This window comes from Achroia grisella, unplaced genomic scaffold (assembly GCF_030625045.1).
Source record: "Achroia grisella isolate CSIRO2021 unplaced genomic scaffold, CSIRO_AGI_Agris_v1 utg900, whole genome shotgun sequence".
Classification (NCBI taxonomy): domain Eukaryota; kingdom Metazoa; phylum Arthropoda; class Insecta; order Lepidoptera; family Pyralidae; genus Achroia; species Achroia grisella.
The window spans coordinates 5,901,599-5,962,546 of NW_026713059.1; the positions used below are offsets into that span (position 1 = coordinate 5,901,599).

A 60,948-nucleotide genomic window follows, 5' to 3' on the forward strand; every position below is an offset into this window, starting at 1 on the left:
AAAAAAACTATAACGTGTATTTACTAGTTAAACTGGCTTTTCTTTAAATGTCACCCCAGCTGAATTTACCGATAAAACTTTTATAGTTATTGCTGTCCGGGTTATGTAATGCATACAAAAGTTCTCCGAATGCAAAATAGCTAAGCAAACAATTGTATGTGCCGGTACTGTTTCAGTGCCAAGAATTAATCTCTTACGTGACATTAACATACATCATATACAGAGCAACTGCCAAAATTGTCTGCCAAAGGTCCCGCGCCGCGCTACTTACTAAACAATATTACTTAGCTGAGTTATCTCACCGCATTGGTAAACTTTGTCGTGAACTTACTTCTAGACAATGTAAAGATAGCAGTTCATACAATTTGATACCCAGCCAGAGTGTAATTAAAACAAAGTATCTATTTAATATTACTATCATTTATGTACAAAGGACTAGATGTTATCCGCGACTTTGTCTGCTTTTTTTGAGATAAAATCATATAATATATCTTAAGAAACATAAGTGAAAGGTCAAACAGATTAACACTCTTTCGAATTTATAATACTGGTAAGGATTGTCTGTCAGACTAATTTATCACTGCATAAACCAAATCGATCTCAAACCTAACATTTAAAATACCACGTAGCCTGTAACTAAGGTTATAAGGATATCACGGATTATCTAATGGAACGAGAATTGAAGAGCTCTGAGTAATTCGGGAAAAGCAGCAGTAAACGACTAGTTACATGCCTATAAGGAAATGTATTCTAGTGGGATTCTGTGGTATCAACAAGGATTAATACAACGTAAATCTCTATTTTAGTGCTGCTATCCATGCCTCCAAACTAGGCCAATTAAAGCTTACGCGCACTAATCTGGATGTCAATACCATTGGCTATCTATAGTATCGGTCGCTACTCGCTAATATATTCCATTCTGTGGTTTATGCATCGATTAAATGCCGTTTATCACTAATTCCAATGTTATCGCCTGTTAAACGCGCTCCGGACATCGTAATACATTAAGTAGTTGTAATGTTACTGATTTCCAGAATCCAATCCCCGTACGAGCACAATAGCTATAGAATCTGAGGTGTTACGTTATTCTACCAACTAAATAGACAACGTAATTATCCCCTAGATCCCGAGCCAATTCCACTGTTTAAGAAAGATAAACGAGGAAAAGAAAACTATTCCGGCGAAAGTTTTACTTTCTGCTATTCACATTAGTTAGATTATTGTTGATGCTGACTACTTACTGGAGTACGTTAATGAGGATTACAACATAAGAGTTTAATTTGTATACGTAAATGAAATATGTAAGTATCGTAAACAACAATAATTTATTAAGATCCAATGTTATCTACAATTTTCTTAACGATACTGTAGTTGTATGATAAGACTCATGATTAGTTTCCCTTACCTTTCGAAAATACTTTACAAAGATTTATTACATTCTGGACATTATCTTACTCAATATGTTTGGGATTCTGAATTATATGAGAGTCTAAAAGAATTTCTATCGAGATATCAATTTCAAATTTTTGCTCTTGAACAAAGTTTCATTGTTTTTAATCAAACTTCAGAATATCACGGTTTGACAACCGTGATATTCTGAATCAATACAAAAAGTACCTATTTTTATCATTCAAAATAAATCACACTATTTTAAGTGAAACAAGTGACGTGGAACTGAATTGTGGTGTTTTATTGAAACAGAACGCGGTGGTTTTATTCATTCATCAAGAAGCGCGATAATACTCTCTAGTTCAATTACTTCGTCTATTTAACCCCCTTAATGGTCATACTAATGTAACAGGACTATTAATATAAATGCGCATACAATGAGAGATGAATTTGTATCCCATGATTTTCTTGACAAACTTAGTACCTCCGTAGACGTATAGACTAAGTAGATAATAGACACTTGAAAAGACACGCATTAGACATTGTAGTTATATAGAAAATATGTTATAGTTTTTAATTAATTCTTGTATTTACGTAATTGTAAATAAACAGTCGGAGAGTTATAACTTCATTCCCGGCGGTAATTACGTTGCAGTTAGTTTTTTGCATGGCGTCCCATGTGGCGTGGCATTCGAGAACATTCAACAACTGCAAACATTCGTCATTAGGTTAACATTCTTTACTCGGGTGTTTCGTTTTTCTGCGTCTGCCTTTAATGGAAATACTTTAATAGATGTATAGTACCTATTCATAATAGCATAAAGACAATAACATATAAAATATTAAAATTGTTGGAACATTCATATAATTAAACATAAGTATTATATAACATATCTATTAATCTAATATCATTCATCCATGTAATCATTAGTAATCTAATATAATTTTATATACTTAAATTCAACAAGAACTATTTCTTTAGCTATTCTTTCTTAGCTATTTCTTTTTTTTTCAAGTGGCTCCACTGAAAATCAGCGCTGTAGTGATAAGCTGCGGCACCAGCTGAGTGGAGGCCCTTTCAACTCATAGCGAAATATTAGTTTTTAAGTTTTATTTTTTACTTTGTAGGTGTTAATGATTATTATTATTATTAATTGATAAATCGTGTTTTTCATACTTTTTAAAAGCAACATTATATTGCATTATGTATAATAGGAGAAACGTCGCAATTCTCAAATTCTACCGCGGCTCATAGGTATAATTACTTAAAAACTTGAAGGAAACTTTTAAAGAATGCTAATTATAACTAACTCCTAATACTATTCCTTTATTTTTTCCACAGAGGACTACATTTGTAAAAAAATATACAGTATAGAAATAGAATTGCCATTGTAGAAAACAAACGCCAAGACGGCACAGGGCCGAGTGAGCCACTCTCCGCGTCGTCCGTATGTTGCGTACGTGATTACTCTCTAAATATTCCACTTTATTGTGCAATCCTCTCCTTGTCATGTGAAGAAGCGATGCCAGGAGTCGAGCCTGAATAATTTAGTTGGGTGGCGGCGGATGTACCATTTATCCAAATTGTCGTCTGCGACAAGGAAGCAAGGGCGGGAGTTAAAAATGAACGACCTGTCACTTTGGAGAGGCGCTCACACCGATTCGCCCTAGCAAATGTTGTGCTGTATGTAAATTGCGACTATTTATGTTTGTTTTTGTCACAGGCAATTTTATAATTCTGCACACCTTTAGGCTTCTTTATAAGCGATCCTTCTTCTACCCGTCTAGTAATAGAGAATGTATAGATTATAATTACCTTTTAGAAAGTATTAAATACACTATGTCTATTTTTAGTTTAAGTTCAATTTGTGTAAATGTTGTACATATAAGCTGTATACTATACAGACAGGTAGATTATTTTCTACATCTTTATTTTGCAAATCACTTCAGCTATACACCTCTATCAAGGAACATAAAGAATAATTCTAAAGAGAAGTCTATATTACCTCAATTCGTCAACCATATCCATATTCCATTCTGGTAACGTAAAATTAAATTCTTGAACTCTTCGATACGTGAGCTTTATTAGCCTCGGTGGAAACGAAATGACTAATAATTATAGCAATATTTAAATTGCCCTTATTCATAAACAACAGTCGCATGTTCCAAGACCATTTGACTGCAGCAAAATGATTAGGTATTTCAATATCTGTTTCAAACGCGCGGTATCCGCTAGTTTAGGTTTTCGCTATATATAAGTGAAGTTTTATAAACCTACACTGTATCATCCATACCTTTTTGTATGTATTTTTTTAATACTTCTAGTTTGTAACACAGGATTCATTTGACGGAGAAATTTTATTTAAACATGTAGTAACGCACTATGAATATATCTAATTGACCGTTTTAATTCCGTCCATCCTCAGAACTGAATTAGATGTAAATAACAAAACAAAAATACGTCTGTGAAAGAGAATGAAAACTGGAAACGAACCATTATACTATTACAGGGCGACAAAAATAGTATTAAACAGTAGGCTAAAAGCTCATATCAGTTTCAGAAATAAAAATACTTTACTACTTAACTCATTAGGTGGAAAAGGGATAATTAGTAATAGTTGTGAACAGTGAGGTCAGACCCGCCTCACTGTTCACAACGTAATCTATCAGACCGAACTCTACCTGTTTAACCTGGAAACCATTGCGGCTAATTCCAGCTAAATTTATCACGACGCGCTAGCTGAATCTTGTCAATGTCCACTGGTAACCAGAGCAGGTGAGTGCACCATACCATTAACATTTATGTTAAAAAACTCCCTAGTCATCTATTCTGAATGTTAACTAGCTGACTGAAATTAGACTTTGCCATTTAGATTGTCACACTAGAACCGATTTTATTGTATTATTGCTTTATGTAACCTACTTACGTATATACTTCTGTCCAATTTATCTCTGTTACCAAAATAATTAATTATCATCCTTATAGGTGCACTCAGGTCATTGCTATGAGACTACGAGTATATCACTCAACCTTATTCAGTAACTACCTATGTACGTAGGTATGTAATCTAAGTTAGATCAAATACCTACCAGTTAGTGCAGGAAAATAGATCTGATATATCTAACTAATGAACATAAACTTATGTATATGAACACAAAAAATAAAGGTACCTGCTACCCTTTACTTTATTAATAAAAACATTACTGGAAAGTACATTGAAACTACGTTATAGCTGAAATAAAAGGGTCTTGTACTATACAAATGGATAACACTATTGCAACGATATAAAATTGTAGGAGCAGGCAAATCAAATAATAAAGGAAAATTTCATTATAGTCCCGGTACAAATAGCCGAAGATTTTCGTGAAAAAGAATTCATTTCATTTGTAAGTTTCATATGTTATGGACAATACGAGTAAGTATGATGTACAAATGTAATATCAGACTTCAATACAAAATTGAAATTACTAAAAATCGAATTTTCTGTTCCAAGTAAAGGTTAGGTGCCCTAGTACTGTGACTCCATTGATAACAAACCATCTCCACAACCAACTCCACGCGGTCTCCCCTGGAAACCATAGTGGTAAATTTATCATTTGCCAAGATGGATTGACTGACATGACTTCATGCTTTATCATCCTCCACGACAATTGGCATAGGCGGGTTCATCATTCAATTATGATCCGTAAATATATATATGTATATTCAAAAAATTGGAGAATTCAAAACACTTAACGAACAAAAATGGAATATTATTATTATGTAAATACAAAACTACCACAATACATTAGTAAAACTGCAAATCGGTAATGGCGTTTCTGAGTTTAACACGCACAAACGCACAGACTGCTAGGTTGAATTATGGTTATAAAGTATAAATAATACTTTTTCTTATGTAGGTACTTATTTTCTATGTATAGACAGCAATAAGTTACGTTTTTTTATTATATGACATGGATTTCTACGATGGACATTAGATACAAATAGGGATCCACAAAAAATATCTAAAATATAAAAAGGGAAACGAAAATTTCCTGTTCTCCAGAGACGAAGTGAATAAATGATGATAATGTACCTACAAATATTTGCTATTGCGAAACATAGGGACCCGTCACTTGGTAACATTGAATTTGTGGCACCAACGTGATAATTGGAATTGGGGTTGTTGCTAATAACTCGCATTCGCGTTCGTTATTGCGAATTGCTTATTTGCTCGAACCTAATCAGTTTTACGAAATCAAAATTTAACTACAAGGGTATATTGATATATTTTAATATATCACGGGTATGGCTATACGGAAATATTTTAATGAATGCTACAATGCACTGATAATTTGTACGTCATTCGAGTGAAATTTTAATGAAGATTTGTAGGTAAAATTTTTATTATACTATATAAACCAGATAATTCTATGTAGAACTCTACCTTTTTTACGTACCTAATCGGAAATAAATGATCGCAAACAAGGAGATTCACTTAATTTTTAGAGATAACCGTAGGCAATATTCATGAACAGCACTACGGATATCACGTTATCATGTGACACCCGTCACACTCATTTGCTAGGTTGCTATTCCAGAGTACTAAAATGTCATCCCTCTTATCCTGTAATTTCACTACCTAATATACACCCTACAGCTGAAACACATCTTACAATGGTAGCTGTTTGTTTATAATATGAATGTTTAAAAAATAATAATAAAAATGGAGAAATAATTCGAAAGTTGTTTAAACAAATGAAGTCTTTTAGACGACTTTGTTTCTTTGACAAAAAGCTTATTATAAAATTGAAAAGTTTGGAAACAATAATGTTTTTGTAAAAAAAACTTAAAATTCATAGCACTGACAATATTATAACATTGTACTAAGAATGAATGCGTAGCGGATTCTATGTTGACTAGCGCATGCCTGTTACCTGTTAATGTATAATTATTTATTTTAAATAACATTTACTCAATTATCAAAAGAGCAACACACAAGTTTCTTGCTCATTCTTCTTGTAATGAGCCTACGTTCCGAATGAGTGGTAGAATAAAAATGTAACTATTCAAAAGTGCTTGTATTAAGTTTATTTGAATAAAGATTATTTCTAGTAAGATGATATGAAAGCCTTATAGTGCAAATAGGGTCATTCGTGTACCTATAACAAAAACCGATTAAACTAATGAATTTTTGAGAAAACAGAAAAGTCATTTTCTCACGCATTTTTTTAAAGTTACTGACAAAATAGTTTAATTATTAAAAATATATACCTAAGCTATCGTGGCACAAAGTTAGTTACCATACTCCTACGAAACGGCTTGACCGATTTTTATGAAATTTTATATTCATATTCAGTAGGTCTAAGAATCGGCTACTATCTATTTTTCATACCATAAGTGACAAGGGTTAATAAGATATGTGAAAAGTAAGGCGTTTGTTTTATTATTGTTTAAACATTTCTTTATTTTATTTTATATTATGGCAATAAAACATACAAACCTAAATTTTCACTCTTCTATAACCAACCCCTAGTTTTTAATAGAGATATTAGTACTTAAATTTTTATGACAAAATCTTTGCCGGGACAGCTAGTATTTTGTAATAATAATTGGTTTAAACTATGTAAATGGTCATATAGTGAAAAACGAAGTGTCTGACATAATTGTAATGAACTGTGTTATAATTATTTAAAAAATGTAAATAAGTGTTTATTGTTTACAGTTTTTCTTAAATATAACACAGATAGGAGAATATTACATACGTGTATGTAATTACAGTTTACAAGGAAATTGAAAGATTTTCCAAGTTTTTATATTTTTTGCCTTTTGGAACATCTAAAACATTCATCAGCTATCTGAATCACACTTTTCTCGACGAATCTTAAGTGTGAAACACTTTCCACAAACGGAATTAATACAAAAATGTCTAAATCTAGTTAGGTAATGGTTTATTAATTAGATACCATATATAATATAATATAGCAGATTTCAGTTTAAAGTTATGAAAAAAAATATTGTAACTATATAATATACATTTCTAAACTAGTGTATTCTGATGCATAAGCATCATTTTATAAATAGTCGAGTTGAAATTTTTTATAAGCAATATTATTATTTACTACGAGCACAGATAAGATAACATTACATACTACTTTATCAGAACATATCTCTCGAGATGGATGGAAATGTAGATCTCATGACTCATTGTTGTAAATGTAATGGGAATAAAAATTAACATAGAATAAAAATGCAAAGTTATCATTTAGTTTTATTTTAATATTGTTAATACATCATGACATTAAGGCTCCCGAACACGAGCCAACTAAGGACTATTTGTAAATAAAAGCTTATTGCGACATCTTAGCTGTGATTCCGCTAGCATTACTATTAGGATTTCTTGTTACAATAAAAGAAATAAAATGCAATTATTATTAACTAAAACTAACACTTCGATCTGAAAGTATTCAATTCACGAAAGTGGAATATTATTCGAAAATTACGCAAATAGTAATGCGTGTAATACTAATAATAGCATCACCTTACCGCGTTATTAAAGCTTGAGTTATATGTTTAATAAAAAAAGTTGGTTCCTTTTTACCAAAGCGGGAGAATACTGCGCCGAGTCTTGTATTATTTTAATATGTATGATATACATTATATTAAAGCAGCCGTAAAGTGGTAGAGTTATTTAGACCATAACATACTGAAAGGTAAAAGACGCGGGTCAAATCAATATTACCAATTTAACCGATTTCTACATTACGCTATTTTTAGTGACATTTTTATTGGTCGTTAAAACAATTGAGTTTTTTTATCATCTTCTTGTTGTATATTTACTTTGAAAAAGTATAGGGATAAAAAATTTGCACATAATGAATCTCTGTTTTACAAGGTTAGTCATATATTCAGCCGATAATCATGAGACTGAACGACCGACTTTCCCTAAGATAGCAAGAGTATTTAAAATAAATCTTAAAAAGATCATACAAATTGCGATGTCACAGCATCAAATTAGCGTGACAAGTTCAAAAGTAATTTATGGAGTTATCTTGTTTCGTAGTGAAAGTAGTTCAGTTGGATGAGTATTCTCCCTCCCTATCGGCTTGATATACCCTTTATGACTAATCCTGTATTAAACTAAGCTACTGATTACGCTGATAGATCCCGGCCCTGAAATCTCTCGCCTCGGCTTCTGTATAACCCGCGCTTTATGGTTAAGTTTTTAGCAAGGGCGACGATCAGGGCCTCTGCGGCGCGGTGCGGCTTTCAATATATTGTCAACACGCAGAATCATTTCTGCGGCTTCAGCGGCTGATACTAGAACTTGTCTTTTAACAACATATGACTCTGTCACTCCGAGTTTCTTCATGTCACCTACACGACCGTTCTCCATATCTACAAACATAAAAGTGTTGAAAATGTTGATTGTTTTAAATAAACTTAATGATGATTGTAAATTGATTTTATTAACTACTCATCAAGAGGCTTTAAGACAGGAAGAATTCATTAATAGTTCACTAATAGGATAACCCACCTCCACTCATGACTATACCAAAATAGTAATATATAGTAATATATTATTGAATCTCTTCTTATCCCTTGTTCACTTCCCCCCACAGTGGACCTTACAGTAATAGTAGCTTTGGTGCTGTAGAGCACTCCAAATATTACCAGATGCTCTCATATGTATTCTTTTGCCGCCCCACATGTTGTCCCATTAATAAAACAAGTAGATTTGAGAATTTGGAATAATGTAAGTGGCAAAATACACATACCAAGACCCGTGGTATTCTCCCCCTGGGCGTGGCTGGCGCGCAGCCTGGCGATTAGGTCAGCGCTATCGTAGCCGGCGTTGTCTGCAACGGCAGACGGCAATCGCCGTAAAGCGGTAGCAAATGCCTCAGCCGCCGCTGCTTCCTTGCCGGCCGTGCGAGCTGCCACGCGAGATGCCGCCTCCGCCATCAGCATTTCACTTGCGCCTGTATCGAAGAGAGTAATCCGAGTCTTAATTATGTAATGATTTTACTGACTTAAAATATTACAATTACAAACAGATTAAAATCTATATAGTTATGCAATTACGTATGAACCATTTTATACATTGACTACTCTTATTCATACTACCATGAATTTTATTCAGAGTGAGAGATAAGTTAGTTACATAAATCCAGAATTAAAAAAGGTCCGGATCATAATCATATAACTCTAAGTCCAAGCATTGCGTCAAAGGTTTGTACATCTTTTAACACCATAAACGGAATTTTTGCTATTTCGTCTAGTCAATTCACAATCCAATTTAAAAACAAATAAATGAAATAAATATTGAATAATCTTTGTTACTCAATATAATCTCTACTTTAAGATAAGATGGTGAAAATGTGTAGGCTTTATGAGGATTATACAATACCTGAAATTAAAACCATATATATTAAAACAACAATTGCACACAGTTACCTCCTCCATAAACAACTTTAGGTTCCTTGACAGTGGCAGCGAGTACACACAGGGCGTCATGAAGAGAGCGCTCCGCTTCATCGATGACCTGTTGTGTGGCCCCACGTATGACGACCGTGCAGGCGGAGCCCAGCTCCACACCCGAAAACCGAATCAGACACTCGTCGCCTATCAATACCTGCCAATGATTAATTAATCAACCTCTTTATAATTGTATCTACATTGCAACCAATTTATCGATTAAGTAGGAGAAAATTTAATAATAATAATATTGTCTCAGGACTTTTCACACGACGCCATTTGACCAGACAGACAACTAATATAGATATTTTTTTTTGTAAACTTTTACATAATACACATAACAAACCCTCAGATCAATACAAACAATCGTAATAACATATTCTAAAACATGTAACTTGTAAAAAATAAAATTATAACTAATTTATACATAAAATCAATGTTTTTCGAGTTTAATATTGCAGGTCTGGCAAAAAAATATAAATATGTGTGTGTCTAATCCGCAAACAGTCAAAGTTTTAGATGTTATCAAAAGAAATTTGTAGCCGTTACTACTGACGAGTAAAGTCAAACTTATATAATACTAGCTACCCACGCCGGCCTCGCACGGGTGTACATGTATTATACATATAAACCTTCCTCTTGAATCACTCTATCTATTAAAAAAACCGCTTCAAAATCCGTTACGTAGTTTTAAAGCATATATAGGGACGGACAGACTGCGACAGCGACTTTGTTTTATACTAATGATCCATTCAGAGAAAAAAGGGTATCTATCATAAGTATAAGAATATTATATTTATTTTATTTTATCAATCTAATAATAATGCTATTTAGCAGTGTATATTCACACGAAATCGTAAATGTGTAGTGATGAGTCTACTTTCCAAATTAATATATGTTAAATAAAAAAATATTAATGTGCTTAGAAATTAACAAAATTTAAGTATGTTTTTTTATTGAGGGGTTTAGGCTATTATCAGATGGTCTATATAGCTCGCAGTGCTAGATGCAGTCCTGGATTTATAAATAGGCCATATAGACCGCAGCCTAGGGGCGGCAGATTTCAGAGGGAGGACGGTTACTCGATTTCAAAGGATAAAAGTCAAACACGTTTACTTATTTTCTCATGTTTTTTATACTTTATGTAAATCTAAATAAATCCCTATAGAAACTCATTTCTATCGAAACCTGTATTATCCCGTGAGTGATAGATAAGAGCAGCAGTTTATTTAACTTTAAGGCCTTCTTTACTATAAATGGAAAATTATTATTTTAAAAAGGGGAGGAGGCGGAAATTAAGTGGCCTACACTTATAAAAAATATAAATCCGGCTCTTGCTAGAGGTCTAACCTGTAACACTGCGACCTATATAAAATTATTGGTTTCGCTCTTTTTCAAAATTCATTACAATAAACCTATATCTATAATTTTAAAGTGATTATAAATGTATATTACCTGTTCGATAAGCTTGCAATGGCCAAGCTTAACTTTATCTGGTGAATCAAACGTGGATACAATTTCACCGCCAGTGACAAGAGCTAGCCGCTCAATACCATCAAAGTCTGCATGTTCAATTGCCATAACTCCCGCATCAGCAAATAGTTGCTCAGGGTAATTGTAAATTAATTGCCTAACAGAGAAAGATTTTAATTGAAATAAATTCTATTAATTGTTAATATTTAATCTATAGAAAAGTAGCATAATAAATGTGGCTATCTTCGCGCGACATATCATAAGAGGTGGCAATCTGACACAATATATTGGATTAATGACATAGTAGTTTGTTTACATATAAAACTATTTGTGCTTTTATTAAAAATGATTCTAAGAAATCAATTGTCTTTTATAATAATTAAAACTATATTTTTTAACTACAGGAATCGACATCAGTAATCTGTGAGACAAGTTAATCAATATTACAGTTAGAAAAGTCACAAAATTATGTTTAATAACAATACATAAGTATAGGACTTATTAACCCCCATATAATTAGAAAATTACCTGTTGATAAATACATTACACTTGTGTGTCAAAATTTTGTTCACTTTATCCTTCATTTTCTCTTTCTCAGCCACTTCAAGTTCCGCAATTTTTGCCATAGAGTCTACTTTAATAGTAGACCCAAACACTTTGATCTTATCTGTGTCCATAGGTGTATTAGCTATGAGGATATTTGCATTTTCTAAGCGTTTAGGTTGATGCACACCAACCTAAATTAAAATAAAAAACAAATGTAAAAATACATAATAGTAAATAATTAATAGAATAATATGTAATTGTTAATATTACTTTTTTATTCAGTAAGAATCCCTCATCCAGGAAAGATTCTTCTAGAAGACCACCAGGTATCTTAATAATCTGTATGGCTTTCAAATTTCCAGAGCCTTTAAGTCTCAATACTGCGTCTACAGCCAACTTTGTGAAATGTCTGCAATTGTCAAATAATGCACGAAATTAAATAATAATTATTATCAGTTGTCACAATCTCACAGTATGCAGGTAGTACTAAGGAAAACTTTCATTACTTACATAGAGCTATGTGAACTTACTAAGTCAAGGTAAAAGCAGACGAAATACAGTCAACCTATTATTAAGTCAATTAATGTCTATAGTTTTTAAGAATTACTCAGTAAATACATTGCTCTTAAAAACTAAAGCAATTTGATAACCTTTCAAAATTAGAATATTTCAGGCTGCAAATATATAGTGAACACTATTCTCAATTCCAAGATAGCTTATATAGATGGTAAAACAAACATAATATCTTGTTATTATTCATAAGTCAAAATAGTATTTATTCAATAATTTGTCAGATTATAGGTATTGTATTCATTATAAATATGTTAATATATATTTATAATGAATATAATACCTATAATCAAATTAGTAAAATGAAACATTAAATACAATTATTTTTTATCCATACCGCTTTTGGATCTGCATCACTAGAAAATTTATGCATTAGAATTAGAATTTACTTATTACTTCTCTGTTTATATACATCCATGACATGAGGTCATGGATGTATATAAACATATATAAACATTTTCTTTCTTAGTTCTATTGGTTAATATATAGTATAGTATAGTATAGTATAGTTGCAATTAAAATATGAGTTTTAATTATATGTAATATTCTTTTCTTGCTGAGTAGTAAACATAATTTGTATTTATTGAAATTACTCACTCTTTATGATTAGACAAAATTTTCGAGCTGAGTGTAGTTCTTGCAATATTCTCAAGGTCCAGTCTGAGTGCAGCCTCATTGAGGTTCTTCTCATGATCAAAGCTGGCATCAGATAGTGCCTGTTTGGCAGCATCAACAGCAATCCTCCACCCTGCTATAATTGTTTGTGGATGAAGCTTCTGCTCAATAAGTTTCTCAGCTTCTCGTAAAAGTTCGGCCGCTGGAAGTAAATGTTCAAATAAAATTATAAAACATATATACAGTATCTGTACTGTTAGAAAGCATTTCAGTTTAAAACCAAAAAAAGTTCTTTGGTTTAATGACTATTGCTTGTAGCTATGTAGTTATAACCTAGACTATAGTGGATGGCGAGTTAATATAAATTAATTCAATATTTAATGATATGAGATGTTGTTGAAGATATAATAGTTTTATTTTATTACCTTAAAATTGATGCTTAATCAACTAACTATACAAACTAAGAAAGTCAGATTTATCCTTAACCCCACCAAAAGCAAAATAATATTTATCCCCCAATCTATAGATACCAACCTTATTTATAGCTTTGACATTATATAATAATAGATATCAACATTAAAGATGACAAGTATGTTGATAACTTAACATAGTCAGATTTGTTAGTGAGTACAAATCTAACTAAAAAAACATGTAAAAAGAAGTTCATAACTTTTACATGCTACTGAAATTTTTTACATAGACATTACATTTTTAAGAAATGAAAAACTAATATAACCATGACATGAAAAAAGAAGTAAGAAAATGAAAAACAAACTAATGTTTTCTATAACCAATATAGGTACCAAGATAAAAGGAAAAGAGGGAGTCTAAAGTGAAATCGGAACATGATTATAAAGTTGAACCAACTATAAGTTCATTGAGCATAGTTAAACAATATTATTATATTGCATTTTATCACAGCAGTGGAAAAATAATAATAGATCTAAATGGAAAAATAAACAAACAAGCTAATTACAATTATTGGCAACCATCACCATTATACATGAACAATATCAAAGACTTCACATTACAATGTCATACTCATGGTACTTCAATTTAATAATAAGTGGGTTATCACTTATTATTAAATTGATATATATACCCTATAATTTCTCTACCATAGCAACCTTGTACCATACACCCCTTACACAGCAAAGTGTATAGGGTTGATGGTGACGTAAATATACCCAAGGATATGAATTTGTACACTGTACAAATCAAAATAGAGCAGTAATCATTGTACATCCTCATATGACAATGACTAATGTTTTATTGTTTAATTATGGGAACTATATTTCTTGTCACCAAAATTTATATTTGTCATCAAGTTGCATCATTTAATAAATAGATCTATCGCTACAATATATTTTCGTTCTCAGTTAAAGAAAGTGTTCCAAAAAAATACATATAAAAATATTTATTTGCTACTAGACCCTATACCTCCATGATTTTAGATGATTTATATTGGAATTGATTTTATACTGTTTGATATCTACATTTAGGTGACAAATCTGCTATCTTGTGGGCAAACACTATTATTAAGGAAACATAAAACTAATTAAATTAATAAAATAATATTAAGTAAATAGCTTAAATGATACCCTTTAATTATTGCAATTATATTAGTTCATATTTATGGTATCAAAACAAAAATAATAGATTACTGCAATCAATGACTTACCCAAAACAGTGACTGAAGTGGTACCATCACCAACTTCATCATCTTGAACTTTAGACATATCAACAAGAATTTTAGCAGCTGGATTGTCGACACCCACTGACTTTAATATTGTAGCACCATCGTTTGTGACTTCAACCTAAACAATAAAAACTATGTAATATTAAGCTCATAAGTTTCTTTAATGAGAAATTTTTGGTCATTTCATTATTTTTATTTTATAAATAGCATAAACTTGGATTAGTTACATGTTCATAACTCAACTACAAATAGCAGAAGAACTATTAATAATTGTATAACTATATAATATTTGAATTGAATATTATTAAAAAAACATTATTGAATTTAATTTTCCAATTTCGTGATATCTCAAAACCAATTGATTTTGATGAATATAAGAGGGCAGTGAAAGATAAGTTTACCGAATAGCGTAGCTTTACGAATGTTGTAATATTTAATAATTTCTTACACATATTATTTATAACAAGTTTTCACTAACCTGACCAGCATTTCTCCCACAAGAAACTAAAATCTTGTCCATCCCTTTTGGACCCAGGGTACTTTTTACTAAGTCACCGATAGCAATGGCACCGATGAAACTAGACATTCGAGCCACTTCGGCTTTTTCTTCTTCAGCTTCATTTTTCAAAATTCTGATCGGGTTTAAGGACACCTAAACGATTCAAAATTAAAGAATAAGGCACATGTGAAGAACAATTTGCACCGTAGAGAAGCTGTGCAAAATTTAAGCATAGTGATTGATTACTTCGTTACGGCTATTAAGTATAGAATTGATATTGAATTTATTCTTACCATTTTTTATATTTTCTCACAAAATAAAATTAGATTAACAATAATAACCTAATAAAATCAAAATTAAATATCACTAGACCAAAAGCAGAAATACCGTGTGTTGCCAGATCACCGTCTGGTAATTCAGATATTCCCCTAAAATTTGCCCAAAAATCAATTTAATAAAAAAAACATCCAAAAAACCAAGTCTGATTGACGATCATGTTCTTAAGCCCCTAAAAAATTAGAACTAGAACTAATCTGTTATAGAGCAACTATCACTTGTCCTTCCGATAGGTATCGGCATACCGATTGTGCAGACAGGTACTACTAAAAAGTAGTTAGTATACCAGAGAGGTGCAACATTATGTCAATCTCTAACGTAGGTGGGGGGAGGGCATTGTTAGTAATGTGGACTGATACTGATGATCTTATTCCTGGCAACCATAGTGATAAATTCTTAGTAAATTTATCACGATGGGCTGTCTCCGGCTGACTGACCTGTCCTCATGCTAATCTTACCATCCTCCATTCATGCAAGAACATGTAAAGTGGCAATACTGAAAACAACTGCCTAAATTACACAGTTGCCAATTTATAATTTTTTGCCTTATAAATAGAAGCCTAAAGATGGGGATTGGAAGAGGCAGAAATAGGCGTACATTTTTATCATTCCAGATGGGGGTTGGAAGAGGCAGAGATAGGCTAATATTTTAATTACGAGGCAAAGAATTATTTAATAATTTTTCATTATTGTTTCTGTTTAATAAAGATAAATTACTCACAATCAGTAAGTAATTTATCTTAAATTTTCTTCAGTACGTATTCTTTAATTCTCTAAGTATTTTAGACATCTGGCAGAATTATAATAGGATCACAACCTAACAGCATACGCCAAAGAAGTAAAGCAAAGCGCATAAACTATATTTTTTATATTACAATTTTAACGTTTTAATGTTTTTTTTTATTTTTTAACTGATTCTAGCCAAAATCGCAGTTTAAATTTTTACATACGACAATAAAATGTGTGGTCTGTAACGCCTTCGCAGTAAAAAATGTTTTATGTAAGTACAAGAACATATATAAATTTATTTACGATTTTTCTTTGCAGATTATTAATTCCAAAATGCTGGAATTAATTGTTAATGTGCTAATGCTTCAATAACTAGTCGTTACACTATTTTAACCAGTAATTCAAGCAGCAAGTCAAGAAAAAATACCGGTATTATATAGAACGACCTACAAGATATGACAAAATCATCGATATCGACTGTTTTCTAATATCGTTAATCCTTAGGGTAAATGTTGTATGCTGTATGGGAATGGGGAGCCAAGTTACGATTTTTTCTGCTCCTTTGTTTGAGGTAAAATAATTTAAGGTTGGCAATCTCGAAGATACAGTTTTAACTGACTAAATACACGAAGTATCGTCGTATTTAAACTGTAGACTAAACTGAAAAACTACTACATGACATTATAATAATTAATTATAGTAAACTGAATAATTTAAACTATTGGAATATGGGAAACAAGAGCAGTAAGTCTGTACTTGACAAATTGGAGCAGACCCAGAACCAGACCGATCAACAAAAAAGAGTCTGTAAAAACGGCTGCCGAGTACTAGAGAGAGATGAAATAAATTTAAACCAGAGACTAGATAATTTAAATAATGCAGCAGCGCAATTTAAGCAAATGAAAGATAAAAAATAAGTGGAAAGGGAATTGATAAAGATATATGAAATATTCTTTCCTGACATGACACAAAATACACTTCTCATAAAAAAAATTTACGAGTTTAGTGAACATTTAAGGTGCATTAAAACGCAATGCTACTGAAATACTTAAAAATGATAAACGACTTAATTTTTAATTTTTGAGTGAGTTCGATGTTGGTATAAGTATTTCAATATGTACCTAATATAAATAAGTTTATATTGTTATATTTTGTATAATATTTGTATTTAATTTGCACATAAATTTTATAAAATAATATATTATAAAGATTATTTATTTGTGTGATGTTAAATTACAAAACTATTTCAGTGAATTAAGTAAAGCTGTAGAAAGTGTAGATTTCTGAAACAAAATTTCATTATCAGCGAGTTTTGAGTGATCTATTTTAAAAATGAGATATTATGTGAACATTTTGGCCCGTTTAAAAATTAAAAACGAGTCAGCCTGCAAGTTAAAAAGAATAAGAACTGTGGGAAAACGATATGATGGGATGGCAATACATTAAGGTGCTGACTAAACCGACCGAAGGAACGAAGAAACTGACTGACTAATCTGCTAAACAACTAAATTTTTGTTATCGCCATTACGTGTTTTACGTGATACTTTGCATTATAGTATTAATCAGTGGATTTATAATAATAATTGTTTTGTAAAATGGAACACCAAGGCGGCAGTTCTGTACCCCGAGTAAGTGACAAACGATTAGCGCAGACCCAGGCGCAAGTCGATGATGTTATAGGTATAATGCGTGTTAACGTCGAGAAAGTTTTAGAAAGAGATCAAAAGTTATCGGATTTAGACAACCGAGCAGATGCTTTACAGCATGGAGCAGCGCAATTTGAACAGCAAGCTGGTAAACTGAAAAACAAGATGTGGTGGCAAAATGTAAAAATGATGTTGATAATTGGTGCCATAGGCGCAGTGCTGCTAATCATTATAATTGTGTGGGCTACCAGTGGATCTGGTAATAGTGCTACAAATGCTCCCGCCGTACCGCCACCACCAGCAGATTCGGGTCGATAAGCTTTGTATTTACAGATGACAACAATGAAAGTGGATGAATTATTAATAACATGTAACTACGGAATTACATCTGAACTGTATAACAATATTCACACAGAGACCAAATTACGATTAAACTATATATTTTTTACTTGGAGTATACACAAAACACTGCTCTAAACATAAAGACTTGTATTTCTACATTTACAAATTTACTAGGAAATATTTGATATACATCTACAAATTTATATATAAAAAGTTAATAAAGTTATATGTTTAGCACAATATAAACTGTGAATACTATTTAATATAAATGAAAGACTAAAATTCTATTTTGGGAAGTATATATATGTTGTGTATAATATATCTTGGATGTTGCTTTACAAAAGGCCTTTTGTAATTTTATATCATGTTAAAATACTTAAAAAGTGGCCAACTTATTTGTACCAACTTTGTGATAAATGGTTAGTATTAAAGTTATAACTCATTGAGCTTATTTATTGGCCTAAATGTAATGTTGATATTTCTACATAATCAAAATTATTTAACGTCTTGTATTTTTAATAAATTGTTGAAACTATGTAACTCCCTAATCTTCTCAGTCTATTTATGTTTGTTAACACAATTGTTAAGTATTCATTGACAATTTTGCATGATTTCTTATTTATTAAATTGCTTTTCAAATAGCATTTCGTTTCACCTAATTTTTTCTCCATGCATGTGTTATGTTATAACAAAATAGCACATATTTAGCACATTTTTAATTATATTTTTGTATAAAATTAGGGTATTATTGTCTGTTTAGCACTCTTCATTTAGGTTGGGGTGATTCATATTATTACATGTTACTGAAACTGTAATTACTACTTCATTATCTGTATATTGTATCAAAAACGTAGGAAAATTTATCAACTCTATGTCTACATTGAAAGGGAATTAATAATATAAATAATGTACATGTACATACAATAAAAGGGACCAAGACCAACAGTAATATCATAGGTTTCATATCATATTTGAGGTCCATTACACTTATTCACAGGTCCACAGTGATTAATGTTAATTATTCTACTTAAACATACTATGCTATATTATATTAGTTGTTTTATATTGTATAAGAAAAGTAATAAATGTATATTCTTTACATTTTGCTTTTCAATTACCTTATCATAAGGTGTATATTTTTTTCAGTTCAAACTTTATCAGTGTACAAGTACCTTCTGATAAATATTTTTCATTAGTGACACTTGATTCATAATACATATATTCATGTTATATATCCTCATAACTCTAATCCCAGATGGGGAACATTCTCAACTCTCGACATAGACATTACATGGTATCTATATGGCAGGATAGGTTCTGTAAATGTGTATAATTCTCTGAGAATGTTTTATTCCATTGTAGAAGGAACTTGAAGCATTACCTTCTTTTAAATTACTGGGATATGTTTTTTTAAGGGATTGTAATGGAATGGTGCACCCGTCTGCGCTAACAGTATATGATTGCAGGGCACAGTGGAGGATGATGAGATAAGGTCAGGTCATCATGGCAAATTCTCAAGTATTTAGCATGATGGTTTCCAGCAGGAACCATATAGATGACAACCTGACATGGTACATTGCTAGAAATGGGGTTTTATTAATTCACATTGCTGGCAATCCATCCCCTTAACTCTGGAATATGTTTGTGCTGGATGAATACTTTAGTACAGGCATAATAAATATTTGAAATATTTATTATGCCTGTACTAAAGTATTAACTGGAATCCCACTAGTGATTGATAAAAGGCATGAGAAGAAAATCAGCTCATATAGTCTATCGTCATGATAGACTATATGAGCTGATTTCATTAATCACTATTAAACAATGGTTTTTTGAGAAATTCACACAAGTGTTCCGAACCATAAATGTAATGTAAAATATGGGTTCTTTTACCCATATTTTGCGTCTTTGTTAATCCATCACTACAGCGTTATAATTAGGCTACAAATTACTACAGTTAGTTTTCCTATAGTCATTTATATTTAAAATTTGGAATATAGTTTTGATTCAGTTGTCCCAATAATAACTGTTAAGAAAATTTTCATTGCTAGGACAATATGTGAAATTTAATGCTGCATAGTTAATATTTGTATTGCTTTTAAATTATTATAATAAATTTACAAAAAAATATTAATAAGTTTTTAAGTACAAAAACCTATGTTTGCACGAGTCATCTAGTGCCCTTGGCATTAACTCACTTGGTTCGGGGCTAGATGGCGCTGAGTGACATGTCAATTGGTAAGAGGATAAATAAATGTATTTGTCACAACAAAGGCAATCGACGTCGCGGATAAACACATAGTTCATTCTGAAGAGTTGTTTTATAAAGGCTTATTTCGCTATGCTATACGGGGCTTGCCCCGAGGCTGTGACCTTCATCTCCTAGGGGGGCTGCGAATGAACAGTCAGCTTTTGCTATACGACAATATTTTAATGCTTAAACTGCCTTCTACCGGTTTAGCAAACCGCCTTATTTCCAATGGTCGCGGGTTCGATTCCTCGCATAGTGCAATCATTCGTATTCACAAATATGCTTGTTTGTATTGATCTGGGTGTTTCCTATGTATAAGTAATACAATAAAATCGATTTAAGCATTGTTTAACGCATTAATTGACCCCGAGAATGTTGCCTTCTTCTGATGTGTTTGATAAAGCTTTCGTTTGGGATAATAATAATGTGGCGGAAATACTTTGGAACTTATAAATTCGAAAGTGGAAAGTAGTACTTTGAATCAAGTCACCCGCAAGCAGCTGGTGGTCACATGCAAATCATTAAGAATTGGTACGGATTGTTCGCTTGCGATACCACACCCACCCACGGCGTATCTCAATATGGAATTCTCAAATCGGAAATCAGCTACCAAGGCAGCTTACTCAAGACTATAGTACCGTAGTAAACTTTATCTTGCCTTAGATGGAGTAACATTAAAATAACCCACGTATGATTCAAGTGTGACACTGTCAATTATATGCAGTAAAAAACGTTTTGGTAAATAGGTACCTACTAAGTAAGAAATTTTGTAAAAAAAGTAGCATGACCTAAGTTTCCACACATAAGATAGACTACCTATGTAATTTCTAAGATCATAGGTAACTTTATGCTTCTAGTGATAAAACAAATGAATTGGCAATATACTTAATTGGTTGATAATATCGTATTGGTAGTATTAGGTATTTTCTATGTTTTTAAGCGATCATCTATCAGACTTATCATTTGCAATTTTCTTATCACAGTGTTCACTGACCTACCCGATATGCACACAAAATTTTATAACAAGCCGTTTCGACGGTGATTGGTAACAAACACTACAACACGAGAATTAATCACTGCTGTGTTGCATCCCACTAGCGACAATTTCGATACTATAAGGATCCATTAAGGGGGTCTTCCTATGTGATGGGTTGAAAAAATAGATTTTTTTTTTTTCATAAATTGCTCCCTTAACATGTCTAGAATACGGTAGTAAAGCGATTTTAGAAAATTCGAAGTCGTTTTAAAGATACAGCAGGTAAAAGAAAGAGCGGTTCGGAGCGGTGAGTTGGCAGTTAGAGACCGGGCCTATTGTGTACCGTCGGCTTTATACCTGGCCTCCCTTTTATTAATATATTTGTTTATACAAGTTTAGACACGTTTCTACAGACTTAAACAGGAAAAGGAGCAGGTAAACTTACTGATAAAGTTATCTAAGAAATTACAAAATTCTACGGATTAGCAATTCGACGCCATCCAGATTCGCTTGAAGATATGAGAAAGGAAGTTTGGGCAACGTACTATCACAAATGTTCTTCTGATGAAAACCCTCAGCATCAATTTTGTCCAGAAGGCGAAGACAGTTGGTGTAAATGGCGTAAGGCTGAAGCTAATAATGAACTGGACCAATTTCATCACGATAAACCACCTCTAATTCCGCAAGTCCAAGAAGCTATCAAACCGGTTTTCGAAGATTTATCGAAAGACGAATTATTAATTCGTTGTTTAGGAGCAGAGACACAAAACAATAACGAATCTTTGAATTCTTTGATTTGGACTTTCGCTCCTAAACATCTTCATTCTGGTCCCAAAGTTGTTGAAATTGCTAGCTACTTAGCAGTTATTATCTTTAATGAAGGTTTTCAAGGTATTTTAAAAGTTATGTCGATTATGGGATGCCCTGTTGGTCGTGAAGCCCAAGCGTATGTTGAGAAACGGGATGAAAAGCGAATCTTACGCTCTGAGCGGCGCGTAAGTGATGTCGTTAAACAAGCCAGGATTGACTCAAGAGCTGAACAATCTGCTTTAAAAGAGTTTCACGAGGAAGAGGAAGGAATACTCTATGGACCAGGCATCGCCGATTGAGAGTAAGTTGATATTTTAATAGTTTTTAACGGACTTGAAACTTTAAACGCGTTTTTCTCAAAACTGTGTTTTTCAAACTTTCCTCCATTGTATCTCAGAAACGGCTGGACCGAATTACTTGAAATTTACAGGGCACACTCAATATATGTAAACGCATGGAATGAACTATTATCAATCGAAAATTTTCAAAACTTCGATTTTTTTATAGCAAAAAACAAAAAAAAAACGCCTATTTGCAACTTTTATTTCAAATGTCTATCAAAAATCCAATTTTTTTTATATTCATTTGATTATAGGTCATTCCGTGCTTTTAAGCCTACAAATTAAAACGCCGTTTTTTTTTTTTTTCAGATAAGCCGATCAGCCGGAATCGTGGAGGAAGTGGGAGCTCTTTTTTTCGAGGCGGGGGTGTTCAGAGCGCTGTAACTCTAGTTTGACTGAATATTTTTAGCTGAAATTTTATATTTATACTGTCCAAATATGTGTTAATAAATGATAAAAAACTTGAAGCTCTAAATATTTACTGGTCGTAGAAAAAAAATCCTAAAATATCCCTAAAAAACAGGCCGTCACATAGGAAGACCCCCTTAAGATGCAATGCTAGTCTTTGAGTTTTTCAATCTTTTTATATACAATCTCTGATAGGTAAATTGTAAAGAACATATTTCTGATTGTACATGCGTATAGATATGGTATATAACTTCACGACAGATCTGGGCAGGCAGAGTCAACCAGATGCCATTGCTATCCCTTATATATCATTTACACTTGCCTTATATACCTATTGTCGTCGCACGTAGATTCCGAAGACTAATGACACTTCCATCGGACAAAATACGATAAATCTGATCAAAACCCGAAACTCTAACAGAATCTAAACACTCAGATGCAGAAACCGGTAGTTTCTGAGTTGTTTATTCAGAGTTTGAGATGTGGTTATACTTCTCAAAAACAATCACAAGTTACGCCATCTAATGATAGCGCATGATCTATTTTTTTGTCTTGCTGTAATACTCTTTTCAACTTCCTATTATATTTCTGTTCATTAACCGCATACCATAAAATACCTAGTATTCTGTAAATGTTTGCTAAATTATATATTTTTGAGACGGTATAATTTACACTAGAATTATAAAGCTAAAGAGTTTGTTTTTTGTCATTGTCCAGGAAAATCTGATGTCTCACCTGATGGTATGTGGTACCTAACTGTCGTCTATATAGGTACATGAATAGCACAATGGACATCACGGTATAGTTTGCCATTCCGGAGGACTATGTCATGCCTCTTCATCTGTAATTTCAATGCTTTTTCCCGAAACACATTACAAAGCAAGCTGCTTGTAGGCTGATATAAGTGGAACATAGGTACACACGCAGACGACTTTTTAAAAACCTGGGTTTACTTAGCTTTTGAAAGAGGTTCCCACGTATAAAATGTATTGTTGTTGTTAATTTGTATCCGCTAATCACAGGAACTACGAGTTCGAATTGACATATTCTAGTTGTACCAATGTGTTTTTATACAGTATAGGGGGCAAACCAGCTTGTAGTACAGCTGATAATACAGCTGGTAAGTGATAGGAGAAAAGAAGTTGTGGGTCTAGAAGTTCCACTCACTATGCAAAGCTGGTATTCTGAAGAGTGTAGTATTTCCCGGTTCGCGCGAGTCTAGCCTAGTCTAGCATTTATGCACGATTTCTTTGTAGTTTTATATTAATGTAAAAAAAGAGAATTCTGTCAATTCATTTACATTTTTATTTGCTTGTATTATATATTTGTTACCATACATATTATGAAATCCTTTTGTAGTGTGATTAATAAATCAAAATATTAAGTATAAGTACTTAATCGTATTTGTAGCAATTGAAGTTGGTATTTTTTATATTTTATGTTATAGTTTCTTACGCATCAGTTAATTTTAACATGACCTATTTTTAACTGTATTGTTAACCTGCAAAATACAGTACATATTCTGCAGTATAGATATCAAGTAAATAATATTTATTGAATGTATTGCAAAACAGCTAACGAAATAACGATGAAGTAAGCATTAGTCACGTGATGTAAATAACTATCAGAATGTTATTGCTATAGTGTGTTATATGCACACTAGGTATATCCTGCGGCTTTATCCGAATTTATTAAGATAAAATATAAGTATGTAATACCTACGTCATCATATGACACAAAAGTAAAATATTCAATTCATGTTGTTACGATTGTGTACGACGCCCATGCCGTTACAATTTAGTTTTTATTTCTTTGATGTTAAAATATAACAGTCGGGACATAAGAGTAAAATAATATTAAAGAAATTATAATTCTATTCTGCATCAAGTCATATTATTTATTTGATTATACCAACTAGGTATCTAAACCCAAAAGAACCCAACCACAACAGATGTTTTACCAGGTTTAAAATGGTGGTACACAGTAACTCCAATCAAATACTATACATTAATAATAATTCATGTACAGTAATTGATGATTAAGTATAATTGACAATGACAAGATCATTGTTCAGTTTCTGTATTTTGTATAAGGAAAATAAAAAACTGATTCATATATATATAGTTTATTTTTAAGCTCAAGTAGAGCAATAATACCAAAACTTATATTGTTTATTATGCTCATTTTATCATCCTCCACTGGCGTCCCGTCTGCGTAAACCGTCAATGCAGGCGGGAACGTCATTCCATTACCCTTAAAAATATCTCTTATCTTAATATAATATATCTTATGGTTTTGTAGGTTTATCGCCTAACTCATGCATTTGGATGAAAATTTCTGCATATATTTCTGCATATATTCTGTGTTCGTGGATGATTATGTCCCATTAACAATATTAGTCGATTACAATTAGTAATCCTATTTATAAAATCGTTCAACTTGTACATTTCCCTACGGTCCTATTATCAATGGTTTAGGAGCTCGAGCACACTCTCCTGCCCTCACCATGAACATATATTATGTACATACCGCTCGGTAAACACAGTTCAATTTTCCAATGTGAATGTGTTGCCCTGACTGAGGCTGCAAGAGCCGTTCACAGGTTAGGTGTCAATAACTTCAACATTAAATTTATATCGGACAGTGCAGCCGTGCTGACAGCACTAAACAGGAAATCTAACAACAAATTAATAATCGAGTGCCATGCCATGGATAAGATACAGTACAGGGTACAGTGGATCATATGGTAGCGATGCCACGGACGAGCTGGCGAAAAGAGGATCTGGTATGGCGGTAGCAGGCTCCCTCCCGCTCTTACCATTACCCTTCTCTTAAATTCGAGCCTGGATTCTGGATTCGCTTAGAGATCCATCGAGATACAAAACCAAAGATGGAAATAAACCACACATGGCAAACAATCAAAAGTGGTATTTCCAAAAACGAACCATCGATTGACATAACGCGTACTGAATGTAGATAGGCATAACCTCAAAATAATGATAAGGGCAATAGCGGGCCACTGTCCCTTAAACAAACACCTGTACACAATAAGTGCTACTGATAATCCCCTTTGTCGGGGCTGCGTTGAAGCCGAAGAAGCAGCTGCTCGCGTAATCTTGGAGTGCGTAGCAGTGGCCATACAATGAAAACAAATGCTCGGAACTGCTGCTGTGAAGACACCAGGAGATACTTGAGCTTTTGAGAGAAGCTTGCTTACTCTAGTACTCTCGGCTCTACACGCATAACGACCGAGAAAAGAGGCAGATTGCGGAAAATAAAGTCCAATTTACATTACATTGTATTACATGGTTCTATTATTTGCGAATGTGTCATTTCTGTTCTATGCTGTTTCACTTGTTCATAATCCATTAGATTTGGAATCTAATGGATTATGAACAAGTGTACATAAACAAAATACACGGGTAAGAGCCAATTGTTTATTAAAGTACCTTCCTGCTTAGTTGTCTGTAGGTATAAATGTCGAAATATTTTTTAAGAATTTTTAATAAAAACATCCGTTATTCTTTACATTTTAGGTATAAGTGGTTTATCTAATTTTGCAAAAGTTTATGATTATTGTTTAACAAATTTAATATAGGAATAATTCTATTTGTAGTATCAATTTACTGACAAACTTAATGCAATAATTAATAATTTCAGTGTGGTAACAAGTTTGTTTACATTTTTGGTCTCGAATTGAACGATATCTACGTTGTTTATTTTGTAAAAAGAGGATATTTTACTTATATGTATATAAATAGATAGATAGCATTTAAGAAAAATAATATAAAAATAACTAAATACATTTAAGAAAAATCTTTTTAATATCTGTATTTTTTTTTAAAACATGAATATGTTGAATGATATATTGACTTTCTTTTCATATAATTTAAATAGATTATCTATTTGGATTATAATGAAAATTTAATACATTCAATAGAGTATATGTAGGTACTATAGAGTATATGTCTATATATCCTATACCTAGTACAACTTATATGGCGAAAGGATAAAAACAAAAATTTTATTTTCCTGTTTTGTATTTGTAAGACACCCTTGTTGGGTGTCCTATTATGACCTACCACAGATACCTACTATACAGGGTAAACGGACCTACAGGTAATGCGACTAATGCAAATTTTGTAAGTATTTATGATTAGGTATGATTATTTGTATTGGTATGTATGTTTACTATGTATAATGTTATATATGTATAATATACACAAATATAAAAAAATACCAAGTACAACCATAGGCGTTGAAAGTCATGGTCTCAGGGTGGGGCAGCAGTCTAAAGTATTATGTATGTAGCAAACTATATATATATGTAACCCTCGGCCTTACCCTGATTGTTTTTTCATACAAAATGGTTACACTCTTATGCACCCTGTATGTATTACTTTATGTATCGACTGTCGAGTATGAACTTTCTTGCGGATATTAAGTGTCATAGTTAGTACTTAAATAATAATTTTTTTACAAATCAGTACCAGGGCGGAGCAATCGGGCGGAGCACCCTGCCCCATCGTAGCTACGTCCATGACAATTATCAATTGTTTAGTACCAATAATACAACCTTCACTTCGCTTGGAACTAGATGGCGCTATGGGAATTTTCCTGGGTCATAATTATTGTTGGTATTGTTGTTATATTGAATGATTTCCCGCTAGCCCATACCGTTACGCCATTAGGGCGGACGGGTGAAATATTTCTTGTTCAAAGATTTGTAAAATCTGACTTTAATCGTACAGTATGCGTTTTAATTTATATCAGTTTAATTTATTTACAAAATTAGTGAACAGTAGAAATCACTTTAGAGATGATATTTTAGTAGCTAGTTCAGTACTACACTACTAGTACAGTACTAAACTAACTTTAAATATAACACTGTTATGTAAGTTATTTATAAAGCGAAGTAGATACTTTGGGTCCATAATGGCTGACATTATATGCACAATCACCAACTTTACAAAAAATGGCTGTTCTTTTGGATTAAAATATATATATAACGTATACGACCTATAAACTAAAGCTACCTACTAAACTGATGTGAAATTTATTTAGCGGCACTCAAAACAGTTAAAGTGTGGTCATATATTATCTTATGTTATGGAGTAGGTAATTATGATTTGAAGGAACTAAACGAAATATTCGTTCATAAAACTATATCATCCTATGCGATATTCATAACTCATATGCTTTCTTTAGACAAAACTAAGTCCTTATATCCGTAACAAAACTCTTTTTGTATGATAAAATAGGTATAATGCAATAAAAATAATCTTTATAACTCCATTAATGTCGATTACATGCGCAATTATCAACATATATACTCGTGCTATATGCATAGGTACCTACCTACATGAAGACATGACCGAATTATTCAGAAATAAACATCTTGGTATTTATGACCGTGAATATGTGAGATTTTTAAACAAACATGTACTTATCTAATGTATTAAATATCATCGAAATGAAACTTTATAGGCTTGTGACTTGTAAGGTAAAATGCGGAAGGTGTCATTCCAACCTACGCCCGGTGTTTCGCTCTGCTTGTTATCTTAGCAAATAGCGTGGCGACCTAGTGAATAATGTGACAACTGGACAAATGCCGTCATTTCCTAAACTGGTACTAAACTTGCTGAATATTTTATTGATTCTGTATATATCTTCATTACCGCTCCACGCTGTTAACAATTGACTGTTAACCATTTTCTCCCGGTATTATTCCACAAAATATACCCTGAACCACCACTACAATATTTTGTAAGTCGTACTAGTACAATCACTACCTACGAGCTAATGAAGTATTACTTAGTCAATTACTACTAAGTAATTCCCTCTCCCTACCCTTACTAACCAGATATACCTATATCTGGTCGGCCTCCACGCGATTCCCCTGGAAACAATTTGTAAATTCTTGGTAATCGTATATACACAGATTTATTAAAATGTTGAGATTTAAAGCAAATTGAAATTCTCTTATTAATTGTTTAACCAGTTGTTGTGTATTGAATGTTTTTTCTATTTTATTATTTCATTGAATTAGTGCTAATCGGTGGTTTGTATTCACACACTTAAACTGTGATTGTAAAAGAAGAATAAATTATTTAAAAGAGCAACACACAAGTTTCTTGCTTGTTCTTTCTTGACAGCATTCCAAATGAGCGGTAGATAAAAAAAAATATTATGACTATTCAAAAGTGCTTCAATGTAAATTTATTTGAATAAATGATTTTCTATTGCAAAAACTCAACACTATGATTTTATGATAGTACAGGAATAATATAGATTATTCCATACATATAGCTCAAAATAAATTAACATAGGTACCTACAATTAAAGAAAACCATGAAATTCACATTTTGTTAATAGATTTGTAGATTAATAGTTTATTTTAGAAGAGTTATTTCTAACGGTACATAAAGTTGAAATGACTGTTTGTTTTCACACATAAACAAAACTAATAATGTCCCTATGCAATTCCTTTGTGTACAGTCGTATAGTCGTAATATAATGTTGCATGTACCTATTGTTAGGAATGCACTTCATCAGATCGACTAAAATCGTCTAAGTCCTCCGAAATGTCAACGTATGAGGGTTTTTTTATGGATGAATTGGTGCATCCACCTGTGCTAACTGTATTCGCTGTGCCGATGGCGGATGATAGAATGATTATGAAGTCAGGTCAGGCAGCAAATCGTGACAAATTGTTGTAGCATTGATAGGAATTAACCACCACCAACCAACCATTTCAGGGTGTGGCAGTTGTACCCCCACGATTAGTAAACGATGACGTTCGGGGTGATATTCATGTATGTTGTCCACGCACACCGATGCGAAAATGTAAAATGTGTTTTTTTTTTCAAATAGGCTTTAAGTAAATCTGCTAATAGATCGGGACCATCATCCTCCTACGAAATAATACTTTTTCTTGTATGGAACGCAAGACATTATGGTCAATTTCTTTAAGAACTTAGAGCCACCTTTAAGTCGACCTCAGTTGTATCTAGGGCTGTTCTTGTATGATTCCACATCACGAACGCGAACAAAAATATTGCGCCTCAAGAAGATAAATACATTAAAAAAATACAAAATTAATATTTCGTAAAGTCTATACGTATTTGTTTCAAAAATTACATAATACATAACAATAATTCTAAATCATACATTAATGGTTTTTTGTGTTGAAAAATTAATAATTTATTTACTTATTTGAGTTATATTTTGGGATTTTCACGATACCATCAACTAACGTAACGTAAAATTAAGTGAAAGGTAAAATTATTAATTTAAACATGCCTATAATAATACAATCTTAATCTGGAGCTTTTGCAATAATTTCTTTAAGATGCCTGTTACTCTAATAATCAGTAAACAACTTAATTGCATGGTATACCTACTGTCTACGTCATTTACCTAGATATGAATGTATTGAGTAAATATTTCTGTGTGCTAGATTGAAATGGAACCATTAATGTGGGCAGTGTATGCTTTATTAGGATATCCGTTACAAAATATACGTAGTTAATATTTCTTCATTTGATTATTTTGAATTATTAATGTGGTAACATATTAGTATAGTAAATTATTATCTACTATACTAATATGTTTGTATATATGTTTATAAACACATATTCATTAATACCATATTTAGTGTCGTAACAATTGACAAGTTTGACCAATGGACATAATTGCTAATAGGGATGTGACATCCAGACTACAAAATCGAATATTAATTACTCGGTTTTGTTACTAGAATAATCGATATTTTCATATGTAATTAATAGAATAGAATAGAAAATCCTTTTTTGAAATAAACTTCAATTGAGGCGCTTTGAATAATCATAATTTTTTTAATCAACAGCTCATTCGGAAAGCTTTCTCATCACAAGAAGAACAAGCAAGAACATGACAACCAGTACTTGCGTGTTGCAGTAATTAATTACAGTTAAATTATTAAATAGACAAGATTAAATCAGTCATAGTGATTAGAGCACCAGTACCCACAAGCAGCACTTGTTCACGAATTAGACGGATGAGCACGCCATCACTGCGCTAGGTCATATTTTAGTGAGCCCAATGACCTGGCCCACCACGCTGCCACATGTCTGGATGTTTTAGTCAGCATGACTAGTCAAGACACTCGACACCTTATAATATAACATAACATAATTTATCACAACCCTAATTTTTTTATTATTCAGCCTTAGTGTGTTTTTTGTCACTGTTTGGTCTTATTTTATAGGTTGCTTGTTAAAATCGTAAGATAAAAATCATCGGTACAAAAATACGATTAATAATTCATTGATTTGTTTAGTATATTTTTTTATAGATATTACAAATTTATTATTTGTTCACATCCCTAATTGGTAATGATTGTATCATTTTTGTGATGTCACTTAATCATTCGATTACTTGGTTCTGATGGCCATTCACCTATTATTTATAAAAAAATATTCTCAGCGTAGTGTAAACTTGAATTCTTATCTTATTAAATTTTAAAACTGTCAATTGGACGGTTTTGTAGGAAATCGCTATAAAAAGTAGAGTAGGTGTTGCTTATCTTATTTTCATTGTGCAGGCATTCTGCTTCTCATCATGGCGGGATGTGAATGACCTCATAGTTTATCGCTTTTATCGCCATACCAAACGAACTGTTCCGCGTTGGATTAAAATGCAAGTCGTGGGCACGTATTTAACTACCCTCATTCTCACTCCTATTATTAAAATAAAATTTATAGAGGTATTAAGGAAGAGGTTAAGGAGGAGGCATCGTAATTGCTGTTTTTCTCAATCGTAGTGACAACGCGACATATTCGGTAAAGGTTTCAGTGGTCTAGCGGTTTAGCACACTGCTTCACTTCCGATGGTCGAGGGTTCGATTCCTGGCATTTGTTATTAATAAGTATGATTGTTTATATTGGTCTGGGTATTTTCTACGAATATTTATAATAATATAATATCCCTGGACCGTTATCTGGAGACACAGCGCCATCTAGTCCTAAGTTAAGCAGAGCCTGTGTTATGGGTACTAGGCAACTGATAAATATATTAGCATATATTGTGAATATATACGTAGTATACATAGAAAATATTATGTGTGCGTTTACAAAAAAAACTATCATAGTATTTCTATCAGTTGTCAAATACACATAATTACCATAAGCTCTGCTGAGCTTGGGACTAGATGGTGCTGTGTGAAATGTCATGGTTTATTATTATTATTATTTAACAATAAAACTTTCACTCAGTCATTCGTTGGCCGACCAGTACTTATTTTGATGATAATAAAAAGATTTGCCTACTGATATGATATGTTATGTCACGATGGACTTAGATAATCAATTTTGTTATAGAGATATTATAAAAAGGAAAATCGTTGTTGTTGGTATATAATATACTGGCTACACGCCCCGGCTTCGCACGGGTGTGCGAATATATTATATATATAATAATATATATAAACCTACCCCTAAAATCACTATCTATTTAAAAAAACCGCTTTAAAATCTGTTGCGTAGCTTTAAAGATTTAAGCATACTGTAGTCGCTGCCACTGTCTGTACCTATGAACAGACAGCGCAGGCGACTTTATTTTATACTAAGTATGTAATGATACCAACACTAACGTTTTTTTTATTTTAACCATTACTACTACTATATTATGTAATGGTTTAACAAAAAAAATAATTGACAATTTAAAAAAGAACACTGTATTTCTTTTATGTAAAATACCTCCTGCCTTGATTAACGGATCCTGGATCAGTCCGGATGCACTATTTCTTTATCATCCCTAAAAATACCCATACATTTCACCTCTAAATAAAATGCACTGTATGAGTATCCCTACGGCAGGTAGGTAATCCCTAACTAAAAATACTCTAAAAATAGTTAACGTGTCCGTCTAATGCGCTTCCTGTGTTGTAAGAGCATTCGACGTTAACAAATGACTCACTGCCTGGAGTAAAAGCTATGGTATGTTACGTATAGCGACCAATACGAAACGCGTCAAGTCAAAAGCTTTTTGGAGTGCAATTTCAAGAAGCATGTTTTGTTACAAAACAAATACTTTATCAATCCTGATAAAGATTTGTGTAATAACATGAAAATCTTTTCCTTTTGGAGGGTAGTAGTTACACAAATATGTCTGTAAAGTGATTGGACATCACTAGTATTGGTGTACATCACTAGAGCAGAGAGCGCTGCTTATTGTGTAATGTTATTAAAATTACAATTTTATACACATTACACACAATAACAAGTAATATTTTTGTAATAAATATTATCTACTACAAAAAATATTATTTATTGGATATCAATTATATGGCGAAGTCTGTAGGATCTTTATTTGTTACTATGATTTTTTATAACGCCAGATTTGTAAATTTTTGTAAGGTGGTTTCGTCACTTTCACCTATTTTCCAGGGAGACAGCATACGCGAGCAGTTGCCTAGGTTCTTGGCCGAAAAATTACATTAATTAGAGGTGCAAAATAACTTTTTCCGTACAATGTAAAAAGAATAAAAAATCATTTGTATATCCAATATTTAGAGTTACCTACCTACCTTTACCATGGCGGGAAATAAAAACATACCTAGATTAGAGGCGGATTGCCGCTGCTGTTGTTACAGTTACAATTGCATTGAATATCTTGTTTAACTCAAATATTTTTAAACAATACAAAAGTTTTACTTGACATTCCTATAAATAATTAAATATACTATAATCAATAATATTTAATAAACGTCTAATGTTAATAAATAAATTTGTGCGAATGTAGGTAGTTCATTTCGTTCAGAATGAAATAATCAAATAGTGTGTGTAACACTGTAACTCATATTTATAAACGGGCCTCCTCTAACAATATCTATATTATTCTTCTGTATGTAGGTACTATCTAAAATCGGTCGTCTTAGAATGACGAATACAATACAACATCCTACGAAAATACACAATGAATAACATGATCTTGTTTGTCAAGGAGTCGATTGCCATAAGCAGAAATACAGATCCAGTTGAAATGATTCATCAATTAAATAATGCTGCCGTTATCGTCACCTCACTTGGTACGTGGGGCATTTTACCATCTTAGAATATGGAATATGAATAGTTGGAATGAGCGAGAAGGAAAGTGTGGGCCGAATGACGCGGTGACGCCGAGCGAGTCTGTGGCGGTGTTCGAACGTGAGGCTATTTAAAACTCTGCGCAAGCCCCCTGGCGCCGAGTCGACAACTAATGATCAGTGTTGCCTTGTCTACCGTTGAGTGTATAACGACACCGCTGTGAATTGTGTTTACACCAAAAAGAACTCCGCCAGTGTTTGTTTAATAGTTACATCAGTTTACACATTATTGAAAATGGCTGACAGTGGTCTCAAAAGGAATATTCCCATCAAATTAGGCGACTTTTCTGTCATCGACACTGAATTCTCGAGCATCAGAGAGAGATTTGACGCTGAAATGAGAAAAATGGAAGAAGAAATGAGCAAATTCAGATCGGAACTAATGAACAGAGAAAGCAACAATTTCTTTAAGAGCACAACTAGGTATTTATTCCTATTTATTAAATGTATTACTACTAAGTTATAATTTTTAAATTAATAGATAATTTTAAGGCCCATTTTTTAGCTATTCATAATATATATAATAAATAAAACATAATAAGGGAAAATATTACTTAATAAATTCCAATTAGAATCTAATTAGGCTGTAATTCATATTATAAGCAGGTATTATAAAAATCGACGTAGGTACCTGCAAATTCAAGTGGGTGTTCAAATTGTATAGAGGCACGTCAAGTTTATGCCTATATGTAAAAGTTGCATTATTATTCCGGTCGCAATGACTACGTTGCCGGCCTTGTTTTCTTAAAAGGGAATCTTGAATTAATAAGTTTGGAGGTTTCGCAAGAAAGCCCACCTCATGCGGCCTCGACGTCACTCGACGATAGCACCACGAAAGTTTTAAATTCAAAAGGCATTATTCGGGATCATTCCGCGGAACGGCATCAACTGCAGACATCTCAGTCGCGTCCATTTAAAGCGTGCAGCGATACGTAAGCCCGACGCGGGATGATGTCATAAATAGAAATAGCGCCGGTAACATCGCCTCACAACGAGAAAACATTTTGTTGCTAAAACGCAGGAATGCGTGAAATTGTAAACACAATGTAACACGCTGTATATGAAAGTTGCGCAATGTCCGCGAATTAGTTGCATAGGTACTCCCTATAGCGTGATAAATGTAGGTACAATAACTCCATTCATAAAGTAACGCAAGCTACGAATTTTCGATGGTTTCATTGTAATAAGAATGGACCCATTTGGAAACTCTTTAGTAATATTGTTTGCGTACACCGATTTACGATTATTTTATCAGGTGTAGTGGGTGGGAAGTAACAGTTAATGCAGTTACGAACACGCTGAAATTATGTTTACGGCATGAATACCTGACCCAGTTGGGAGTCAGTAGGTACTGTTTCAGCCGCGGGAAGATCATGACGTAATCTCAATTGTTCTACGATAGGTGGCTTCTGTTTACGAAGGTACCAAATCAGCAATTTCAAATTCGAAGAGTATTTATTAAAAACGAACAATTCTCATTTAACTTGGATTGTAGACTACAAATTTTAGTTATGTATAATAAAAAACAGCAATGTCGTCACTCAATATTTTTAGGGTCTTGCTCAATTATTCAAGTGTGGGCACTTGGTGACTTGTCCGCCCATGCAGTTTAGTTGGTATAATCATAATTGTGAGTGTAGGTGTTACTGGTTGGACAAGATTTAGCAAGAAACGATTCGACATATTTAGTCTTAGCAGCTGTTACCAAAAACGAAGGTATAGGAATGTGTACATATTACATACCTAGCTACATATTCAGACAAGTGGTTATTCGACGCGTCATTCAGTTGACGTCACATATAGGTAGTCGCAGTATGTAGTATTTACATACAAAATTATTAGACAAGTACCTAGGTAGATACTTAACTTAATATTTAAAATATATTTAATGATATAACCGGTTTATTAAGTATTGTATATTTTGACGTAATAATATATATAACTTTACACATTATGTATCGATTTATGCTTAACTATCTATTTTTACTATATACTTATTTTAGAATGAACCTAATTCTATATTATATAATACCATATGCCCTTTGTAAAAAATTGAAATTGAAATTCGCTAATATCTGAGCAACATTATGTACGATATCTATCTAGATATAATTTAAACGTTAATAAATAATGTAAAAGTTCCCGTTAAATGCCTACCCGAATATTTTTTTGAACTCCTTAGGAAAACTGTTTGAGCTAATAAAACTAACAAAAATATTGCCTTTTGCATGTCTTACAATTTCGAATCTGTTTCTTCCGGAGGAGTAACCAAGTCATCAGAGAGGTAAACCCCATTGTGTATCAATGTATTATGGAACACCATTCATATTTCATTATGCATGTATTTATGTAGTTATACATTAACTATTTATGTGTCTATGTTGTTTAATTATTTGTTAACATTAATTGTATTGTAGCTAGAATTCCTATTTCTAAATATATGTTGTATCATTATTTATTAAGTTATTCGTAGTTGGGTATTTTCATTCGCAAATTCCGACAGGTTCATAACATATGGTAAAGTCTACTGATATGAGTTATAATTGTGTGTTGAAATGTGTTCAAATAAGTATTGTATTCACGCCCTTGAAGAAATGTCTGATACCGAGGTTAAGGACATTCTCACTGAACGTCTTATCCAATTCGGGCGACTGCCTTAGAAATAATTGATAATTGAATAATAAATATCATATAAGAACTAGATTTTCTACTCACCTTTAAAATAGACTTATACAATAATGTAGGGCAGATTATTTTACTGGAATGCTACGAAAATATAAATATCGAACTTATTACTTTGTAGATCCGTTTAGTTATATTTGAAATTAGTAGCTGTTACCCGCGATTTCATCCACCTGGAATTTACCCATTTTTTTTGCTGATATATATAAAAATTCTAATTTAAAAGTAGCAAGTACAATTATTCCTTATAACATTAGCTATCTGCAAATAAAAGTCCCGTCAAAATCGGTCTAGCTGTTTCAGAGGTTAGCAAGAACAAACATACAGACAAAAGGTTTTTATTTAATTATTTTTGACGTAAATGTCGTATATAATTTGCATTTACTAAAAACTGTAAATTGAAAATTTACAAAATACACTCTCATTTTCCTTATTTAATTAGATAAAATAAATAAAAAATTTGATTATAGTTTTTTAATCATTCCAGTTAAGATAGCAGTAAGTATATTCAAATCGTGGAGGGTAATGATATTTTTTTTACAATAATAAGTTCATTGACATACTATAAACCTTACGGCAATGACCGTATACTATAAAATCACGAGTAAAATGACTAAGTACGATCTTAGGAAACCAGTTTAGATTTACATCCACAAAACACATATAGTTCTTGTAAAGAAAGAGAAGAGTAGGTTTGTAAAGAATTTTAGGATTCTGTATAAAAAAAGATTAAAAAAGGAATCCTTATGGTGTTACTCTCTTTGCTGTCAGTATTTTCTCCTTGTGTTACAATGGGACATTGAAGCAATCAACTGCCGTGAACCGATATGATACTTAAACAGAATTATTTTATACAAGCTGTGTCCGTGGTTTCATTCAAGTGAAGTGTAGATATATGTTATTCTGATGTATAAGCTATATTACTGTAAAGTTTCATCAAAATCCATTCAATAGTTGATTAAATAATACAAATAGGATTTCCTTGGTTTAGACATTTGGTCTAAACCAAGGAAATCCTATTTGTATATTCCTAATTTATATTTGCGGCTATAAAATCTATAAAAAGGTTTATAGAGCGATTGAGCGATTAATTAAAAACTGCACAAGTAATCATCTCATCATCTTCATATGTTTAGGACAGTTTTGAGATAAGTTCAGAGTCGGAATAGTTGTTTACTATCTGCCATCATACATAAAAAAAACAGAAATAAGTCGCTAGCAAAAGATGATATTTTATTTCATTATTTAAGTATAATAAAATCAATGCAAATACATACAAGAGTACAGTATAGTACAAAATACAGTAAAATAATTTTTAGATTTAAGATTCTATTGCTACTGATTTCTTTATCAACCTAATATTAAGAAAGTCTCGTAGTAACTAGAAATAATAACTACGTCTAATGTAGGCGGATATTTCTAGAACATACGTCGTACATTCGAAAATGAATGCACAAGTCAGTGACGTATCCAATTGGTCACAAATTATATTGAAAATGTCCTCCTACTCTTAATATCGATGAAATCATTTGTTGACTCTGACCTTGTGCTTGCATTCATGAATGACATCAGCTTGATAATCAATCGCAAATGCGGAAATATTATACAATGCATATAACCAACCGAGACACTATTGTGCTGTAAAAATTGTTTTACTATTATATTTATCAGGACTCTCAGGTATCTAAAACATGCTTTATTGGGTACTTAGGTAAGTAAATAATGTTTTTTACCGTATTCTAGATTTTTATAGGTGTCTTTGGAAAACTTCACCAATTAGTGTTATGTGTACATTTTTATTTGCTAATTGTCAGCATACTTATTAATGGGAATATAAGGTAAAACGTTAGCTATTTATGGTGTAAAGTTGATGTTGTACAAGTGTAAGAGACTACTTAACAAGCTTGTTATACGCGACGTCGTCTGCGAAATAAGAGATAGCCCGTTTTCGTAATTTCACGTATCTTTAAATAAACCTGCATTAAGATCTAAGCCGATTAGTTGTGTGAACGTAATAAACAGACAAACATACTTTTATAATTATAATATTAGTATGTATTAGGTAAGTTTTTAGTAGATAACTAAACTGTGCAGATAGGTATGTACGAAATCCATTTAAATTTCCTATATTTATGCTTGCAAAGTAAGTATCTAGTATATCGTAGGGCAATTGAAAAACTGCTATTCTGTAGTATATTTATCGATAACGTCAACTGAATAGAAGACGTACTGTAATAACAAGCGCAGGTAGATATTATAAACTATTTTATGAAACGGTTACGTAGTTACGTAAATAGGTAGAACTGTTTATAAAGTTGAATGCTAAGAAGCTAAACAACTTTATGAGACTATCTATAAATTATGTACAGATTCTATCGTTATATCTACTACAACTACTCTGTCGCTTTTCAGTAATAAGCGGGCACTAACTGCTTTTAACTTTCTTACTATAGATTTACTTTTTAAATAATTAAATTGAAAAAATATGTCAAATTTATAGTAAGAATAGGGGTTTTTGTAACGAATGAGATCGACAAAAGAATATCAAATTAACTGAAAAGAAATAAAAGCAAGAAATGTCTTTAGCTAGAGCAAATGCCAATAACTGGAATTTATTATATTTATAGATACGAGTAATACTTAGTTCATTCGAAGTCATATCTTTAGAAATACAATAGCAGTCACGACAGTTGTCTAGACAAATACTGCAAGATACGTTGGTATCCTGTAGTTATGCAGAACAAAAAGACCATCAACATGCAGAAAAAACATTATTACTCACGCAAAGTATATATTATGTAAGTAGTATGTTTAGTACCTAGAAATATTACAAATTTATGACAATAAGGCCTATACTATTCATAGGTTTATAGTATTATCCAACATACGTAAATATAGTTATATCTATTAGCAGGCTTTGACATTTGACTTAGATTTTTTTAAGAATATTGCTTTAGGTTTTATCTACTTTATTTTTAGTTCTGCATGTCATAATATATTTTTATACCATAATGGAATTCAATAGCCCTACAGGAAAATTTAAAATTTATATCTTCGAATCATATTTTAAGTTGGGTTAAGGAACTAGTAAGAGTGTAGATACATGTACATAAAATATCGATATCCTATTACTATATACACATGTACCTAACAGTAATGTAAACAATCTATAGTACCATTTACCACCTATATATATGGTTCTACCAACTAATTTTTTTTTATTACTAGCAATTGTTAGAGAAATCCATTGATGTATTTATTATGTAAGCACGTAAGTACAGCAATGGTAAGGTCATTGTGATAAGTACGTACGTACCTACTAGACTTTTGTATTTGTACATATACGAGCTTCATCACAATTCACCATGTTTTAAGCATCGGAATAATTTGATTAACACTTTATATGTAGATCTTATGCATTAATCAAAGTTACATTTAATTTAATTCTCTTGCAAAGTCGCCCGTGTGAGTTATTAAAACATGCACTTGCAATTAAAGTTAAATGGATCGAAATATGGATACGGGATAGCGTGTTGCATGTTTGTAATAAGCACAGTTCACTCTTTATCGTTACAAAATATCTAAAAGTTTTTTATTACATTAAATTAAAAGGAAACTGTTATCTACCTGTTTTGCATGCAAATATGTATTTTGTATTTTTAACATAATCACTATGATGGCTGTTTGCTACAAGGAAACACTGAATATTAATAGGAAATAATTGTAACTGAATGTGGTTTCATAGTAACTTTAGTAATTTGATAAATATAACATTTTTCGTGGTTGGTATTTATTATGGGCATTGTTTTGAATAATTGATACCGGCATAAATGACCATAGTTTTAATGTAATTCTACAATGCATGATATATTGATAATGCATTCGGTAACGTAATATTGTACGGTACAAAGTGCATTATAAGTGCTTTTGTACCTATTACACCATTATTTTTAATTATCAGACAGATTTTTCTTAATTTCGACGCAGGTTATAATAATTTGGAGTAACGGGTAATTACTGTATCTACTTATCTAAAATGTTTGTGTTATAACGTAGCGTCTGTACTAAATATAACTATCTACTGTAATGTATTTCGCAAACAGAATCTGACAAGCATAGTAAGTAAATTTATAATTATTCAATTACAGAAGCATTTAGGTACGTAATTACATTTATATTCGTCAACTCCGTTAATTAGCATTTTGTCACATCTAAATAACAATTTATCGGCTGCGAAGGTTATCATTCCAATTCAAATTATGCAAGCGGTTATATATGTATGTACATAATACTTATTTATGCACGATGTTATTTATCAACCTTGGTGGTGGTAGCGCTAATAGATATTCAATTTCAATTAATTGTTACAATATTACTTGTAATACGCAAATATACGTATCCGTAGGTAGATTATTTTAATTATGTCCTAAATATTTTACTAATTATATTACAAATGGATGGCTAATAATGTAGTATGTATATGCTATACCTGCAGCGTCAGGACACGAGTTTATATTTTTTGCATGTATACTGATTGGAATTAAACATCTTTAAGTCATATCCGAGATTAGTGCGTACAAACCCATAGACAAACAGACAAAAATTCTAAAACTCATTCTTGGTTCTCTTTATGTTGGTAATATTTTTTCTCATGTATCGTCCATGTACAAACGGCGATCAGTAAACCACACCAGTCAATGTACTTTATATTTCAATAGAGTTTTTTAACCTTTTATTTATTTAGTTTTTCTAACATCACGTAGTTTTAACAACGCGGTGAGGCTAGATTGAATTAATTTATTGTATGTGTATTAAAATCCCATGGCAACCATCGACCGAAAACATGGAAGGAGTATTCGACGGTGTAACAATGTAGACATAATACTAATTTCTCTACTTAACAGTAGAAATAAAAGAATATATAATTGAAAATGTACCTGTGGTGGATAATACGCTCGCCAGATATCTGTATTCATAGACAATTTTCTTAACTATTCGCAGTTCCACCACATCTTCACAACACAGCGACAGCAGACAGTTGGCTGAGCCAAGCCACTGGGACAGTCTCAACTCTCCCTTGATCCAAGATGAAGGAGACGGCAAATCATTGAAGCTCCGTTTTGACGTCAGTCAATATACCCCAGAAGAGATCGTCGTCAAAACAGTCGACAACAAATTATTGGTAAGATTGTTAATAAAAATAATTACAGCAAGAAGCTAAAAATACATTAACGGATATATGTGTAATAAATAAATTTCATTGCTTCATTCATTGTACAAGTATAACATATGGCATCAATACATACATAGTCCGATTGTACAATAACTTAACTTAAAATAAACTTTGTACTCTTATACAATACAATCTAAGCATTAATTCATCAATCATAGCGAATAATGGTTAAATACTGTTGTAAAAAATATTCTGATGCGTATGCGTAAGAACCATTGTCACATGGCCCGATTTTTTTTTCTTATAGGATTAATGATCTAAACCCCCGACATTGTTTAGCATCATAAGATGGTAACCACCATGTCGGGGGCTATAACAATGTAACATCATAAGATGCTAAACAATACTTAAAAATAGTTAAACATTCTACTTTTTTATAAAAGTAACAAATTATATAAGGTGACAAATTATTTTTATTTATACAGTTTTTAACTAAAGTTTACAGTAAAAGTATACATTATATTTTAGTTACCATCTGGCAACATTACCAGTAATATTCCTTCCGTTGTATAATTCTATTTAGAAACCTTTCTATTTATGTCTCACATATATCTGCCAACATGTAGCTAATGTTCCGATCTGAAGAGTGAAGTATGGCAGTGAATTTAAAGGATACAAACTACGAAGGCGTAAAATCTTCAGAAATACTTGTCTGCCATTTTTGTTCTTAAAAAAGAATGACTACGGTCTCGATTTATGTAGCATAAAAGTATTTGGACGTATCAGAATACTTATTATTTTAAAGAACATACATACAATATTTTCATTAATAAATAAAACAATAAATTATCAACAGAACTATAAAATGTGTTAAACAGGAAACTCTGTTTAAACGGTATAGTGTCAACAGGTTAAATTTATCGTTACTATTGCATTCAAAGACAAGCAGTATATTATTGTTTTACAATAGTTACGTAAAAAAATTGAACAAAAACAGTCTAACAATTCTTCCACTACAATGCTGTTTGCTGTCAAGTAGCTACGTAGTTAAGTATTCGTAGACATTAATTGTGAGATTTTAAATAACTATTATTCTGGCGCTTCTAGCCAGTGCATCCTCTGCTTTGTCACGGTCTAATGAAGATAAATTGTCCGCAAAATAATGAACCGCATTTATTTATGGAGCCAAGAAAAAATGAGTCAAATATCTGGGTGTATGTGCGTCGCGTCGGCAACATGCCAGACGTTATCACTTTTGTGCACGTAAAATTTATCACGACGGGACATGTACAAGACTTGATCTCTTGTAGACTAAAAATTTTTGTGTGGGTGTATATGAGCAACACGAATAAATTGGACACTATATAGGTTGCATCAATAAAACGCTGTACACAATACATTTCGAGTAAAATAACTACAGTCAATTTATAAGCCAAATTGCGAAAATTACAGTGTTCGCATTTCGAATATTCGTAGAAGCGTTACGAATTTACATTTAATTTTGTCGTTACTGTGGTTTGATTCTTAAGAATCTTTTGAATATATTTATGAAAATGAATTCTAAAATAGTTTATGACTGTAGATATCTACGAAATGAGTCTTAAATTAGTTTTTTTAAGATTATTATTTTAGTTTGAATTCATATTGTATAGAATTTCTAATGAATAGAGTTGCATTTTTTTATAGAATTTATTATGTATCATTATGCAAACAATACACCATATAAAATTGTTTTCTACTTATTTGCGTACCATATGAACACTGTTTAAAATATAAAAAAGGTACGGTGCTTTTCCCTTGAAAACCGTCAATACGGGAATAAGAGTCCCGTGGGATTTTGGGGAAATTCCCTACTTAGATTTTGGGTGTAAGGAACTACTAGATCTAATTTCATTTTAAGTTCTACGTAAACTGTCAGTTCTTATCAAAGTTTCATTAATTATATTTATACAATGTATTATTTTTTTGTGCATTGTACATGTAGTGCGAATAAATAATAATAATAATAATAGAAATTTTGACAATTTCCAGGTGCACGCCAAACACGAGGAGAAGTCAGATACAAAATCAGTATACAGAGAGTACAATAGGGAATTCCTGCTGCCAAAGGGCACAAATCCCGAGGCTATCAAGTCATCGTTGTCGCGGGACGGAGTTCTAACTGTGGAGGCCCCTCTGCCTCAGCTGGCCATCACCGACCGGAACATCCCAATCCAGAAGCACTGAGCGACAACCGTGGCAGCTATCCAGTGCGACACAAGCAATTCCATACTGTTAATAATTTATTTTAATTTATGTTTCATAAATTACTGTAAGGAGTATTGGCGATATTATCTGATATTTATTTAGACTATTAAAAGAGAAGAGAATCTCAAAATTAATTAATTAACACTTATACGTTGTAATTGGTCAATTACACTCGTTGTGCTATATTCCATCGTTCATTGTAGAGCACAGATGCATTCTGCACTGTATATTTGAATGTTGCTTTTGTGACATTGCTTTCACTGTGATTGTAAAAAGTTTGAACGTTGTTTAATGCATTTCCCGTCGTGTTAGGCATTTCGGTTGGTTTAAAATTTGATTAAAATGACTGATAATGGTTTAACACGTTATAATTTCAGTTTATAAATATAATAAAGTGATATTACCGTAAATTCTCAATAATACTAATAAAGTGAGCTTACATGACGTGTTCATTGAAAATTATGTACAAAACGTACTTGTTCACATAAAATCAGTGCAAATTATGGCTATGGAAGGATACAACGACTGGAGACGTGTCTTATTTACAATTACAAATTTATCTAAGTCCATTTTCGCCTAACTTTTTGCCTGCTATCAGCAGCTATAACAAATGATACACCAATTTAACAGCTTTTAACTTGATACACATTTATATTTTAGTACAAACAGTTGTTATGAAAGTTTTAGATGTCAATAAAACATAAAACAATATTGTTTTTATTATTTAAAAATATCTTTTCAGTATTCTATTTGAAACATAAAACATTAAGATATGTCACGAAACTTACTTGATGAGGTTTCATTTGTTAATATTAAATTTAAAATTATATACGTAAATTTTTATGTAAAAGATGGTTCCTTAAAAATTCAGTAAGTACACTAAGTACCTAAATTTAAATAAATATTCACTAATAATAAAATTGTCTATATTTTTGGGAAGTATAAGGACGATAATGTTTGAAAATATTGTGTCTGCCTATACAAGCGTAATCTTATATATAAAATTCTCGTGTCACAGTTTTCGTTCCCATACTCCTCCGAAACGGCTTGACCGATTCTCATGAAATTTTGTGAGCGTATTGAGTAGGTCTGAGAATCGGCCAACATCTATTTTTCATCCCCCTAAATGTTAGGGGTAGTCCTTCCCTAAATTTTTTTTTATTTTAAGGCAAAACAACGTTTGCCCGGACAGCTAGTTATATATATTGAAGCGACTATTATTTCATGTTATGGCGTTTAATTTTCTACCTTGACATATATGACTTAGGTATATATGGCTAAACATAATTCTAAGAACCATGCACTTAAATTTTATGTTTTTATTAATTAGGTCTATATATAACGCAATGGTATCCATACCTATAGGAATGTATTCGTGGCATCCCATGTATATATGTAAACATAAAAAAGAAAGTTCCCTCGTGCCACGTGTATCTATATGTTCGCGATAGTAGTTTCTGAGGAAGTAGATCTAAGAAGGTGTATAATTAGGCAACCTTTACATTATAATATCAATATAGGTTGTTTTGTTTGTTGTTGGTTGATGTAGCCGTGATACCTTTTATACTTATTTTTATCGCGTTGCTATAGGAGAATACAAATCATTGCGGATGAAGTTTAGGCCAGTTAGTGTATAAATATACCACTGACTCACAAAAGGAATGTTTCAGACCATTGAATGTTTTAACGTTAACAAAGTGACTCATTGTTAATTAGAAGTGGAATTAGTGAACACTGCGATGAGTCATTCAGTTTAAGTAGATTAAAAGATAATAGAAGTATAAGTATATACAATACAGACAGTACATGCGACGGCCTCAGCGGTTTAGCTCACCGTGGTCGCGAGTTTGATTCCTCTTACGGTGCAAATATTTGTATACATGAGTATGATATTTTCTATGTATTTGCAAAAAATATCTAACTATTTATATTAGTTGTCTAGTATCCATAACACAAGCTTGGCTCACCGTTGGACTAGATAACGCTGTGTTAATTGTCCAGCGGAAAAAAAATTACTAATAAATTGTATAATTTAAATTTTCTATTCGTTACTATATCCATAGTTATTATATCATATAAAAAAATGCAATATAGCATAAAGGGAAATAAAAAAGCAATTTTAGTGTATATTTAAAAACTTTCGAATCATCCGCTAATTTTGAATTTATTTTACTGATTTTTAAAAATGATTCATTCATTGTACAATAAATGAGCGTCGTTTTTAAGATTTGCAATGCTACTAGGACACTATTCATTATATAGTCAATTTATTAGAAAAAAAAAAACAATGAGTCCTAGTAATCATAAAGAAGAAATTCTTAATAATATAAAGAACAAAGATTAAATTATTTCCAATGTTTTTTCCATAATAATGCTTAATTTATTATAAAAAAATACGCCATTTATAAAAACATTATCAGTTAGTAACATGGAAATTAAATGAAGCAACATTTTAATAGTAAAAAAATGGAAATACCTATAATAGACAAGTACGAAGCCATGGGCGGATCTACAATTCATATTATATACTAATATTATAAAGAGGTAAAGTTTGCGAGATGGATGTTCGGGTTTAATCTCCGGTACTATAGATCTAATTAAAAAATGATTAATGTATGATAACTCATTTATCAAGTAACGCTATAGGCTACAAAATATCACGCTACGACAATAACTTCAATAATTTTAATAAATACGTCGGACTTAAAATTTTCATACACGTGTTACATAATAGGTAGTTGCAGCATATATTATAAAGAAATACTACTGGAAAACAAGGTTTTTCTTATTTAGCGTGCAAGTATTCCATAGGTAAGTAGATACTAGAACCACTGCATAGATTTTATTAATTATTTTTCTATTTGAATTATTCATTTTACCAGAGGGACATAGGCTACATATATGTTATGTTAGTAATATAACATAATATAAATGTAGCCCATGATATAAAACTCAGTTACGTTAAGTACACAGGCGAACGAGGGGCGAGCCAATAGTAATGAAAAAAATATAAATAACAACAAACCTTGCAATACGGGTGGAAGAAGATTGTTTGTAATATGGACTGATGACTCCATTGCTAGCAATATACCATAACTGGTTGACCTCCTCCCTCTAAAAATCATCGTGAATTTGTCACTATGAGCTAACTGATCTGACCTCATATTTTTATTTTTATTTTTTATATAAACTTTATTGAATTGTGCAATAGGAGGGCTTAATGCTATTAGCATTCTTTAACAGCCAACCTTAGGGAGTGCAGAGATACTCGAAGGCAGTTTAGTTAATTAAATAAAAATATAATAAATAGATATACATAATAAAATATAACAAACATATAATATAAATTATAAACAAACTACACATAAATAAGATGATGATGAGCCTTATCACATACTATGAGATACATCTTCGTCTTATCATCCTCAACTGTTGCCCCATCATTATCATCAATGAAAAAAACCTACAACACGAAGTGCAATTTATAATGTAGTAAATATTCTATTTATATTGCGTGATTTATCTTACTTCATGACGACAGCATACTATTCTCGATCTAGGGATGACAAGGACGCTATGAGATTTGTATGCAACTGACAACCATAATTTTAGATATAATTGTGTCAACATGTAGCAATATTATTATTCAAGGATAGTAATGAAATTTATTTGTAGTATGTTTTACTACATTATAAAATATAATTATAAACATTTTATTACCAAAACTTCATACATAGGTTACCAGTTATAGTTATTCAGATATCACTCATTATTTTGGATATTTCGGAGCAACGTTTCTGAGCATTACTTACCTCACAAGTATATCCGTTAGGTAAGTAGACGAGAATTAGATTAGTGTATATTAAATGCTAATTTTATTGACGTGTAATTTTCGTTACCTAAATTTGGAAACCACATAACCGACGGCCTCGTTGGTATAGTGGTTTAGCACACCGCTTTACTTTCGATGGTAGCGGGTTCGATTCCGTCATTCAATTTCCACGGCACAAACATTTATATTTATGTGTATGATACAAAACACCCAGACTGATCAGAATCAGTCTGGTTGTTTTCTATGTATAATATGTATGTATTTACGGAAAAAAATATGTCTATGTATTTGTATCAGTTATCTAGTGCCCATAACACAAGCTTGAGCTAGCTTAACTTGGGTCTAGATGGCGCTGTGTGAATTGTCCTGAGGGTGGTCCTTGAGCAGGACACATAATCTATCCATATGAAAATGAATCCCGTATCCCATGGTTTCGGCACAACTTGAGAACGATATAACCGATTTCATTATTATTATTTTTATTTCTAATAGTTCTACAAAGGTTAGTTTCTTATGGAACTAAAAGTAAGAAAAAAGCCCAGATAATTTAAAAAATACGGAAAACTTAATGATCACTTCGAATTGCCGCGTTTGGCAGTTCGGACACTTGACCATAGCTGTCAAATATTATCTGCTTGTTTGAACGAAATAGCGCTAAAGATTACTAGCGAGAATATAATGTAAGGATTTAAACTCTCCAGATGTATCGCTAATAGGCTGCCTTGCTATATGTTTGTGTAAGAATCCAAAACAATCTGTACTTGTGGACTATCAAATACATTTATATCAATCAAATGTTCAGTTTAAGTGTGATACAGTCATTATAAAATATCTGAACTGGTAATAGAAAATCACTCCTTAGGTGGCTACTTCACGCCACTTCAACTGTCACCTGTTATTTTTGTTAAGAATAACTATTACAATTAATATGCCAAGTGACTGTACAGGTTGGAAGCAATGTTTCATATTTCACTCATAACAAGGCCAGGTGAGCTCGCCAACTACATATAAACTTATTCAGTGATTCATTAGTCAAATTTAATACTAGTACCTAATATTCATTTGAAAAAGCAAACTATAGTTATAAATAAAATTGAAGTGTTTCTGTAATTTCAAATTAACAGCTTTTCATTATACGCATATGAGAATATATACGGTACTTACAATTGTTTATCTCTTTCTTCTTGCTAATCTCTAAAACGGCTGGACCGATTATGACGAGACTTTCGCTCACATATATACAAAATAACTTGGGATGCTTTTATTTATTTCAATAAAAAAAGTACAATTACATGCGGGCGAATTCGTTATTAACAGCTAAATCAATAAAAGTATAGCAGATTTTGATTAGTCTATGTTAAACTTATATTTCAAACTATCTCAATAAAATCAGCATCAGTCTGTCGAAATGATAATCGTCAACTATGATAATTTTTACTGGCTGCACACTTAGAAATAAGATAAGATCAGGTACGTATGATATTCCATTGAAAAGGAAATTAAAAGAATTAAAAACAAAACATACCATCACGATATATCCCAAATGGAGTAGTCAGAGCAATTATCAACTGTCGATGTTGTGTACGCAACACGTGCCCACATTTCTCTCAGTATATTTTGAATCGATAATGAAAACGTGACAAACTTATTTTTATATCGGTGTTTACTTCACCAGAGAGTAAGTTAGACATAAATACATAGACGAAGATTTTTTAGTGTCGGCCAGATTCGAACTAAATAAATCAGAGTAGTAAACTACTATGTCACGTGTTCTCGAGAATAAAAGAAAAGACAATAACAGAAAATAAAGAATATAATATTAACTTTTCTATTTCTTTAGGATGTTTGTGATATAACCTCTGGCGTGATATGCAAATATAACAAGACTGCATACCACTAATGCATCAGTGATGTATCCCATTGCTATTTCTTGAGTTGATTTTGCTCGAATTAGATCGGCCGGTTGTGGGTTGCTTTTGCTTATCTGTAATATATTTAAAAATATATCTTTGGTACATTATGCTTATACATTAAAAAATATTTATTTGTTTATAATGTCTTCCTACAATTGATACGATTTTTAAATTTACATCTTTATATTTTTCCAATGGTTATGTAAGAAGACTAACATGAACGTTTTTAGATGGATTACATTAATTTTGAATATCCATTTTCAAACGTATCTAATATTAAAAAAACATTATAAAACTTGTCATGACTATGAATATTCACAGTCAGAACAAGTCTAAAAAGCATACGAGTTTTGGTCATGTATAGTCAATTATTTATAGAAGATATTCTTTATATATCGGAGAACTCTGGATTTTACTGCATTTAGAATATAATCTTTAATATAATATCCAGAAAAGTCTGGATAAAAAAGGTTTCCAATTACAATTTGTAAAGTAAATATACTAAGTTGATGATTTATTTTACCAATTTAGAAATATAAATGAAACAAGAAATGTAAAGCATTAATTTGAATTATAATATGATAGAATGCTATATTATTAAATTTCTAGATGATTTTAGTAAACTATGTGACATGCTACTATGTACTTTTATGTTAAGTACTTAATAAAAAGTATTCCTATAATTTTTAACATGTCTACAATCTTTTTTATATGTTTGATTATTCAAAGGATTTTTATCCAATATGCAAAACATACTAAATGTTAGCAGAAATTAAAGAGACTGTCTTACCCTAGTGAGAACGCTCCTCATGTTTTTAATTTCTCTCCTAACACTGTTGATATTTGTCAACATCTTTTTGGCAGCATTTTTCATTTTTATAATCAATGGTGAATCAGGAGGCTCAAACTTTATTTGGTTCTGAATCTTAATATATTCACGTAGCGTATATTGTAGTGTTGCTTCCAATACATATATTTGTTGTAGATGGGTTCCTAAAGTTGTTAGACAATCTAAAACACTAAAATGTATAGAACAAAAATTACAATGCCAGTGTTAAGATTTTAGAAAAATATTTTGAACTATTATTATTAGCCACAATGGAGTGTCAATTCAATTCAAGTTTCGCTGCTGGGGACAAGTCCCTCACTATTTCCAGGTGCAAACTACATATATTTCAAGGATATATTTATAAATCCTACCCATATACACAATTTTTTACTGACATATTTATATGTCCCACTAGGTTAACAGGTTAAGTATAAAGTCTTATTTTGCAGTTGTCCCTCTCATTTACCCATGTATACATTAATTACACAAGCCTTTATTAATTACAAGATCATGGGTATGAAAAGGAGTTATGGACACATTAGCCTCTTATTTTTTGACAAAACAGATATATATTAAAAACACTTGCCAATTGAGTTTTAAAAAAAGAAAGCCGAGACGAATCAATAAAATACATATTATGTTATTAATGGAAAAGGTTTTTTTAAAAACTAACCTGTAACTGTCCACTTTTCGAGCATATAAACCAGCCACTGCATTTAATTTCCAGCCCCTCAAGTGAAAATTACGTAATCCATATTTTAGTCTTTGTCTTTCAAAAGGCATATCAATACCTAATTTAATCATATCGTCTTCCTCCATAAGCAGAAATGTTCTGAGATCTATTGTACTACTATCAATGAGAGGTCCAAGACGTTCACAGTTCATGCCATAGAGCAAATTGGGAATTTCACCTTCATAATCCAACCTGTAATGAAAATAATAAAAACACAGATAACAATTACTCAGTCACTCACATATTGTGATAATAATATAATTCTATGAAACCATAGTAATGTAAATAACAACATTAATAGAAATAGAAAATAGCAAACATCAATAGGGTGGAATTTGTTTTCAATATTGTCTCAAAAGAAAAATGTACATCAGTTAAATTATGCATTTCTAGTCATGCATTGTATACAAACAAAAATACCTATACAAACATTTGAACTTACTTTTCTCCTGTCTTTACCCCAGGATAATAGTCATACCAAGACCTAAGTTGGTTCAAATATACATTTTTATTTGTCTCCTCAGTATCATCAATTTTCAAATGTTTGTTCATAATTTCAATTATGTTCTGATAGTCATGTGATAATGCAATATCAGAGGGTGTTCTACTGGATCTGTCCACTTCAGTCAGTCTTGCTCCATGAGCAATTAGCATTTCGAGGATTTCTGGTTGATTGTGGTGAACTGCCCAAAACAGTGCCTAAGTAGGTTTGTACAACTATTTAATAAGATTTAATTTATAGAAAAAAATATATATTATATTAAAAGTCAAGGCCTACATTCTTAAGAAGACAATACTTTCAGATTCCATAGATTGTACTTCTAATGGTATCATGCATCATTAAAGGCAATAAATTATTTTATTATTGGCTGAATATAAAACTACTATATTGATCTTGTCAGATGTTTTGAACTTTAGACTGTTTACTACCCAGATACAAGTAAAAATTACCCCCATTGCAATTGAAACTATTTATTATACATATATTAATTTATAGCTAAATACCAGTGTACTTACAGTCCAACCCTGTTGATCTCTCATTTCAATATTCACATCCTTTTCCAATAACTTCTGCACAACAGCAACACGGCCACTACTAATGGCTCTCATAAGTGGAGTTTGGCCATATTTATCACCAATATTCAAAATACAATTTCTATCTAATAGGTTTGTTATAATGCTGTATATTGCATCATTATTGGCACTGCTGTTAGAACAAGTAGCCATTATTGGTGTCACTGAATCTATAATATATAATAAAATGTTTATTTAGTTGTAGATAAATTTTAACAGTTGTATGAGGTAATTAAATAGTTATTTTAAGACTAATTATAAAGGATGGAGAACAAGACGATGAGCAAAGAAAATAGCACTGGTATAGTCATAGAATATTGTGTTATAATGACTTATGTCATATAAAAACAATATAATATTTATAAAAATATAGACAATAAAAGAGGTATATAAAATAGTTTCCAAGACTAACTGACCTGCATGTAAATTAGCATCAGCACCTTTGTTCAATAAAAATTCAACAATTCTGTCTTGTGCATGAAAGCATGCATGCATGAGAGTTGTCCATCCACTATCCAGTTTCAAGTTAACATTGTCATTCAGATCTGAAATCATTAATACAACATTAGTACAAATAATTTTTATAAACAATAACATTTATTCCTTTATTCTAGTGGTTGGTCAGTTATAATTTGATTATAATTCAGAAACATTTTAAGTTACATATGTATGTTAAACTGATAACATTTTGTTTTCATTAAATGCTTAAAAGTATTTAAGCTTTATATAGTAATAACATTAGCTCTGCACTACTTTACTCATATAAACTAGAACTGTGTCAAATTTCACACATATCTGTCCACATAAGTTTTTTAAAAATGGTTCAAATTTTTTGTTATTATTAAGATAATTTTTCGAGTTCTTACTACCCACAAAAGTCTTATTTTACTAGCTAAATGTGGAATGGAAATTTAAAAGTAAATATAAAAATATATAATGCACAGTTTTAATAAGGTGTTCACTGACAGAGTTCCTGACAATAGGACTGTTATTTGCCACTTGTTTAAAATGGATGAAAAGATGGAAATGAAATGATAAATTCAGGTTTCAGACAACATAATTACAGATTTTATTAAATATTTCCAGTTTAATATTATTACATACATTCTTATGTATGAAGCAATAAAACAATGTTTAATTACATATTAGAATTTGATTTAATATAATACATACATTCAACTCATTTTTAATTATCAGGGCCACATTCTTCCCTTGCAGATAAAATTTAAACATACTTTTTTAATTTTCATTCATTACGATTGGATCAAACAGTAAATCATTACATAGTATAAATCAAAGTCACTGTCTCTGTCTGTCCCTACGTATGCTTAAATCTTTAAAACTACGCTACGGATTGTGCAGCAGTTTTTTAAATAGATGTAGTGATTCAAGAGGAAGGTTTATATATATAATACATGTACACCTATGCAAAGCTGGGGGGAGTAGCTAAAAGAGTGTTTCTGATTTTCTAAAATTGCATTAATTAGAGGAATGTCACAAGGAAACTTACCATTGAGAACAATTATTTCTACTTCTTTCAGATTGCCATTAATAATAGCGTCCTGTAATTTATTTTCTACAGTTTTTCTTTGATTTTGTTGTGTGTGGAAATATGATTTTGGCTGAAATATGAAGATTATACACATTTTATTATGGCACAAAATATTACTTTCGAATATTAATTTTCGATTACTTGAAAACTTAACCGTTTAAATGAAAATAAGAAAAATATGTGGGTACAGAATAAAAATACAACTTACAGCAGAGTAAATAAAAATGTATTCATTATCACTAAAAGATTATTTTAATGTAATGAAAATACGATCAAAAATAACTTACTGGCTTTTCATAAAATCCATAATCATCACTATCTGAATCTTCATCTGACAAACCGGCGGGCCTGAATTGTGCCATGATACAAGTTATGAATAAAATAAGAACATATGACGAAAACCTAGATTATTTGGAAGTTTCATGAAATGTGAAGCAAACAAGCAATTAAAAGTAAGTAAGCTAAAATATATTTCAATACTTTGTTCAGTCACTCAAAAAGCGTATTATAAATTCGCTAAAAGCGAATTGTATTGTCAAACAAAACAGTCAGTGCTAACGTATGTCAAAATGACATTGATGGTATTGGTGTTTCTAGCTTAAAAAATTTAAGGACAAAATCAGAACATTCATGAATAAAAAATTCAGTTTTTTATTGTTTTCGGCATTTCTTATCATCATTATTACATTGTATAAAATAAAGTCGTTGTCGCTATCTGTCCCTATGTATGCTTAAGTCTTTAAAACTAAGCAACAGATTTTGTAGCGGTTTTTTTAAATTGATAGAGTGATTCTAGAGGAAGGTTTATATATAAAATTCATGTCCACTTGTGCGAAGCCGAGTGGAGTAGCTAGTTATTAATAATAGTAAAATAATTATAAATAATATATGATTTATTTTGTGAAATAAGTAGATTGATATCCGTTTTCTTCGGTAAAAAACAATCTCAGTGAGTCTCACTTCATAGTCTCAGTAGGTAAGTTTTAAGTAGATATATTTAGGACACTAATTTGGCTTGGCTTCACTGGCATTGGTTTGATATATTTCACTAGTATGTAAGTATTTTTCTATTACGCCAAACAAATCTGTAACTAAATCTATCCACAAACATTACCTTCCGGGCACAATTTTGTATAACGCTAATTAAAAAGAGGGATTAATTTGCGTAGCTCATTACGAGAAAGCCGAACTTCATCATCTTGAGTATTAATTTTGCTGCAAAGGTTTTAGTAAAGAAGTAATACAGCTGTTTTTAATCTTTTATCCTATCTTATTGATTAAAATATTTCGAGACAAATAAAGTTGATGGAATAGGTATTGAAATGACGAAATAACTAGACGTATGACTCTTTTTACAAGGTTTTTTTTTTAAGTTGGGGCAATTCGGATCACCTTTTTTTTCGACACACGCCATTAAGGAACGAAAGGATGATTATTACAACCAGTTTTCCATTGGTTAATATCCTAGTATGTAAAATTGAATACACCAAGGAACATAATACTCTAAAGAAGAATACACTAAAGTAACTAAGCAATAAATAGAAATACACATGTTATCAGTAATACCTATAGTGTGGGCTATAGTTAAAGAAACAAAACAAAGCATACAATAGTACCTAGCTGTCACTAGAATTCCGAATAAAAGTCTGGAGTAGGTAGCTACAGTTCTCAAGCTTGGATGGAAGTCATTCTACGCGTCGGGAGGTAAGGATAATAGGCAACAGTTCCAATTAGGCGACGAGGGCGTTTGTTAACATTTAATTAACGTCAGGGATCCATTGTGTCCGTGGCGGGCTTCATGGCTGAGCTCGTTGCACTGCTGCGTCTTAATGACGGGCTCCAACTTATAGCGTTTTGTATTACAAGCTTGTATTAGCATCGCTGTAGAAAACAATTGCATTCACTAAAGTCTATTAGTTATTGTTCTAGAGTAGGTGAGATATTAATGAAAGTAATATTTGATTGAGTGTGTTACTTAGTAGTATCTAACAGTACTGTGCTATGCGGATTGGTACTTTGATTTGGTTCGGATTGTCCTGTCGGATTATCAGGATTTCACACAACGGGGAGAACCATCACTGCTATTTCTTTATAAGTATAAAAAGTAGCATTTATGGTTAGCCTATGTCAGGTAGTATTTAGATATTTTGACTGTGCTCACCTACTGTACTGGAAGAGAGTTTCGCAAATGTGACTGATTGTGACAATAACGAGAAAGATGTCAAAAAATAAGGAAATTCTTGTATCGTAATTGTAGATGGCCCCAATTTGACATATCCCTTATTGGTTCCTTTTTTCTATGCTAGTTTTCATACAGAGTAAGAGAGTAGGTACCTAATCCAAACCTAAGCTCGTTTCTTCTTTCAGGTACTCACTTGATTATATAATTACACGTTTATAGTCTTATCAATAATGAAAAACTTACGTAAAAATTGAACTGAGATGAATTCAAAATGAATAATTTGTTATTTTTCTATTTCAATTCAATCGCTTTGAATAGTTAGCACATTTCATCATTGTGCATACATACACGTGCTCAAACTAATGTACCTAGTTAGCATGTCCTTTTTCGCATCTACGCAATACAGCTTCGATTCAATACTAATATCTAGGTATCCATGTGTTTGGGTATGTATAATCTGCTCTAACGTCAATCATTTCATAATATTAGGTTTTGTGTTTGCGTAGTGAATGTAATAATGGTCTTTTTTTGTTGGAAGTCGAAGAAAATGTTTTCGAATGTAATAAGAATTTTTCTCATAGCGATGTAGAAGGTAAAAGATTTGATTTATCGCAGTGGGCCGGCCAAGGCGCGCTGACCAGCCGGGAACCGGGCGCTGGGCGGCGCCGCCACCGTCCGGACGCGTTATTAAACTTTTCCCCATATTAAACATTCCGGAGACGAATACATTTTATTGTTGCTTCGGACCGACGTCAGAGGGCCCAACAAAGCGAAACTCAAAGACGGCAATTGCGAAATAAATTGAAAGCAATTTGATATTGCGTTGTAAGTAATAGCCGTCAGGACCCCACTACTCTGTGGAAGACATTTTGTATGCAATTTAGAGAAGTTTCAACGGCCCATTTGATTGCGGCCTTTCGCTCCAATTTTGGGTTCCTGCCGCTGATTAATGACTTATTTTGACTTATGGACGAGGGAATTTTCTATAAATATGTTGGTAAGTACCCTGTTATTTCAATAGTTGTAAAGATATTCAAACTATAGTAAGTAATAGGTAAGTATTTTATTCAACTCTCTCATATAACAAGAATGACTTAGACAAACCCTCCAATTAGACGACGACGGCTTTGTTAACTTTTAATTAACGAAGTTGTGTAATTACTACACATAGTTATAATTTAAATATAGGTATCTACACAGAAAGTAAGTACCTACTTACTCCAGTGAAAATAGGATTAATAGGAAGATTTTTAGTATAACAGTCTTATACCATTAAAATTTATTTCTAAATAACCATAATACAACTAATTACCTTTTGTAAAATATATATAAGTAGTTCTTTTCGTTTTATTTTATAGAATTAACACAAATACGAATAATCCATAAACAAACAAGGGCATTATTTTATTATGAGCATTTTGGTAAAGAATGTTGTTATATTTAAATTAAATTATCAATTTATTTACATTTACGTGCATTACGATGTGCTGCAGGTATACATTAAGACAATGATACAATTTTGTACAAAATATATCCTTAAATTAAGTAAAGTTTTAAAATAGCCGTTGCGGTGTCTGTCACATTTTTTTAGTAGATACTCGTATTTTAAGGAATCGATGATCTGCCTTAGTAGTTAAATAAATACCTACCAGTATACAAGCAGTGAAAAAATTGGGCACGAAATATTTTCAAGACAAAATTGAAATTCCTTTATTATCGTATAGGTATATAATTAAATGCACTTCCTGTAATAGGGAATTTGGTAGAACTTATATGTCTATATTTATTTTATTGCAATAATAAATAGCAAGCCACTCAGTTCAATATATTATTTATGAGAAAATCTATGAACCCGTATGCGATGCGATTATATTAATTCTATCCTTAATTGTTTTTTCGTCTGCATCTTGGCGACGTCTTCATCAGCCGCGACGGTCTAATCCGAAATCTCATTTCCGACAAATAATTGTAGGAAATAGAGCGAACCTCCCCCTACTTCGTGCTGAAAAACCATTGTGAATTTTTCGTATTAAGTAGCTTCACCATGCATGTATTATATAAAAATATCCAAAAGAATATATAGCTACTGGTACCTATATTTAATATAGGTACTAACTAATCATAAAAAATTCAAGTATTTAAATTTTTTCCAACGTATGACATAAATACTATGATTACATTGCAGTAGAAATATGAAGCTGGATTATACCTACAGAATATGACGCATTGCATAGTAGTCGTCAGAAATACCAACGCATGAGTGGCATCGCGGGTATCACGTGATAACGTGATATTTGTAGTGCTGTTCATATGTATAGGCGACGGTTACCACTTACGGACGGGCCGTCAAATTGTTCGCAGCTATTCCAGTTACATAAAAAGAAACTACAAAACATACCCCTGTACTAATATATTGTATACAATAGATTGTTAAAAGATTACTGTAGGCAATCATGGATACCAGAAAGGTACAAACCTAAAACTTGTGCAGAGAAGCACTTTGGTAATTGAACATACTCGTAAACTGGAGAAAATATAACATTCATTACAATTCATGTTAGTACCTACTAACATGGATTGTGAAGACCATTTTTGGCCGAGATATCATCACAATCAGCAATATCCCGCATTACGATTGCCTTCTTATCATAAACCAAAGTTTATGACTGGACGAAACACATGCAGCAGCAATAAATAATATCTAGGTATAACTCTAAACCTCATAAACATTCATATTATATTTGATTGGACTCGAATATGTTGAGAACAATTTGTTGGACTTACAATGGCCATAAATCACTGTACCAGTATATTTGTCTATCCCATCAGATTTTGTTATAATACATAGTAAACGTATAATAGATATTATTATTACCTACATTGTGATAATGTGGCTATTAGGTAAAAACCAGTAATTCGGTTGACACCTACATATAAGATTAATAATTAGTGCCTTATATCCCTAATCTCCAATTACATATTGATAATGAGACGTTTACACTCTAATAATAGTTACATTAATTCTGGTATATATTATTTTTCTATTATCCCACGGACATAATATAAGTAATGTTAATAAATATTTTTTGTAGTAACACGTTTATTTTAGAACTGATCATTTTATATATTGAGATTTTAATATTAAGAGCTGTACTACAGTTATACTACTTGATATTTGCGTGTTATATTTTATAATAGATTTTTTTATATTAAAGAATTTTCAAACTATATACTGTATCTAATTAGGTAATTTTGTAATGTATTTTAAATTAAATATTTCTCTACCAATGTATGAATTACTCGTACGTTGTGGGATTTTGAAATAATGTATTAATATAAGTGCCTTTACATGTTATACAGAATGTAGATAAAAATATTGTAAGAAGCGAGAGAGTTACGAGGTAGACTTATGGCTTCCATTCAGCAGAGGAGAGATAATGCTTGCAGGCAATCACATAAGTGGATCAAATAGCTGTAGTCCATTTGGATAATGAACTAGTCACTCTGTAGCTTCAGTCAGTTCTTTTTATTGCATAGCTGTCGATACTGTTTAAGTACTTCAAGTTTAGCATTATATGAAAATTATACCTACTTACCTAGTAAGTATCTATTCTAGCATCCATGAAACATTTTTGTTAAAACACTATAACATGCACAAAATGAGAAATAATAATAAAATTCCTACAGTTTTGGCAATGATTGAAAAAAAAAAACAGCATAATCTCCATAGCATCTCCATTTTTATAGGTACAGGTCTACCTATAGGTTTATGCTTTTTTTAATAGACAAGAATAACAGCATAGGCATACTTTGTTAAAAAATAATCAAGTCTCAAATCTACTATGAGATCAACACAGGAGTAAAGCCTACCGATTAAAATTGAAACAGTAATTGTATATAGGTAGATTTAGTGAGATTTGACAAACGAATAAAAACATATATGCAGTGTATACCTTGTATAGCATTGTTATATCTGTCCATATATTTCTATTTATTTCGTAGGATAGCTGTTTTGATTGAGACAAAAAAGTTTTTAGAATTTTTAATCTTTTAAATTAATATTACGACTTATATGTAAAAAATCGGTATTTATTTGTCATATCTACTAGCGTTTTACCTTATGACCAAATAAATAGGAACAAAAAAAACTCACTTATTATGTGTAATGTTTTTATAAAAAAATGTTATTACATATATAATAAAAACAAGTAACCAGTACTATAGCGGTTATCAACAGTAGAGTACCCAAAGTGGTATCTGATCAATCCATTATCGGTCGCGTACTCTGACCAGGAGCTGTTAGGCTCGCAACTTGGCGACACACATTTTCCATTTTCCCCCCTTGTCCTTACACCGGCCCAGATTCGCCTCTTCCATAATTCAATCCATACCAAATCTATTGTAACAATATACCACGGCTTGTAAATGGATATACAATAAATGTACATGTATACATAATATATTTTGTTTCTATATTGAATTACAGTTAGATATCTTCTATTTGTTATTCAAACAACA

The 60,948-nt window shown here is 31.7% G+C and overlaps 4 protein-coding genes across 4 annotated transcripts; 2 read left to right on the plus strand and 2 right to left on the minus strand.

The window, feature by feature from the left end:
• Window positions 1–8,192: 8,192 nt before the first annotated feature.
• On the minus strand, window positions 8,193–15,652 carry LOC131853171 (T-complex protein 1 subunit beta). The gene is made up of 10 exons (XM_059203998.1): window positions 15,543–15,652; window positions 15,229–15,402; window positions 14,733–14,868; window positions 13,034–13,253; window positions 12,137–12,275; window positions 11,849–12,057; window positions 11,303–11,477; window positions 9,827–10,004; window positions 9,148–9,351; window positions 8,193–8,767 (listed from the first exon to the last, which is right to left on the minus strand). The coding sequence occupies exons 1-10, from the start codon at window positions 15,543–15,545 to the stop codon at window positions 8,595–8,597; spliced, it is 1,611 nt and encodes a 536-aa protein (XP_059059981.1). The 5' UTR covers window positions 15,546–15,652; the 3' UTR covers window positions 8,193–8,594.
• Window positions 15,653–17,738: 2,086 nt separating this feature from the next.
• On the plus strand, window positions 17,739–18,515 carry LOC131853257 (synaptobrevin-1-like). The gene has a single exon (XM_059204100.1). The coding sequence runs from the start codon at window positions 17,910–17,912 to the stop codon at window positions 18,276–18,278; it is 369 nt and encodes a 122-aa protein (XP_059060083.1). The 5' UTR covers window positions 17,739–17,909; the 3' UTR covers window positions 18,279–18,515.
• Window positions 18,516–34,302: 15,787 nt separating this feature from the next.
• Window positions 34,303–45,026, plus strand: LOC131853235 (heat shock protein beta-1). Its single transcript, XM_059204076.1, has 3 exons — window positions 34,303–34,636; window positions 41,897–42,077; window positions 44,100–45,026. Exons 1-3 carry the CDS (start codon window positions 34,449–34,451, stop codon window positions 44,292–44,294), a joined length of 564 nt encoding a protein of 187 aa, XP_059060059.1. The 5' UTR covers window positions 34,303–34,448; the 3' UTR covers window positions 44,295–45,026.
• Window positions 45,027–49,722: 4,696 nt separating this feature from the next.
• On the minus strand, window positions 49,723–54,794 carry LOC131853295 (ankyrin repeat, SAM and basic leucine zipper domain-containing protein 1). Its single transcript, XM_059204151.1, has 8 exons — window positions 54,536–54,794; window positions 54,207–54,318; window positions 53,113–53,241; window positions 52,640–52,866; window positions 52,065–52,321; window positions 51,563–51,814; window positions 50,851–51,079; window positions 49,723–50,131 (listed from the first exon to the last, which is right to left on the minus strand). The coding sequence occupies exons 1-8, from the start codon at window positions 54,608–54,610 to the stop codon at window positions 49,976–49,978; spliced, it is 1,437 nt and encodes a 478-aa protein (XP_059060134.1). The 5' UTR covers window positions 54,611–54,794; the 3' UTR covers window positions 49,723–49,975.
• Between the last annotated feature and the right edge of the window lie 6,154 nt (window positions 54,795–60,948).

Bases quoted from the DNA above. Each gene is read 5' to 3' on its own strand.
- LOC131853171 (XM_059203998.1), bottom strand. The intron at 12,276-13,033 runs GTGAGTAATTTC...TGACAATTGCAG, and splicing joins ATTTTGTCTAATCATAAAGA to ACATTTCACAAAGTTGGCTG. The intron at 12,058-12,136 runs GTAATATTAACA...ATTTTAATTTAG, and splicing joins GATTCTTACTGAATAAAAAA to GTTGGTGTGCATCAACCTAA.
- LOC131853295 (XM_059204151.1), bottom strand. From the start codon at position 54,610: ATGGCACAATTCAGGCCCGCCGGTTTGTCAGATGAAGATTCAGATAGT. The intron at 52,867-53,112 runs GTCAGTTAGTCT...TATATATTATAG, and splicing joins TGATGCTAATTTACATGCAG to ATTCAGTGACACCAATAATG. The intron at 51,080-51,562 runs GTTAGTTTTTAA...TATACATTTTAG, and splicing joins CGAAAAGTGGACAGTTACAG to TGTTTTAGATTGTCTAACAA.
- LOC131853235 (XM_059204076.1), top strand. From the start codon at position 34,449: ATGGCTGACAGTGGTCTCAAAAGGAATATTCCCATCAAATTAGGCGAC. The intron at 34,637-41,896 runs GTATTTATTCCT...AACTATTCGCAG, and splicing joins TTCTTTAAGAGCACAACTAG to TTCCACCACATCTTCACAAC. The intron at 42,078-44,099 runs GTAAGATTGTTA...GACAATTTCCAG, and splicing joins CAGTCGACAACAAATTATTG to GTGCACGCCAAACACGAGGA.
- LOC131853257 (XM_059204100.1), top strand. From the start codon at position 17,910: ATGGAACACCAAGGCGGCAGTTCTGTACCCCGAGTAAGTGACAAACGA.